The sequence below is a fragment of the Paramisgurnus dabryanus genome, chromosome 24, assembly GCF_030506205.2.
Source record: "Paramisgurnus dabryanus chromosome 24, PD_genome_1.1, whole genome shotgun sequence".
Classification (NCBI taxonomy): Eukaryota; Metazoa; Chordata; class Actinopteri; order Cypriniformes; family Cobitidae; genus Paramisgurnus; species Paramisgurnus dabryanus.
The window spans coordinates 7613922-7674869 of record NC_133360.1 but is presented as its reverse complement, the minus strand read 5'-3'; the positions used below and the strand labels follow the sequence as shown (position 1 = coordinate 7674869).

The 60948-nt window shown below is 37.7% G+C and overlaps 2 protein-coding genes across 4 annotated transcripts in view; one reads left to right on the top strand and one right to left on the bottom strand.

Annotated features, from left to right (window-relative positions):
• The first annotated feature begins 200 nt into the window (after window positions 1-200).
• On the top strand, window positions 201-44521 carry arhgef18b (rho/rac guanine nucleotide exchange factor (GEF) 18b). 3 transcript variants are annotated; one of them, XM_065244540.2, is made up of 30 exons: window positions 201-318; window positions 2678-3114; window positions 3409-3559; window positions 3647-3773; window positions 3895-3946; window positions 5948-5992; window positions 6511-6576; window positions 6665-6776; window positions 8159-8336; window positions 16908-16972; window positions 17252-17306; window positions 23282-23438; window positions 23716-23822; window positions 23907-24047; window positions 25924-26174; window positions 26362-26487; window positions 26574-26691; window positions 27032-27286; window positions 27574-27650; window positions 27735-27913; window positions 27991-28064; window positions 28422-28607; window positions 29084-29227; window positions 29434-29555; window positions 31051-31110; window positions 31372-31419; window positions 31816-32289; window positions 38340-38649; window positions 41862-41987; window positions 42107-44521. In XM_065244540.2, the coding sequence occupies exons 2-30, from the start codon at window positions 2951-2953 to the stop codon at window positions 42232-42234; spliced, it is 4098 nt and encodes a 1365-aa protein (XP_065100612.1). In that variant the 5' UTR covers window positions 201-318; window positions 2678-2950; the 3' UTR covers window positions 42235-44521. The 3 variants fall into 3 exon arrangements, with proteins under 3 accessions (XP_065100612.1, XP_065100610.1, XP_073669551.1); XM_065244538.2 differs by having other exon boundaries at window positions 23279-23438; XM_073813450.1 differs by lacking the exons at window positions 201-318; window positions 5948-5992 and having other exon boundaries at window positions 2816-3114; window positions 23279-23438.
• A 14858-nt stretch (window positions 44522-59379) lies between these two features.
• The window catches only part of enc3 (ectodermal-neural cortex 3), a 9900-nt gene continuing 8331 nt past the window's right edge, over window positions 59380-60948 (bottom strand). The window contains exon 3 of the mRNA XM_065244537.1: window positions 59380-60845. The gene's annotated coding sequence lies outside the window, so the exon portion shown is untranslated. The remainder of the gene's footprint in view (window positions 60846-60948) is intronic.

Sequence of the window (60948 nt, the reverse complement as noted above, 5' to 3'; positions counted from 1 at the left end):
AAACGTAAGAGATGTGATGTAATAAGATACCACAACACCCAAAACGTCATATCCCACTCTAGAGTTGTTTTGTCTGGTTCACAGACATTGTGATAACAGATTTCACAGAAGGCCACAGCACAACAGACGCGCATGCTTTCAGACGGCTAAAGCAAATATTTCTTTCTAAATTTGTGTTAAAACATCTGTGTTTCAGCTTCAGAAAGTAAACCATGCCCTCAGGTCCGTGTTCCTGTGTCGGCAACCAGTTCCTCTTCTTCTTTATCTCCGGCCTCAATTCCAGAAGACGTCTTCTTCAGGGGTGCTTCTGAGGACCGGGTGAGAACACAAACGTGATGTTGGCGTATTCTATAACCATAAGAGTTTGATTTACTCTCAAATGTATGTTTGCTCAGTTTGGTGCTTTAAATATATTAGACCTTCTTTTGGGAAACACAATAAGAGATGTTTTGCAAATAATGACGTTTCGCGATAATATAAACTTCAGTAAATTGTAAGATACTTTGGTATATTATACAAACTATACTCTAGTATACTATAACTGCTATAGAATACAATATTATTATGTAATATTAACTATAGTAAATAAATAAACTGTAGTAAATACTGTAGTATGATAAAGTAATTACTTTAGTAAAGTATAGCATATTCAAATAATTATACTATAGTGTACTCTAATTACTATAGTATACTATATTAATTGGTAGTATTAACTATAAAAGATGGATAAACTGTAGTAAACTGTAGTAAATTGTAATAATCTATAGTATTTATTATAGTGAACTGTAGTAAATTGTAGTATACTATAGCATAGTATAACAATTCAATTATACTATAGTATGCTACAGTATACTATAGTAAAAAGTTAGTAAACTATATTAGTTTAGTATAGTTATAGTAAATAGTAAGAATGATACAGTGTTCCATAGTAAAAAGTTAGTAAACTATATAAGTTTAGTATAGTAATAATAAATAGTAAGCATGCTACTGTATACTATAGTAAACAGTTGGTAAACTATATTAGTTTAATATAGTTATAGTAAATAGAAAGTATGATACAGTGTACCATAGTAAAAACTTAGTAAACTATATAAGTTTAGTATAGCAAGTATACTACAGTAAAACGTTGGTGAACTATATACGTTTAGTATAGCTATAGTAAATAGTAAGTATGATACAGTGTACCATGTTAAAAGTTAGTAAACTATATTAGTTTAGTATAGCAAGTATACTACTGTATACTACAGTAAAAAGTTAGTAATTAAACTAGATTAGTTTAGTAAAGCTATAGTAAATATTAAGTATTCTACAGTAGACTTTAGTAAAAAGTTAGTAAACTATCTTAGTTTAGTAGAGCAATAGTAAATAGTAAGGATGCTACAGTACACTATAGTAAAAAGTTAGTAAACTATATTAGTTTAGTATAGCTATAGTAAATAGTAAGTATGTTACAGTATACTATAGTAAAAGTTAGTAAACTATATTAGTTTAGTATAGTTATAGTACATAGTACGTATGCTACAGTATACTATAGTAAAAAGTTGGTAAACTATACTAGTTTAGTATAGCTATAGTAAATAGTAAGTATGCTACAGTATACTAAAGTAAAAGTTAGAAAACTATATTAGTTTAGTATAGCAAGTATGCTACTGTATACTACAGTAAAAAGTTAGTAATTAAAATATATTAGTTAAGTATAGCTATAGTAAATAGTAATTATGCTAGAGTACACTATAGTAAAAAGTTAGTAAACTATATTAGTTTAGTAGAGCAATAGTACATAGTTAGGATGCTACAGTACACTATAGTAAAAAGTTAGTAAACTATATTAGTTTAGTAAAGGAAGTATACTACAGTAAAAAGTTAGTAATTAAACTATATTAGTTTAGTATAGCTAGAGTAAATAGTAAGGATGCTACAGTACACTATAGTAAAAAGTTAGTAAACTATATTAGTTTAGTATAGCTATAGTAAATAGTAAATATGCTATAGTATACCATAGTAAAATGTTGGTAAACTATATTAGTTTAGTATAGCATGTATGCTACTGTATACTACAGTAAAAAGTTAGTAATTAAACTATATTAGTTTAGTATAGCTAATAGTTAATAGTAAGTATGCTACAGTACACTATAGTAAACAGTTGGTAAACTATATTAGTTTAGTATAGTAATAGTAAATAGTAAGTATGATACAGTATTTTTTCACATGGGATTTTATTAGTATGTGTGTTCCCTGGGATTTAAACCCATGACTTTTGCACTGTAAACGCAATGCTTTACAGTACCAGTTCAACACTAAAATTGTTAATGTTAGTTAATAAAAAATATAATTGTTCACTGCTTTTTAATGTTCGTTCATTGAACTTTTTACTTTGTATTATATAAAAGTATTGTTCGTTGCTGTTTAATGTAGTTGCCTATTGTTGACAACAGGAAGCGTATTGTAAAGTATTACCCAATAGGTTTGTGTGAGAAACACATCAATGCAGAAATGTAAATAACGACTTACTGATCATGAATGACTTTTTCATCACATGAGAAGTTGATGTGGGTTCTGTCCATGAATGACACTAGCGTGAGAATTCACATCATTAGTCATATAATTACCCTGGTAATGTCTGCGTCCTGTGATCTTAACCCAGAATGCCATCTGTTTACTGACTTCCTGTTTTCAGAGGCACTTCCTGTCTGAGAGCGACTGCAGCAGTGTGGAGGACCTGCTGCTGGAGCTCAGTCCTTTAAAAGATTCGGAGTATTTCAGAGATCTGCAGCTCGGATCTGCGGTGTCCACCGACCCACCACAAACAGAACCTCCGGTTGCCAACACACCCGTTTGTGATAAGGGTACAGCGGTACCTTTTCAGACCTCATCAGAGAGCGGATCCCACCTGGATTCCCATCAACCGTTCCAGAGAGATCACCCAGCAGCTTCTGCTGGAGAGGACACCATGGACCGTTTGGTTGCTATAAGAACCTCAGAGATCATGGATTATCCAGAATCAGAAGATGAGGATTCAGACACAGAGAACTTTCCAACTTTGGTCCGATCCATGTCCACGTCTCGTAGACACAGTTCGGATATGCCACTGTCTCCGATTGACCTGGGAAGAAGGTTAGATTTTTTAGATTTACATTCATATTGCTAACCATCAAGGTTAAAAGGTCTTAAAGTGTACCATTTAGGTACAGATATGTACACATTTAGTACCAGCATGTACCTTTAGGTGCACTCTTTGGTACCCGTATGTATTACTGAGGTACTCTTTTAGTTGCAAAGGTGTACTTTTTATCTAGAAAATAATAAAAATTTTTCTATTATGATTAAATATCGAATACTTATAATAAATATGAATGTCCTGTATACATAAACACTGTATGGTCACACTGAATTTGTGTGTGTGTGTAGGTTCAGTCTAGACACTACTGGCACTGACAGCGATGGGGAACGAGAGGTCCGATGTCTCGGCCAAAGTTCCCTTTTACCGTCTTCTTCTTTCTCAGAGAGTTCAGTCGAGGAGACTTCTGGTGCCATTGAAAGTGAAAGCCCCGAATTAGCAGTAACCATCCTTACAAAACTCTTAATAAGGCTGTTATGTAACCTTGACTGTATGGAGGATATTTTAACATGGTTTCGGTTTGCGCAGAAGCGGCCCACATCAGGGAAGACGGTGTATTCCAGATCCGAGATCCTCGCCACGGATGAAAAATCTCAAGCTGACAAGGTCTCTCGCATACTGGAAACGTCTCAGCAGGCTGCGAGAGAAGCCAGAGGTCAGTGAATTCCTGTGATTATTCAGATTTGATTTTATCTGCCAAATACACGCATGTAAATGTTTTTAAACTAAAAGGTGTAAATAAACAATTCTGACTTTTCATTGCTTTGGTGTTTCAGAGGATGAGGAGTCAGAAGAAGCGCTGCAGTCTGTTGAAGGACGAAGTCACGTGTACGTTTTTACATTTAACATTGTTACATATGTTACCCATATGGCAAAAAATATATTTTTAAACATAATTTTAAGTATATTTAAAAAAAATGGCCAAAAATATATGTAATAAAATTAGTGCTGGGCAAAGATTAATCGCGATTAATCGCATACAAAATAAAAGTTCATTTTTTCATAATATTTGTGTGTGTGCTGTGTGTAATTATTATGTATATTTAAACACACACACATGCATGTATGCATTTCAGAAATTTTTATGTATATATTTTAAAAAATTTATATATAACGTAGAATATATAAAAATATAAATAAATATATATGCACATGTAAATGTTTCTTAAATACATACATGAATGTGTGTGTATTTATATATACCTAATAATTACACACAGAACCTACTTGTATATTATGTTACTAATCACTTTTATTTTGTATGCGATTAATCGCAATTAATATTTGATCAGCACTAGATGAAATATTTTTTTGAAATGTTTACAAAATGTATTTTTCACCAATATATATTTTAAAAATAAATATATTATAAAGCATTTATATTCACATTGACTAGGAAGAAAAACTTTGTATGTTACAAACCTTTAAACATAACCGGCTTGAAAAGTTTAAAATTAAATATATTTTCAACTGCAAAAATGTACTTATAATTTTATATATACATGCTTATATATTTTATACTTAAGCTTTTATATTTTGGCCAGGACCAATATTTTTTGCCATATGGGTTGTATTTTTATATTTGTTGCCCCTGAAATACATTTTGAAATATACGTTAACGTATTTTGCATATATTTTTAAAAATATATTTTTGACCTAAGATATGTATTTTTTGCCGTGTGGAAAGGGTTTAAAGATAGAAAAGCCAACACAGGCAGTTTTTAAAGGAGGGGTTGATAAATAAGAGTGCTTGATGACATCACTCGAAAGTGAAAGTTGTTTCAGAGGAAAAGATAGGTTTAAAGGAAAACACCACCGTTTTTCAATATTTAACTGTGATCTTACTTCAACTTAGACAAATTAATACATACCTATCTTTTTTCAACGCATGCACTTAATCTATGTACAGCGCATCGTGAATGTTTTAGCATTTAGCCTTGCCCCATTCATTCCTTAGGATCCAAACAAATTTGTTTTTGTGCCACCATACTAACTTGTGTATCTACTCGTGTAACAGTCTTTAAATAGGGAAAACATTGAAGTGTTTGGTGGCATCTAAATTCATCCCTGTTTGGATCCTAAGGAATGAATGGGGCTAGGCTAAATGCTAACACATTCACGACACACTGTACAAAGATTAAGTGCACGCATTGAAAAAAGATAGGTAAGTATTCATTTGTTTAAGTTGAGGTAAGAACATAGCAAAATATTGAAAAATTGTGGTGTTTCCTTTAAGTTGAAGACACTAAAATATACAGTATAAAATGTAAATGGACACATAAAACCGTTATTGGATAATTTTCCACTTATAGAGGTTTCAGCAGTGACAACATAAACAAGTGGCTTTCGTGGTCAACACGTATCTTCCGGTAAACTCCGCTAAGAATAAATAACAACAAAGTCCTTTTAAAGTAGTTAATTTATATAACAATCAAAATAAACAACACATAGATTATATAGGAAACCAAAACGTTTGTTATTTTCGAGGAGGTATTTTTTTAAGAGTTCAGTTTCAGCAACTAGTCAGACCATTAAACAAACCGAAACCGGAAGTAAAGTTCGGACCTGACGCGTAATCGCATCACCGACCGTGCGTCCGATGAAACGGTCTATAAAGCCACATACCTTCTGTGTAGATATGAGAGAACAATGTAACATATTATTTCAAGGCATTCTTTGGCACCTTTAAGGTTCAAAAAGATGGGGGAGTAGATCCATTTAAGCAGTTAGTCGTGTTTTGCTGACGGTTTTATTTGGATGGCAGCCCGAACCCATATGTACCCTCCCCGCTGCCACACATACTTAGCCTGAGTGTCTTGTTTGTCTTAGGCTGATGGTACAGAAAGTTCTACAAGAGCTTAAACAGTATCACGGGTAAGTAAACAGTATAAAGGAAGCCTGCTGTGCACCGTCCCAACTAACACAAGTTGCGCTGGCCCACCTTGACTTGCGTATGCTGGGCCAAAACAGAACGCATTGTTTGTCTTGAACTTCTTGTGTATGTTGTTGTGTTCATGACGTAGGCTGCATATTTTCCTCTGTTTAACACTTAACCTGGTGAAGCTATTTTTTATTCTGGGATGTCCTTGGTTTATCTCAAAACTTGCATGAAAAGCAGAGCGTGCTTTTACAAGGACGCAAAACATTTGATAGCGCTTCTAACCACAGACTAGCAAGAGGATATGTTCGAAATGGAGCACTATTTTACTGCACTTCTTGAAAAGCGATACAACCCATTCAAACTTTTAATAGTGCAAAAACTTATAGTATTATAGTAAGCCATTTCGAACATGCCTAAATCGTAGGCATGCACTTATTGCCTGTAAGAGTCTTACATTGAGTCCAAATAAATCAGATTTTTGTAAATATCCTGGATTTTCCTCTAAACGCAGAACTTCAAGCACAGAAAGAAAAGAATCGGGCGGAAGTGTTACGTGGTATGAGTTTCTCTCCAATGAGTAAGTCGCCCGCCGCTTGCATGCTTTCATTTGATGGTGTCGTTTTCGAAAAAATATGTTTGACAATATTTCCGTTTGTGATTTGTAGAAACGAAGACGAAGAGGAGGAACGACCAGAACGTTCGGAAAAAGGCACCAAAGTCAAGCGCACCCTCAGCTCTCTGAGGAACCGAGTGACCGGATCCTTCAACAAAGACAAAGTAAATATGACATCACTCATGCACGGAGCAAAATTCTGTTGCATGTGTTTCTGCAGAACGATGCTGCAATGTTTTCGTCGTTAAAACTTCCCCCTTTTTGTTAAACGCTTTGAATTTTACAAAAGATACAAAACTGAACTACTGTAGTTCATGCAAACAAAGGAGAACTTTTGACCTTTAAACCTTTTTTTGACAAAGCGCAAGGTCAGTTTATTAAACAGTTCATTTAGTATTGGTAATGATTTTGGATATATAATAAATATAGTAAAGAAGTTTTTTTCATTAAAGGGACACTCCCTTAGAGTTAAACATTAGATTTTTACAGTTTTGGAATCCATTCAGCCAATCTCCGGGTCTGGCGGTACCACTTTTAGCATAGCTTAGCATAGTTCATTGAATCTGATTAGACCATTAGCATCATGCTCAAAAATAACCAAAGAGTTTCCATATTTTTTTGGAAAATGATAAATGAAAAATTACTCTTTGGTTATTTTCTAGCGTGATGCTAATGGTCTAATCAGATTCAATGGATTGTGCTAAGCTATGCTAAAAGTGCTAGCGCCAAACCCGGAGATCAGCTGAATGGATTCCAAAACGGTAAAAATCAAATATTTAACTCTAGGGGAACTGGAAAATTATTTTCAAAAAAAGTGGAGTGTCCCTTTACGTCTTAAAAATGAATGCATGTTCGAAATTATCAAGATTTTTGCTGTACCATTTAAGTAAATAAATATATAACTTTGAAGAGCATTTTATATGTCCAACCTTAACTTTCTGTTTCAGTAGAAATTACGTCAATGCATTAAACAAAGTTGCTCATTCATGACACGTCAGTGGGTCTTTAAAGGGACAGTTCACCCAGAAATGAAATTACCCATTCTCATGTTGTTACAAACCTGTATACATTTTTTTGTTCTGATAAACACAAAGGAAGATATTTTGAGGAATGTTTGTCACTAAACCAATGAGCCCCATTCACTTCCATAGTAGGAAAAAAACTATGGAAGTGAATGGGGCTTATGAACGGTTTGGTTACAAACATTCCTCAAAATATCTTATTTCGTGTTCATCAAAACAAAGACATGTATGCAGGTTTGTAACAACATAAGCGTGAATAAATGATGAGTTAATTTTCTTTTTTGGTTGAACTATCCCTTTAAGACCAAGTTGTATATTTAAATTATTATTATTATTTATATAATTATTTATAATATATTATTGTATATAATAATGCTTATTAAAAGTCATAGTGCAAAAATCTGAAAGATACTTTCGATAATGCAAAATACAATTTCTTATTTCTTTTTTGAAATCTTGGGGTCACGTATGACTTGTCATAGTGTACACAGATGTTCTTTACATTTTTAAATCTCTTGTTTCAGGGTAAGACCCGTGAGAAAGAGCACCACAAAAACAGAGAAAAAGAGTTTCAACACTACGAGAAGGTGCGGCGTGTAAGCGTCAGCGGTCACCAGCTTGTGCCCGGCTCCTTTTCCAACTGGGCAACGTGTTCACTGTGCAGCAAAAGCCTACAAAGAAAGCATGGCCTGCAGTGTTTGAGTGAGTAACACACCGGCACAAAAACACACATGCTGCTCACGCGAAACACCATGCTGCTTGCTTTCACAGCGGCAAAACACTTTCTCAAGGTTTTGCGTTTGATGCATTATAGTTATATTTTAATGAATGCATGTGTGCCGGAAGTATTGCATGGATCAACAAAGACCTAAACTTGGAGATGTTTCATCTTATAGTGTAGTGTTGCTTGAGCTTTGGCTGTTTTGCAACCAGCTTTGTGTGCTTCACAGTAAGATTTTATCAGGTTTCTAAGTGGCTGGGGAACTCAAAAGAGGATGTTTAACTAGTATGTCTATTGTGATTTAAAGGGGTAGTTCACCCAAAAATGAAAATTCTGGCATCATTTACCCTCAAGTTGTTATGAACCTGTATAAATGTCTTTGTTCTGCTGAACATAATGGAAGGTTTTGTGAGTTTTTGAAGTTTTGGGGCACCATTGACTTCCATAGGAAAAAATACTATGGAAGTCAAGAGTGCTCCAAAACTCTTTGGCTACAGACGTTGCTCAAAATATATATATATATATTTGTCTTGTAACTATCTTAAAGAAATGCACGTGAGTTAGGTCATTGTTTCTCTATTTGGCCTTTTTAAATTTAAGCAGGGCCCCAGTTTCAGATTCAGAAAAGGAGAAACAGAAACATCCGTAATACATTTTTTAACCTCTCTTACTCATTCGCTGTTGAGACTGTGGGAAAATATCCTCATTACCATTTTATTTATTTGAAAGTAGATGGGTACTTTATTCCCTTTAGATATAAAGGTGCATGGATTAACCAGTTCTTGCCATGTATATAGCCATAGATGTTGGAATGGTGTACAGAATAAAGAAAGAAAGAAAGAGTTTAATTTTTAAATACTTTCTTCTGCAAAGTAAGCAATTTGTCTCAACACTAATTTTACTTACACAGTAACACGCAACGTATGTGTGACTAGAACTGTGGCGGCCAATCAGACGGCAGCGTCAATAGGAAGTTAGAATTGTTCATGTGTCACTGGAGTTTATTGAAAGGAGGAGACACTTTCTCAAAACAGTTTATTCGAGGTGACAAAAACACAGTCACCTAGGACCAGTTGTACATGTAAAGCCATTCGTGGTGACTAGAAATGTTATGCACGACTGTTTATACAGCGCTGCTTATTAAACAAGTCATCCTGATGTATATCCCTTAAGCATCAGATTTCCAAGCAGTGGGAACCTTTCTGGCCAATGTCCTATATAATTGTCCTTTGTATAAATGTCCTAAACAGTGTCACAGCCATTCACCAGTACAATCTCAGAAAAAGGTACAAAAGCTGTCACTTGGGGTGGTACCTTTTTTGTATTTAAAGCATATAAAGGTAATAAAGTGCAATGCATATTAGTACCTCAAAGGTGCACAGTGGTTCTCAAACTGGGGCCTTGAGATGGGGCCAGGGGGGGCCAGTAAAATGATATTTTATAAAATACATTTATAAAATATAATTTATCAAAAATTCAGTGTAATTAAACCTCAGAAAAATAAACCAACTAACCAACATAATTGAATATGTTTTGTTTAATTAAAATTGTACTTTTTGGAATGTTTTATGTCATAAATTTTATTTTGGGGGCCATAAAGGGATGCACCGTACACAAGGGGGGCCACACAGCGAAAAAGTTTAAGAAACCACTGCCACAGAGGTACATATCTGTACCGAAATGGTACATATTAGGACCTTTTAAAAGGTATCATCCCAGGGACAGCTTTTGTATCTTTCTTTTTGAAAGTGTACCGATGTAATAGTTGAAACAAAAATAACCATTAATGAGAAAATTATTGTTTTGTTTTAAAAAAAATTCATGAACCACAGGTCGCCTTTAATCACCAATAATAGATTTTTTTTAATCACTTTATATGGATATAGGAAATATTAATAGATGCTGTCAATAGAAAATATATATGGTTTTCTTGAGAAAAAAACTAATTCATAAAACATTAAAAAATTTAAAATTGTATAATATCAAACCAGGGGTGTCACGAATATAACAGTATTGATGATAATTGTGAAATGTAAATAAATGAAATAAATTTTCATGGGTTATTTAATACTTCATATTAATATCATATTTTACCTTTTGCAAAAATAAACAAAATTCAAGATGAATTTGACTGATAGCATTTTTTTTTCCTTACCATGGGTTCACACCAGCCGCGTTTGAGCCGTTAAAATCACGTTGAACATTCGTGCATGAAAGCAACGCGTGAAATTCTAGTCATCGAGACATTCACACGGAAATTCTCGTCATGGGAGGGGCTTCTACGACTCTGAATTTATTACTTTCTGTAATAAAGTCACTACTAGAGCAAGCTCCTGATTGGTTAACGGAGCAAGTTTTTCCGCCAAATATTTGCGCGAACTAAATGTGCGAATGAATCGCGTCTACCGCACCGCACTAAACGCCTCATTTGCGCCGCGAGACCTCCTGACATGCGTCAATGCGTCTTCACATTGACTTAACATTGAAATCACTAACGCCTGACGCCTCTACCGCGGCTGGTGTGAACGCAGCATTAGGCCACCACCACCAGACTTGATGTTTTAATGTCCATCCATATTTATTTTTCAATCTATTTTATTAAAATACAAACAGAAAATATAGGAATTATATACAAAACAATGTCAGGCCTAATGTCTTCTAAGGGGAGTTAACCCTAAAAACTTGACACATCAACTTACATTTTTATTAATTTGTAAATATTATGTACACATTTCCTATTTTTTCTGGATGTATTCTATTAAAGTGACTGAGAAACAATATTATATGATCCCTATAACATTGCAAAAACAGCTAATCTTATTATGGCATGGTGGCCTAAGACTTTTGCACAGTACTGCAAATCGTGATAATATATTAAATCCTTTTTTTTTTGCTATAATATTCATGTAGTCGGTCTGATATTATGACAGCCCTATATCAAACTATTTGTTTTGTCCGCCAGAAAATTGTATAAAATCGCAAAAATATAAAATGCATGTGACAACTTGCCTCTTTAATTCCCTCCACCTTACATTTATTACCCTCTTCCCTTCTTTCATCCATACGTACTATCTCTTTAAATCTGGGATGCAGCCTGTGGAATGCGCCTCATCTCCCACAATGCCGCGCGGCGGTCAGCGGGGACAGTGCACATCTAAATACAGCGCTCGAGATTGTCGTCAGTTTTTAGGTTGCTAGGCAATGAGTGTTTTGGGGATCTCTGGCGTCGTAGTAACCCTGAAGTATCTTTAAAGTGATGCGTGGAGACGTAACGCGTCCGTCGGCGGCGTCATCATAAGCGCGTTTCCCGCGGAACGGTGAGTTTGTGTAACAGGTGTCTCTCTCCACAGCGCGAGCTAGCACAGCTAATAAACATACAGCGACTACGGTGCTTTTGAACTCTTTATGAACTGCTTTCATTGAGTCACACGGGGTGATTTTGAGCTTTAAGTGTCTATTTTCCTCGCGTCATGTTTTTGTGTCATTGGTTTGGTAAAATAGTTAACGTTGAGCTGAGTTTAGAGGCTTCGAGGTCAGCTGTCCATTGTGTTTAGTTTGGATTGGCTAGTCAACCGGGTCAGTCGCGTGCTATGCGTGACTGTGGAGTTTAAATAACTTTGGGGTTTAAATATTAGCAGAGACTTTTAATGATTTGGGTGACTTTTATTTTATTGTACATAAAATATATTTGGCTAATTAAAGTTAACATGATATCAAAGTGCAGGTTTGCTTCAGATGCATGTCTAACGTTACGTCTTCTACGTCATGGTCGACAGCATTCAGTTTTTGTTATTGTTGTTTTACTACTGATTTCTTGCTTTAATTTTATAATGGGCCAGTGAATTGTTTTTGGATTTAATATATTTAAAGTTACCGTCTAACCGTTCATCATTTATCACTAGAATTAGATTATTATAAGGACGTAAAGTGTCCTCTAAACGTGCGTCTATGACAATGTGAAGTGTCCTTACAAAACGAACCATGGTTTAATTATAGGAAAACTACGTATATTAACCCTGTTTATGATTTTTTTATAACCACAGTTTTACTACAAATGCCATGATTAAGCTATTGCTAGTTTAGCAAAACCATACAGTAGTTAACTTGTGGTTACCATGGTCTGACTATAACATCCAAATAGCACATCTAAATTCAACAGGTGCATGATAAAAAAGTATGAAGTTAAATAAAGGACGTTCAGTTAATAGATCAAAACCATGCTGTTTTATCTTTTATAAATAAATAGAGGTGTAAGCATTACCCTTGTTTATCTTTATTTGTAGTAAACCAATAGTTAGTTGTTGTATGGGGTTATTTGTCTAAGCATTTTCTCCCAGAATCTTATGGTGTTTTGGGTGTCTCTTAATATTATCAGGGGGTTCTTATGTGCTTTTTAAGGGGGTTGTTGATGGTTGCTAGGTGATTGACCAAGGTCCCGCCCCCAGGTGTTTATCTGCTGGTTAAGTGAGGACTTTTCCAGCTCCAAGGCACCACATCTAAACAGCCATTTATGAGCACTACTTATTCATAGCACACATGTAAGCAAAAATTGTATAAACACAAAGACAGCAATATATTAATAATTCATAAAAAATTCACGTCCATAAATCCATGTCTGGCCATTTTGGATTTTGTTATGAAGATAAAAATTAGGATTGGGTGTTTTTGGTAGTTTTTCATTATGATATGAGTGTATTATAGCAGTGATTTTTTTTTTTTTGTTTCTTTATGACATATCTGAGTGGTTGGACCCGCAAGTGGCGCATGACGTCAGACTTAACAACCGAATTGCTGTACATTCTGATCTCTAGATATGGCTCAGTGTCATCCTTCAATAAAGTGTAATAGTGACATGTATTTATGCTTTCCTTAACAAACACTGTGACTTTAGATTATAGATTGCCATTAGGACTCATTTTATTGATATATTTATTTATATAAACAAAAGTATTGAGTACATTTATTGTGTGCCATCATGTTTTCTAAATAGGTTGATAATAGGTTAAATTCTGAATCGTGCCGCCGATATTATGCACAGCTATTTCATGTTCTACGGCTTTTGATCAGTAAGTCCTTATCAATCTGAAATGACTGTTAGTTTAAGTAGCATTTGAAAAAGCAACACTTGTCAAACATATTCATTAAACATATTCTTTATTAGGGGTGCACCGATAAATGCCGATATACACTAATAATACGTGGCCGATAAGTATTCTGAATTGCACTGCCAATATTATTCACAACTATTTCATTTACTACGGCTTTTGATCATTAAGTCCTTAAAAAGCAACACTCGTCAAACATAATCATTATACATAATCTTTATTATCATGAAAATACCTGAAAAGGTTTGAAGAACAGCAATATGAATATCCTTTATTCTTTAAAATGCAGCTTTTCGAATCCTATCGTGATATAGATTTTCTGGCCAGTTTTTTCTGCATGTAAGTCTGAATAGTCACGTGCTGCTGATTGAGTTTGCCAGTTAGCCGTTCACTTCAGTGAATCTGTGTTTGTATTCTCCATTTCGCCCGACCGTCCACCCTCTAAACTTAACCAGTCGGCCGCAAGTCTCTCCACTTTTTGATTTGCATGTGGTTTGTTGACACAAGCTGTTATTTGTCTTCGTCTGAAATGGACAACAGGGTTCGCATTCGGCCCACCTTCGCATTCCTGTGAGCGGATCATGTGACTCGAAAACAGGATTACGAATGCTCCTTGTGAAGCAGTTTTCCTCTTCCGTTTTCAAGCCTTTAATGATCCAGAAACTAATACTTTGTTTGATCTTGACACTGAGCTGAATTTAAATTGAGCAAAGATTTTTGTGAAGGATGCCAAAAGTGTGTTCTAGTCCCTGAAATCACACAGTAGTTTGGTGGATTTTGTGTCTTGCAATTTAGACCCGAGTACATCAGCATATAGATGGCCTTAAAGGAATAGTCTACTCATTTTCAATATTAAAATATGTTATTACCTTAACTAAGAACTGTTGAATCATCCCTCTGTCATCTGTGTGTGTGCACGTAAGCGCTGGAGCGCGCTGCGACGCTACGATAGCATTTAGCTTAGCCCCATTCATTCAATGGTACCATTTAGAGATAAAGTTAGAAGTGACCAAACACATCAACGTTTTTCCTATTTAAGACGAGTAGTTATACGAGCAAGTTTGGTGGTACAAAATAAAACATAGCGCTTTTCTAAGCGGATTTAAAAGAGTAACTATATTTTATGGCGTGATAGCACTTTTGGGAGTACTTCGACTCTGCGCAGTAACACCCTCCCTGTCCCATTATGAGAGGGAGAAGGGGAGCGGACTTTTCAGGCGAGTCGAAGTACTCCCAAAAGTGCTATTACGCCATAAAATATAGTTCCTCTTTTAAATCCGCTTAGAAAAGCGCTATGTTTTATTTTGTACCACCAAACTTGCTCGTATAACTACTCGTCTTAAATAGGAAAAACGTTGATGTGTTTGGTCACTTCTAACTTTATCTCTAAATGGTACCATTGAATGAATGGGGCTAAGCTAAATGCTATCGTAGCGTCGCAGCGCGCTCCAGCGCTTACGTGCACACACACAGATGACAGAGGGATGATTCAACAGTTCTTAGTTAAGGTAATAACATATTTTAATATTGAAAATGAGTAGACTATTCCTTTAATAATGCTAACAGATAGTGGATGGCACAAACACTCAAATAAAACTTAATTTTGCAGAAACTATGACAGAAAATGAACACATACTAGATTATTAATGAATTAAATGTTTTTACCTCTTACAGGAATAGCTGCGTGATGAAGTGAAACTAAAGGGTTAATAAACACAAACTAAAGAAGATGTTGTAGAACGTCTGGCGAACGATGATAGATAGCACAAAAATTGTAAAAATTGATTATTTCCCACTATTAATTACATTATCTTAAAGGAGTATAACTACTGTAGCATGTAAATAATGTACATAAATCTAATCAACAGGCACGTGAAACCTAGCTAGCAGGTTGCTCGAACAACAAAATCACCAGCTAACTATACTTTAAAACTATAGACTAATACAATAACGGGCTTAAAGAAACCCAAAGTACACTTACTGTTCTCACGGACACGTGTTTTATCAACTGGCTTTCCTCCAGACATGAAGAACCACGTCTTCTCATTTCGGCCGTGTGGTGCGCGTGCACGCTTGCAGTGTGAAGCGCGTCTGCGCTATTCTCCAAGATGTTTTATCAACTGGCTAGTTATCCTCCAGATAGTGACGGTCCAAACCACGTCTTTCTCATTTCGGCCGTGTGGCGCGCGTCCCCGCTCGCGGTGTGATGCGCGTACAGGCTATTCTCCGAGATGCACTTTACGGCCTTTTGGGCAGCATTTTTTTTCTTTACCTAGTTAAGGCGGTAGGGCTTTCAAGCTTAGGCGGGCCGCCTTAACTGAAATATGCTGCGGGAAACCCTGTAATACAATAACAGGCCGTGTGGTGCGCGTGCACGCTTGCGGTGTAAAGCGCGTCCGCGTTATTCTCAGAGATGTTTTATCAACTGGCTAGTTATCCTCCAGACAGTGATGGTCCGGAACACATCTTTCTCATTTAAGCCGTGTGGCGCGCATGCCCGCTCGCGGTGCAAAGCGTGTCCGCGCTATTCTCCGAGATCCTTCGATATCCTACAGACAGTGATGGATCTTTCTCATTTCGGCACGCTATTATCCGAGATGCAAATTTTTTTTAAGGGATGACCTATTTAAGGCGGTAGGGTTTCCCGGCTTAGGCGGGCCGCCCGGACTGCAAAGTGCTGCGGGAAACCCTGGTTATGTGTCAGAAAATATATACTAACCCACCAGAGTCATTTGAATTACTTGGATGGATGTTAGGCCTATATGGTTACTTTAATTTAATAAAAATCTATTTGCCTGTGTTCAACTTAAGGAAATAAGACCTCAAGGATGGCATGATGATGAATAAATTATGAAAGAATTTTTTTCTTTGTGGGTGTACTATACTTATGGGAACTTATATCGAATGTTGTGCTTTGTTTTGCTGGAAAACATCTCTGATGTAGTCGAAGGTCCCATCAGGATTCATCCATTGATCAAAACCTTGCTTGTTTAGTTTTTTTTTGTTTGTTTGGGTTTGACTAAATGGATGGAATCGGTCGCTTTAAGTGGCAAAAGTGGAAAATTGCCGACAGGGCTGCATTACAGTTTCGTATCTGATAGTGGCTGAGCCTGATAAGCATTTGAATACAGATAGTTGAACCGAAAGTGTTACTGACCTCAAGTCATTTTTGATTTGTTCGCTTTAACTAGTTATTTATACAGGTTCCTTTGTGGTTTCCTTCGTACAGATTAAAAATGCTATGAGGAAAGCAGTATTATGTGTCAATATAACCTTTATGTTGCAACAGCAGCCTTCCTGCTCGTCGTCACCACCACCTCCTCCTCCTCCAAGACTAAATTTACAATCTGTTTTAAGTAATAGCTTGAATGCAGCTAAACTGGTTCTGAAATGGACAACGTTAACCTGTTTCTTTCTGTACTGTGGTGGTTTCTCATTGATGGCTAGACTGTGCTGTGAATGTCCATAAGAGCTGTCGGACCCTGTTGCCGGAGTGTAGCAGTAAATCCAAGGTAAGATTCATTTCAATAAATCACATTTAGTTACTATACCCAAAATTTGACTATATTTAGTCACTACAAATTGCTTAGTGATCAATTAGACATATGAAAAAGTTTTTTGATGGTTAATAGTTTCAAACTTAACACTTGACATGCTAAATATAAAGCGAACAAAGTATGTCTTATCTTTGGTTTATCTCAGGTGTGGCAAGGTGTGTGAGCACATGTTGTGCTGTTAATGATAAACCCGAACCGTACAGTTAGTAAAGATTTGTTGTTTTGTGTGCGCAGACAAAGGATTCAGTACAGAAGACATCAACCTCTGCAGCTCAGTCGTATAACCAAGGTAAGCATGCATGCAGAATAACTATCACATCTGTCATTGTTTAGCATGAGGTTAATGTTGTGATTTTGTGATCAGATTTTCTGTAACATATTGCATTTGTTGCAGGGTTGCTATTTGTATTATAAATGTATTTGTTGTTTTTATACTTATATTTATTTAGCATGATAAACTGATGATCTTAATTAGGACGATGTTAACATTAACTGCATGTGTGCATGCATGCAAAGGGATTAACATTGTGGTATGCGTTTTATTAGTGCATGTGTTTCCTGGGAATTTAAGGCCATAAGTTTTGCGCTGCTAATGCAATGCTCTGCTAATGAGTTACAAGACGACAACAACATTAAACAGCAATTGAGCAAAATAATTTCCCTTTAATGCCATCAATAAAAATTAGGGTGAAGACTTGGTGATAAACGATAGCATTACCTAATGTTTTGTAAAATGATTTCTATGTTTATTACTCGAATAATTAAGTATATTGAATTAACAGGTGACTGTATGTGAATTAGTTTTTATTTATTTACTCCAACCGCTGCTGAAAAGCAACAAGTCTGTGGTCTGAAAGATGCATGCATGATTTTAGCTGGAGGAAGACAATTACCCAGGGCTTGTTTTGCTGTCTTCTTCTTCATATGATCAGCCGGTTTAAAAGATGTTTGGCTGGCAGATGCAGATTGAAGTCCCCTGATAGCAAATTAAGGTCGTCTGGCTGTTGTTCTTTCTCCCACAGAGAAGCACTTAAGATGTTAATCATGGTTCCCCAATTAATTAGCCCGCAAATCTGATGAAGAATTATGAGGGTCGGGCCCCTTCCTCCTGCTGTGATTCTCCGAAAGCTGCACAGTTGAAACAGGAAAATCTTGATAAATCTTTTCGATTTTTGAGTAGGCCTGCACGATATTGAAGATAAATGCTTTAACCTCGTAAATAATCTGATGCGATAATACCTAATATTTTATGAATCAGTTTAATTATACTAAAATATCTTTTATCGAAAGTGACTCACAAATAAAGGCGCAAGTATGGTCCACTTTTTATGCGTACGTAAGGGTCCGCGTGCATGTGATGGAATGTTCGTCATCAGAAGAGTGCGTACTGTACTTTTTAAAACCCTGCGTTCATTGAGCGCATGCATAATACAAACCCATCTTTTTTAATGCGTGCACTTAATCTTTGTACAGCGCGTACAAATAAAACGTGGCGATTTTTTTAAGCGGGAAAAAAAGAGAAGTATATTGTATGGCGGAATGGCTGAAAACTAAGTGCTCTTCCGCCATACAATATAGTTTTCATTTTTTAACCACTTAAAAAATCGCCACGTTTTATTTTGTGCCACCATACTTACTCATGTTACTACTCATGTAACAGTCTTTAAATAGAGAAAACATGGAAGTGTTTGGTGGCTTCTAAATTCATCCCTGTTTGGATCCTAAGGAATGAATGGGGCTAGGCTAAATGCTAACACATTCACAACGCACTGTACAAAGATTAAGTGCACGCATTTGATAAAGATAGGGATGCATTAATTCGTTTAAGTTGAGGTAAGAACATAGTAAAATATTGGAAAACGGTGGTGTTTTCCTTTAAAGGGACAATAAGTAGGATTTACCCCCATCTAGTGGTGAAATTCTATTTTGCATTCAAGCTAACAGCGCTCTCTAGCGCCTCGCTTTTCCAAATGCGTGTTGCAACTACGGTAGCCGTCATGTGATCACTGATCTCCTTGTCCGTTTCAGATACTTCACTTGTTCCGAATGAAAACGCGTTGTGGAAAGACGTTGGTAGGCTAGTGCTTTTTGTCCCTCTCTGCTATTATAGTTTATCAGTATGGCAGAATGACATGGAAGTTTCCTTGGATTTACCCGTTCAATGTAAGTAAAGAGAAGAAATTCTAAGCTTAAAAAGAAAAGTTAGTTCACTGGCAGAGGTCATTTGACACCGATGAGGACGTATTTATGAATAAAGACATTCTGTTTACGCCACCATACTGGCAGGCAAGGACAGCCCGGGAGCTATTATGTAATGACTCTTTCATGTCATATCAGGGTTACTATTTAATATAAAACCCTTATACAACATGTTGAAATAGTTGGTTTAAAATTTTTGTTCACCCACTATCGATACCTATCAATGCTACAGCTCTCAAGCGCTCTACGGCTGCGTGTCAAAAGGGCAGAGTTTAGGTTGCATGACAACGACTGCAGGAGCTCTATTTGTGACATTTTAATATATCACTTGTGAATATCAGCGTGAAAAATAGGAAGTGTTTTTGAGAGTGTCTCTAGCAAAAATAGCAAACATGCAACAAAATATTATGTTGACTAAGTTGGAAGGTTTACGAATCAGTTTTTTGTACCACTGATGTCTAAAACACAGAAGTCGCTGCAGCATTTGGCATGGTGAAATATCTCTGTTGATTTATAAATACATCGTGTGCCTCATACATCTTGAAAGTGAAGCTGCTGGCTCTTTGATCGCGCTTTGGTGGCTGGCTGCAGTGCAAGTCATAAACCATGCAAACAAACGGGATTCGGGTCAAATAAAATTTAAATTTTTCAAAAGATGGTTTTGGTCCTTTAAGGTAGTTGTTATCATGCTGATATATGTTCAATTGTTCATTTTTGTGATGAGTTTCATTTTAGCTAGTAATTTGATGCTATTGATACGGGGCGTGTCGTTATTAGGGATGGCCATTCGATAAAAATTTTTTAGTTGATTGTCGGGAGAATTAACGATCGACTATCGATTAATCATTAATATTTTTATAATAAAAAATAATTATTTAACTTTTATAATTCAAAAATGTTGAATACAAAAATACAGCGTGTTTTCCTCCATGAAACCTTTATTACAAGATCAACTTGTGCCAAACAGTTAAACTACATTTAGTTAGACAAACGGAACATATATGCGCTTGAATATGCGGTGCTCTAAAGCAGCGGAACCTGCAGCTGCGAGCCGCATTCTTAAACAGAGACCTCATTTGTTCCAAAAAATCATGACCTCTTCATGATTATTTTTTTGAAATCAAAACACGGAAGGTCATAGATAACGGAGTATGGTGTCAAATACTGCACCCTGGTGGTAAAATGTTGAATTGCTGCCACACAGTGAAATTCATTTAATTGCTTCAAGACACACGCTACGCTAGGCAACGCAACCTGCATTAGATTAAAAAAAAGTATTCGATTAATCAATAACAAATTAACGTCATCGACTAAATTCTTAACGATCAATTATCGATTGTCGATTAATCATGCCCATCCCTAGTCGTTATGATTGACATTTGTGATTGACAGGTTCTCTGAGCAGACTATCGGAGCTTCAAGGAAAGATTAAATATATAACTAACTATTAATTCTCGATTACTGCGTTATTTCACACCGACAAAATTAGTTGTATTTAATTTAACTTATTTTAGCAAGTCAGTCAAATAAGACTTTCAATGCGGAAGTTTCATACTGTGGCTCCACCTCCGCTTCCTTCTGCGCATACCCTGGCTCCAAACTGACGTTTTTGCGTTACATGTCAGCGCCCATCGTCTGACATTTTACGTTCAGTTCATTGCAATTTAAGGAAGCGCCATCACGTCATCTATCTTTTTTTACAGTCTATAAAAATACCATGAGTTAATTTAGTGATTTGATCGTTTTTCATATTTTCTTGCATTTAAACATTATGAACGAAGGGCTTTTTGGTCAAAGTGATAGTTAGCTCGCATGCAAATCAATAGGTCTGCTTGGTTATGGGAAAATCATAATCCTGATTATTTAATATGAGTACTTAATGACTTTAAAAACATGCATGTAAATTAGGGATGCTTAACAATTAATCGTGATTAATCGTTAGCAGAATAAAAGTTTTTGTTTACATCACATATGTGTGTAAACTGTGTATAATAAATATGTATATATAAATATGAACACATTCATGTATAATTTTAAGAAAAAAATTTATATATTAAGTATTTATATATAATATAAATTATACATAAATATACAAATGTATACACATGTAAACATTTCTAAAAAATATACATGCACATGTGTACATTTATTTATACAAAGTTATTATACACAGTTCACACACATAGTTGATGTAAACAAAAACTTTTATTCTGCTAACGATTAATCGCGATTAATCGTTAAGCATCCCTAATGTAAATATATATTCATATTTTAAACACGAGGGATAGTTTTGCTTCAGCTCACTTGAAATACATATAACTTTACAAACATAAACAGGATTACTACCTAGTGATCTGACTTCGTATAGATGCGAGAGCGCAGCTCTCTGCACGTGCGAGAGAGAAAACGAGTCGCCACGATGCAGCTGATTATATTTTACGTATAGTTTGCCTCAGCTCGCTTAAACGCATAAGGCTTAACAAATACAAAAGGATTACTACTTTGTGTTTGGACAGATGCGAGAGCACGTGCAAAAGAGAGAGAGAGAAGTGCAGCAGTGCAGTTACTTATGACGTGCTGTAATTACAACAAAAATCGTAATGAGAGATTGCAATCGAAATGTGCAAAAATCGAAATTAATTGCACAGCCCTACAAATCACACTTAATTGATTGAAAATTAAGTCACAGCGAGTTGGGTAACTCATCAGGTTAGATGTTGGTGATTTGGTTGTGGAATAAGACCGGACGAGCCCTCTGTACGCTCTGATAAGCCACCGGACACCGTGGTGCGTTGTGGTGATTACCGCAGGCTCAGGGTGTCTTGTTAAACACCTCCCACTGTGGCCATGATCGAGCTGGTAATTGCTTTAAGATCCCTGGATAACACTTCCCAGCAGAAAAGATCTGGAAATGTCATGATGCTTCTAGAAGTTCATCTGCTTGAATAAAATTTCATATATTTTTTATCAACAATTTGTTTATTTTTAGGTTAATTGTTTACCATATTTATTATTCTTAATTATATTATTAATAATGATTAATTATTATTAATTATTTATTTTTTCGATATGGTTTTGTGCACTTGTTTACTAAATATTTGTTAAATAAGTAATACTTTATTAATCCTTTACAGGAAATTACATAAATCTGCATTGGTTCATAATTTTTTACAACAAATTAGTGATATTGCTGTAGCTCAGCTGGTATATCATTGCATTAGCAACGCAAAGGTTTTGGGTTTAAACCCCAGAGAACATGCATACTTACAAAAAATATATATGTATAGCTTGGATGCACAGAAAGTTGCTTTAGATAAAAGCGTCTGCCAAATGCATCCAAGATAAAGTCTAATTCAATTGATAAGATTAGGAGCATCAAAGTTTGATTTTAATAATAAATTTTACTTTAATTTCAGTCTTTGACATGACCTTACTGGGTCAAGGGTTTTTCCATTATGTAGGATGATTTGATGTTGAATACAGTAAATAAAAAAATGCACAGGCTGGGTCACATCTATTTGTATCAAACATATGTTTAATATAATATCAGAATATTACTATGTTTGGTAAAAATGAGATTGCATGGACCAGTGGTGAAGTTTATCCGCAGTAGCTGGTTATTAACCATCAGGTACTAGCAGGTCTTAATAGTTTGCTTGATCTCTCTAATCTGGTTGTGAGACACTGACTCTCACCCGCTCAATCAAAACATCTTCAGGCGCAACAGGAGGCAGGCGAGGAGAGAGATTTGACCGCAAATGGGCATGCGTGAGTTCTAGAACCCACTTTATAAAGCCAACCCTCCACAAATAACAGCCGTTCATTCACACTGCGCTGTCTGCGGTGCCATCACCTCTGATTCAGACACCATGGCGTTGGCTCTATCCAGAGTCCGTGGTTCTCAGAGAAAACCTGCTCATCCACCGGCCTCCTGGGGTCTGTCCAGCCGGCTCGGGGTTCGAGTCCTCCTCCACCGAGACCTGCTCACGTGCCGTGTCCTCGAGACGCTGCCTCGCTCGGTTTTGAGGCACTGTTATCGCTCTAACTCTTCTCGTTTGCCAGCAGCTCTGAGAGAGAACTGCTCCGCCCAGACGCCCACGTCCGATGGCTCATCCCGAACGTCTCGGTGCGCTACAGGTATGACCGTTCCACCTAAAGGACACAGCGCCCAACCTGCCACCTCTAGCAACCCCACAGCAAGCCAGAACAGCAGCAATAGCGGGTGAGTCTGGGTCTTATAAACCCTGATACCATACAGAGATAACAAAATTTTGTTTTGCAATGCAAATGATTTAATGTACATTTCCTACTATCAGTCATAAAAACACAATATTTCTAAATAAGTTGCATGTTGTCGTTTACACCCAACACATTTGTGTTTGCTGTTGCATTCGGTTTGCTATTCATCTCATATTGGCATAGATTGAGACTTTAAGATGCTCATGGAGAAGGTTCTCTCATAATTACTGCCGGTCTTGCACGCTCATGTTTTCCGACAGCTCTGTCGCAGGAGAGATGGACGAGGTCGACGCATTCAGAGTGAAGCGCCCGGCTGAGGACACGGTGTCTCTCGTCTCTTCAACGCCCGAATCCCTTATAGTCGAAGGTGAGAAGATGACACCCCGATTGTGTGATTTTTAAGTGATTGCAGGATGCATTGTAAATGTATTGATTTTGTTGTTGTGTTCAGATGCGTATTACACCACGTTGCGAGGAGAGCTGGACGCTATCATGCAGGACTTCGAGGCGGAGTCCTGGAGTCTGGCCGTGGATAACAACTTCTTAAAGACGCAGTCTAAGGAAATGATCAAGATACAGGATGTTATATATGGTTTGTGCTATTTTCACAACTATGCACCTGCTTTCAACACCTTTTATTCATGCAGGTTGCCACAGTGGATGTTGCATTTCTTAATAGCATTAACAGACTGCAAACAAGTTACTCGTCTCTTTTATTCAAATAAAATCAAATAATTATAATACTGATAATAAAATAATTTTAAATCATCAGTAGCTGCGTTTCGACTAAATATTTGTGCAAATCTTAAGCGCGTTATTTTCTAAATGTCGACGAAAAATCTTTTATAAAAATGATAGGGTTTACATTAACCAATGTTAAGCCAGTCCTTTCAGAAAAACGCAAGGTTTTTTGTAATTGTTGCGGGCAAAAATCATGCAAGCCCTGCATATTTTGCGAGCAAAAAATAGTGCAGCGTATTTTAAAAATGCGGCCCCCGCATAAATATGCAGTTTGGCTGATTATGCATTGAATCGCATAATCGCGTTTTTCTGGAGGCACTAAAACGTAATTTTGTTACGTCTTTTCTCAAAAACTATGGCGACGAGTCTGTTTGACTTCATAAGGCGCCAAGCAGACCAACATGCGGGTGACATTAAAATACCACGAGAGCGACTTAAGCATACAGAGCAGTCGACTCCCGAATCACTCTCAAGGTATTTTGATATCATGCGCATGTCGGTTCTTGTGATGCCCCTAACTTTTACTGTCTTGCCTCCAAACAAGCATACTGTGCCACATTTAAAGAATGATCATGTGACTTTTACGTACGTCAGATGACCTGTAATGCAAATTAAAAGGTTTCCGTTGCAGCTTTGCGAGAGACTCCTTTTGAATTGCTTGAAAAAACACGTCGCCCAAGCGCAAAAAAATTTTTTGCCATTAATTTTTGAATGGTAATGGAAACTAAGCTAGTGTTTTATTTGTTTGGAGTAGGGCTGCATAACGATTAATCGTGACTAATCGTTTACGGATTATGAATCAATTATAAATACTTAAAATTACAGCTGTCAAAAGATTAATCATGATTTTTGCATACAAAATAAAAGTTTGTTTTGCTTAATATATTTGTGTGTATTGTGTGTAATATTATGTATTTGTGTATGTATACATATATACACATACATATATAAATTGAATAATATTTTTATGTTTTATTTGTATTTATTTATTTATTTATTTATATATTAATTCAAATATTAATAAATATTTAATTGTAAATGTTTCTTAAACACATACATGCATGTGTGTATTTATATATACAAAATAATTACACACAGTGCACACACGTATATTATGCAAAAACAAACTTTTTTTGTATGCGATTAATCGGGATTAGTCTTTTGACAGCCCTACTTAATAATATTTAAAATATTTTTCTTAAAATTATACATGCATGTGTGTATAGGTGTAAGAGAATTTTTATGTATTTTTTATTTATTTATTTATAACATAAAATATATTCAAATCTTAATAAATATTAACATATACATCTAAATGTTTCTTACATACATACATGCATGTGTGTTTTTATATATACAAAATAATTACACGCAGTGCACACACATATATTATGCAAAAACAAATTTTTATTTTGTATGCGATTAATCGCGATTAATCTTTTGAAAGCCCTACTTATATTATATAAATATATTTTTCTTAAAATGATACATGCCTATGTGTGTGTTTAAATATACATAATTATTATACACACACACACACGCACGCACGCACGCACACACACACACACATATATATGATTTAAACAAAAACTTTTATTCTGCAAACGATTAGTCACGATTAATCGTTATGCAGGCCTAGTTTGGAAAGTAACATTATGTGTTATAAATTTTCATTATGTAACATTTGTTAGCGAGTCATTTAAAAAGTAATAATAATATATTTTCAGAGCTCATCCAGACGGAGATGCATCACGTGAGGACGCTGAAGATCATGCAGCGCGTGTATGCCCGAGAGATGCGGGAGACCTTACAGATGGACGACAGGAGGTTGGACTGTCTGTTTCCTCAGCTAGACAACCTGCTGGAGCTGCACAGTCACTTCCTGTCCCGCCTCAGGGAGCGACGGGCAGAGTCCCTGCAGACGGGCAGCGAACACGACTACGCTATCCAGAAACTCTCAGATATCCTTATATCCCAGGTACCAACCAAACACTTCCTACTCCATGCTTGTGCCATACTGTGCCAACATGCTATGCCCCTGACTGTGCACTAGCGGTCTTAATTTTATTTTTTTTATGTTACATATTTGTAAAGGCAATTTTAATGATGGGTCATTTTGGGTTACCTAAAAGTTTGTGATATTTCTTTATTTGACCATTTCGCAGTTTTCTGGAGAGCTTGGAGAACGAATGAAGGAATGTTACGGGGATTTCTGCAGTCGCCACACTGAAGCCGTAAACTATTACAAAGAACAACTGCAGAGCAACAAGAAGTTCCAGAATCTCATGAAGGTATGTAAAGCTCGAATATAATAAATCTTATACACTTGAGTGTTCAAATGTGCCAGCACTTTTTAAATCTTCATTTTGCATTTCAGAAAATAAGCAATTTGTCAATCGTGAGACGGTTGGGCGTTCCAGAATGCATCCTTCTGGTGACGCAGCGAATCACCAAGTACCCGGTTCTTGTGGAGCGAATCCTACACAACACAGAAGGTTGAACGTTATTTCGAACCAGTAGCATTGTGCACATATGGGTCATATTTTAATACATTTTGTATTTTAATAAAGAGACATATAAAATAATTATATATGATCACTATACCATTGCAAAAACAAATCTAATGGCGGCATAGTGACATAAGACTTTTGCACAGTACTGTATATTAGTCTAAGCTGTTCTCTGTAAAGTATTGATGTTGTGGGCCACACTGTTAAACCACCTAACTATGGATGGGCGACCATGCTGAACACCTTACCATGTTGCTAACCTCCATCATAGGATGTAAGTGAATCTGTGTATCTTAAAACTGAATGCATTACCATGTCTTTATAGCAGGCACAGAGGAACACGAAGGTCTGGCAGAAGCTCTCGGCCTGATCAAGGACGTTATCGTGCATGTGGACGGTCAGGTCAATCTCTATGAGAAGGAATCTCGGCTCAGGGAGATCTCCTCCAAGATGGAGCCCAAGTCCCATGGAAAAATAAAGGACGGGCGTGTTTTTCGTAAAGAGGATCTGTGTCAGGGTCGCCGCATGCTACTGTGTGAAGGCACGGTGTACTGGAAAGCCGCGTCCGGGCGACTCAAAGGTAATGCATACACCGATCAGCCATAACATTATGACCACCTGTCTAAAGTCCAATTTATAGTCGTGCATAAGGTCTATGCCATAGGTTATATGTAGCCTGTCGTGCACCTCGCCCGATTTTTAAAAGCGCGTCAGTTCTACGCGGACCCCAAGCGCTGTGATTGGTCCACTATGACCCCTCTGCATGTGTGTTTGCAGAAAGGGGGACCTAGACAGGCCTATTAGGCTGGTGGTCAAAACAGTTTGTTTATTTAATAGTTAAAAACATATTTTATTTTCTCCATTTAGATATTCTCGCTCTACTGCTGACCGACGTTCTCGTCCTGCTGCAAGAAAAGGATCAGAGATACATGTTTTCCACTGTGGTGAGTATGATTTCAACATCATCATCTAATCGTCACAGTTAATCGAAACAAAAACAAACAGGTCCGTTTCTTTTTCTTCACCAGGACAACAAGCCGTCGGTAATCTCCTTGCAAAAGCTGATCGTACGAGAAGTTGCTCACGAGGAGCGTGCCATGTTCCTCATCTGCGCCTCCTCCAACCGACCCGAGATGTACGAGATCCACACGGCATCGAAAGAAGAACGCAACACCTGGATCACGAACATCCGGCAGGCCGTTGAGAGGTGTGTGCAACCCTAAACACGTTGTATATCTTTCTTTTTTTTTTTTGTCGTTCTTCATCTCTGTTTCTCTTCTTCAGCTGTCCACACACAGAGGAGAGGCTGTTTAGTGAGGAAGAGGAGGCAAGGGTTGCCAGATTCAGAGAGTATCATGGTAAAACTCCACTTATAGATGCATTGTTTATACAACTATACAAGTTTTTCTGCTGATTTGAGAACAGCATGATGCTATTTTACATAAACCTTTAACATTTGTTAAACTAGTTTAATTTTATTTTACAACTTGAATGATTTAACCACAGCTACTATATTTTGGCTATGATGGTTCTCTAGTTTTATGTTAAATTTCATCAGAGAGCTATGGGTATCCTGATAAAGTTAAAGTTTTAGCATCTATGGTCACTAGATGGCGTACTTGTTTAACCTAAACACACACACACACACCACATGAATTGTCTTCTTGTTTATATTATATTAAAAAAGCTTATTTCACGTTTACATTTTCTCATAGAGCGCCTGATGTTAAAGGACGCCGAGATCACTCGGAGCCTCGCAGATAAACTGCAGTTGTTCGCAGAGCTGGCTGAATCTGTGGCCGGCGTGGAGGACATCAGCACTCGCTCTCGCTTGCTGTTGCGAGGAGACACATCGGATCTCCAGCAGGGGGAGCAACTGCTTAAAGGAGCCATCACTGAAGGTAACATGCCCGGGCATCTCACGCCACTTCAGGACCGGGTGCATTCGATTTACTCTTATTTATGAAGTTGACAGAGCAGAAAACTTGCAAATTTGGCACCTTGCATTCAAATATTTGTTTAACCAACAGTGTACAGCTCTCAAGGGTCTGTTTACTGTGTTTTACTGTAACTTAATCCATTCCACTCCATTTGTCCCTCGGCTCTTACTGGCTCCTTATTTGGCTCCCCAGTATTCAGTCGAAGACATTTCAAAAATGTTTGTTTTCTAATGAAAGTAATGAATAAGTATATTTTTGCCACATTTGAACATGCACCCTTTTTTAAGATCATGAGAAACATTTCAATCAAATATTTTCAAACTTTTAGCCAGTACTGAATTAAAAAAAAAAAACATTTACATTTAAGCATCAAGGCAAACTTTTATCTAAAGCGTATGCTTGTATTTTCAATCTCTAAAACATGTGTTCCTCTATAGTGGAGAACCTTCAGAACCTCCTGGCATCTGGTGTGACAGAAACGCCTCAGACTACCGGAAACCAGAGTCCTGGTTTAAGCATGCTTCCTCGCAGAGCGGACACCTTCGGTGGATACGACAGCGCTCCTGCAATACTTCCCAAAAGTAAGTGTCACATATTTTTCTTTAATAAATATGGCATTAGATGTTATTTTGACAAGTTGATAAATATAATACCGTTAAAGAAATTACCCAGAATCCCTTTCACTCATCACATAAGGATGGGCCAGGCAATTCTGTGAAGTTGTAGTACTGCTCTACTGTCTATATACATTCAACACGTGTGTTTGTGTTCGTGTGTGTTGACACAGATGGCAGTATGAAGAAGAAGAAGGTCTCCAGAGCGTCAGCCAGATCTAGGGTACCCGGCGAATGGGCCAGCTCAGACCCGCAGATCAAAGAAAACCAAGCCTATCAAAACCAAGATGAGCCGGTGAGAGAACAAACACGCATGTGTGCAGATCTGTCTGCTGGTACTTCAACACACAACACACATGATGTAGTGTTTACCAAACACTGAATTATGCTTGGGGCAGGGATTTCTCTGTCAGTTAGGGGGTGGGATTTAGTAGGACACTGATGATGATAATAATAATAAGGGTCACGATATAAGAACAGGGACTCGCAAATATCTTTTCTAAGCTCCTTTTAATTGTATTTTGGATGGATATAAGGAATGGAGTATGCACGATTCACAATACTTGTCAATAAAGTACTTTTATTTACTCTGAAACATTAATGTGCAAGCTTTAAAGGAAAACACCACCATTTTTCAATATTTTACTATGTTCTTACCTCAACTTAGATGAATTAATACATACCTATATTTTTTCAATTCGTGCAATTCATCATTGTACAGCGCGTCGTGAATGTGTTTGCATTTAGCCTAGCCCCATTCATTCCTTAGGATCCAAACAGGGATGAATTTAGAAGCCAACAAACACATCCATGTTTTCTCTATTTAAAGACTGTTACATGAGTAGTTACACGAGTAAGTATGGTGGCACAAAATAAAACGTGGCCGGATAAAAAACGAAAACTGTATTGTATGGTCGAAGAGCACTTAGTTTGCAGCACTTCGACCTCGGGTGCAGTAATATTGACGGAAGTTTGAGAAAGGGGGGAGGAGTCAGGAGTGATGATGTTACTGCGCACTGAGGCGGTTAAAAATCAATTTTATTTTGTGTCACCATACTTACTCGTGTAACTACTCATGTAACAGTCTTTAAATAAAGGAAACATGGAAGTGTTTGGTGGCTTCTAAATTCATCGCTGTTTGGATCCTAAGCAATGAATGGGGCTAGGCTAAATGCTAACACATTCACGATGCGCTGTACAAAGATTAAGTGCACGTAGTGAAAAAAGATAGGTATGCATTATTACGTATTAGTTGAGGCAAGAACATAATAAAATATTAAAAAACGTTGGTGTTTTCCTTTAAAGATGCTGTGTGTAAATATTAGCGGCATCTAGTAGTAAGATTGCGAATTGCACCCAGCGACTCAGTCCACAACTCACCCCCTCCTTTTCGAAACGCATAGAGAAGCTACGGTAGCCACCATTGGACAAACACATCGTTGTCTGAGATAGCGTAGTGACGAAACGAACTCTGTAAAGCAGTCCGTACTGTAGGAACATGGTGGCGCAAAATGGCGACTTCCATGTAAGGGGACCCGCGTAGTATGTAGATAAAAAAAATTTGGGTAATAAATACATAACGGTTCATTATGTAAGGTCTACTAGTAATATTATATTGCATTTTTGTCCTCCTAAAACTTACACAGTGCACCTTTAACTCAAAATGTTAAAACATACTGCAAAAATGTCGGAAATGACGTATTTTGTCCTTTATTGTCCATTTATTTTGTGTGGTTTTTTTGTGCAAATATCACTGTTTATATAAACCATTTGCACCCCTTCTCTTACAGGATGAGACCTCCTCACCTGCCCCCCACAAAAAGCCCACCTTTAAATTTCCTGATACTGAGGTACGGTATACGTTCGCATCACACACGCACACTTGAATTCAATCGGTTCCCGTGGGAAATTAATGTCACGTTGTATATAAAACAATAACCCAATGCATTTTTGAAATAGTAACCTTTGCGTTCGCCGCACCTTATCTGCGGTTAATGCAGCGATACTTAACCTGGCAGGTATGCTGGTATTGTATCGACGGTGAGAACGATTCCTTTGAATATCTGAATTATCCTGGCACTAATACTGTCATTGTCTTCCTGTTTATCCAGTTTTACGAGCGAGTCCTCCTGCTGTCTCAGGGACTTTACAGTCTACAGGTAAAACACACTGACCAGATGATGTGTCACTCACTAACAGCGTTTTGTATAGGAAATGATGCCGTGAATCATGCATAGATAAGATCACAAAAAGAAGTTTTGGTGTTAGGTGTTTCTCCCCTTAAGGCAGTTCATGTTTCGGTCACTGTGTGTAGGACCAAAGTTACCTTTATTTGTCTGCTTTGTCTGTTTTGCTGTCGACCTCTCCTTTTTTTTTCATTTGTTTAGTCATCTGGTAATTTGTTTGTTCACTTGTTCGTCTTGCACAAATTGCATTTACATTCTCAGCAGACACTTTCTTACCAAAGCAAGCAGCTGAGAATACATGACACCGTCTACCAAGAATATCTCTTAACAGCTATCCAAACATTAAATCTCCCCCTTTGTCCTCCCCAGGCCATCGTATCTCAGCAAGACAGCCACATCGAGCTCCAGCGGGCCTCGCTCCTCGCCGCCGAGCGGGAGCGCCCCGGCAGCCGGAGCCGCGGCACGGACGTCCTCCTCGAGCAGGAGAAGCAGAGGAACCTGGAGAAGCATCGCGAGGAGATGGCAAACTTCCAGCGCCTGCAGAGCCAGCACAGGCAGGAGCAGATGCGCTGGGAGCGGGAGCGCGAAAAGCAGAGGCGACAGGCCGAGGCGGCCGAGCTGAGGCTGAAGGAGAGAGAACAGGAATGCCAGAGACTTGAAGCTCGGCTTGCCGAGGAAAGGCAGGAGCTGGAACGTCAGAAGCAGACGTACCAGCAAGACCTGGAACGGTTGCGGGAGTCGACACGAGCCGTGGAGAAAGAAAGGGAGCGACTTGAAGATCAGCGGAAGCTGAGGAAGCACAACACGATGCCGCCCGCGCTGTTCGCGCAGGAAGCTGGACAGGTGAGGGGCGCTCCTTAAGACCTTGTAATGTCAAGAAGCACTTTCTGTCGCCAACGCTGCATCCAAATAACCACACTTTCAGTCATCGCACTTGATCACCTTAAGTAGTTCCTTTATACACAATTAATTCACAATAAAAGTCTCACGATTGACATCCAGAACATGCATGATAGGATACGCTTAGGCTTGAATACGGCTCTGAAGCAGTATTTGCGATAGTGTGGATTAAAGGATTAGTCCATTTTCTTAAAAAAAATCCGGTTAATTTACTCACCACCAGGTGTTCCAAAATGTTGATGTATTTCTTTGTTCAGTCGAAAAGAAATTATGTTTTTTGAGGAAAACATTCCAGGATTTTTCTCATTTTAATGGACTTTAATGGACCCCAACACTTAACAGTTTTAATGCAGTTTAAAATTGCAGTTTCAAAGGACTCTAAACGATTTCAAACAAGGCATAAAGATCTTATCTAGTGAAACGATTGTCATTTTTGGCAAAAATATGCACTTTTAAACCTGCGACCTCACGCAATTTCGTAATGATGTGGAAAGGTCACGTGTTACATATATGAAACGCACATTTGCGGACCATTTTAAACAGTAAACTGACACAAAGACATTTATTAGTATCATTCAACATACAACAACGTCAGAACGGTCCTCTTTCTCCACAATTGTAAACACTGGGGCGTAGTTTCACATACATCATCCGTGACCTCTTGAGGTGATGACGCATTACGTGAGGTCGCATTGGCGTGTCACACGACCGGTGGAAGACGAGAAGTTGTGGTTTAAAAGTGCATATTTTTGCCAAAAATGACAATCGTTTTGCTAGATAAGACCTTTATGCCTTGTTTGGGATTGTTTAGAGTCCTTTGAAACTGCAATTTTAAACTGCATTAAAACTGTTAAGTGTTGGGGTCCATTAAGTCAATTAAAATGAGAAAAATCCTGAAATGTTTTCCTCAAAAAACACAATTTATTCTCAACTGAACAAAGAAAGACATCAACATTTTGAATAACATGGTGGTGAGTAAATTATCTGGATTTTTTTTTTTTTAAAGAAAATTGACTAATCCTTGGGGCACTGCACTGCGGCATGCGCTCTCAAGTGGCCAAGACACAAGTGTGGGTACAAGTTCCTTTATAGGCATTGCTACGACACTATATAGAGGCCAGGAAGTCATCTTTTGTTCCTGTAGCTTCATTCCTGTAGCTTGCAAGGGATCATGGGTTTGATTCCCAAGGAAAACACATACTGATAAAATGTAAAATGCATAAAAACACTTTAGCAACGTGCTTAAACCTCCATAGCAATGCCTGACCATTTGTTTAAAGTCTTCTTGAATGCAGTTTTATGTCATTCTGCACTCATGCATTCAAGACAACAGGAACTGTCACACATAGAAATTGAATGATGTCACCTTTCTGTTCCCGTTCGTTGTCACATATGTTATTATTTATTTCAAGTGCAGGTGTGCCAGCTTATAAAGCTTCTGCATTTCCCACGCTCTCCTTTCTGCACCGCCGTACCGGCACAATTGAGCAAACAATGTGCCACTGTGAGGCAAGAAAGCCGCTCGACTTCATGCTAAAGTCTTGATGATTTACCTGCCACCCTGCCCAACCTGTTCTCAGATGAACCTGCAAGATTACCCAAGCAGATCTATGGGAAATAAGAGACTTGGATGAGCGCTGTTTGAACAGTCCTAGCCAGCTCGCTCACAGAACAGCCAGTCGATGTGCAAACAAAGTTTAACAAAGCCACATATTGTGCGATTTCCTCGGTGTGAGATGAAGCTGATAGGGTTATACAAACCGTTCCCATCTTCCATATAGTTAGAATAAAGTATAGTTTGCAAACGCAAGTATCCTTGTTCTTATTGCTTATACTTATAAAACTTAAGAATGAGAAAAGCCAAGGTGATCTCGAGACAATTTAGCATCTCTATTTGTCAGTTCTTGTAACTGAGTTGAATTGACAATGCAAAGGTCATGGGTTTGACCCCATGATATATTGAATGCACTGAAAGTCGAATCAACGTCCCTCTTGCACTAAGTTACCGCAACTTTGCAATTCATTGTATGCATGTGAGGTCATGCAGGCACGTCCAGTCACGCCCGGCCTTGTCAGATTTCCTGTGATCTGCGCTTATCGCAGTTTACAGCAGTCATCTGTGCATAGTAACCACCTGACTATGTTGCCAGGGGTGAAGGCCTTGTGATTATATACCGTGTGCCATTTAAACGTAATAGTCGAGTTTTATAGCAACAAAACAATGTATAATAGAGTCAACATGATGCTGGAATTTCTTGCAGTCCGATTGGTCGGCGGTGTTGAATAAAAACCAACAATTTGGTTTGTTTATAGTTTTGTCTGTCTGAAGTTGGCAGGATTGTTTGTTTTGCGAAACTCACATTCACAGTTGCTAATGTAGGCTACATATTAACCAAGTTTTTATGACGTTGTTACGATTTTACGGTGTGCTATTCTTTTGTTTGAGCTTCAACTTTCCACAGTTTTGTTTTATTATACTCTGGATTGTTTTATTACCATCTCGGCTGTCAGGTGCGATATGTAGCGTTGTATTGTTTTTTTTTTTGACCATGCCAATTCTTTTGTTACTCACGACTGACTCATTTCCTGTCGTATTTAGCGTTTCTTAGAGCTTTCTAAGCATAAAATTGGTTTCTTTCTTTTTACTGCCGAGTTGTTTTATATTTCATATGCGTTCCTGCTAACGTACTCGCATCTGATCTTAAAATTCAACTTTGATGTATTTTGTAATGATTTATAGTCACTCGAGCGTCATAAACTCTCATGCTCCTGTTTCCATGGAGTCTGTTTTTGTGAACCAAGGTTTGCTTGATTTTACTGCCGTCCGAGGTTTAAAAACCAAGCGACCCTTCAGAAACGGGTATTTAGCAAAGTGATTTAGTAGCGACGTTTCGGCCCATGCACAGCACAAGAGCTCCAAGTGAATATTTGCTCAAAGTATCCAGGGAAATTTCAGATGGGAAAACCACAACGTATAATTACCTGCCAGCAAGCTTTCATTAATACAGGCGCTGGAATGCGGCCAGTCCTAATTGTTTATGTGATGTCAGTCAAGCTTTTGTATGGAAAGCTTCGCACACCCCTCGTATTTTAAACTAGGGGAAACCTTATATTTACTGAAGGCACCTCAGGACTTGGAGACAATGCAGCATCTGTCTCAAAGAAAACCGCTTGTGTTCCACAAACGCTGCTTTGTAAACGCTTCAGCTGATGTTGCTCGGGGCAAGTTGGAGAAGTTTATGCTTTTCCAACCTTTTTAAATTCTAGATCATTGAGCCAAGTTGATAAGATGATTAAATCTGACAAGATTATGGTTAGTTCACAATTAGGGATGCACAACATATTGGAATAGCGCAAACATGCATATCGCAATCATTCACTAAATGTTTTTATTACTTTAAAGTTACGTATAGTCAAAGTTTTCAGGTTGATGCCAATAGCAGAGATACTAGCAAATGCATGGTGAGAGTATGTGTGGAGGAGGATCAATAATAAAAAAAGTTGAACTTGTAAGTTCTTTATATAATTGTAAGTTTTAATATAGTTAAATAGATCTTACAAACTTGAACTATTATTGTATTGCCGATTATTGTATCGAAAACTGCGTTATATAGAAAATCTTTCTTTAAAATATATTCCTAATTTTTAATATATACAAATATATTCTCAATTTTTATATATATATACATACAAACATATGGTTTTTATATTTAATATATTCTTAATTTTTATTATATATAAAAAATTATTTTAATACAGTTAAATGGATCTTACAAACTTGTATTGCTTATCGAAAATCGTTTTATGAAGAACATTTTTATTTTAAATATATTCTTAATTTTTATTATATAGAAATATATTCTTATTTTTATATATAAATTTTATTCTTAATTTTTTATATACACAAAAATATTTTAATATAGTTAAATGGATTTTACAAACTTGAACTATTATTGAATCGCATATCGAAAACCGCGTTATATAGAAATGATTTCTTAAAAAAATCTTAATTTTTAAAATATAGAAATATATTCTTATTTTTTATATATAAATTATATTCTTAATTTTTAATATATACAAAAAATATTTTAATATAGTTAAATGTATCTTACAAAGTTGAACTATTATTGTATCGCATATCGAAAACTGCATTATATAGAAATGTTTTCTTTAAAAAATAATTAATATATAGAAATATATTCTTATTTTTTAATATATACAAAAATATTTTAATATAGTTAAATGGAGCTTACCAAATTGAACTATTATTGTATCGAATATCGAAAACCGCGTTATATAGAAATGTTTTCTTTTAAAAAATCTTAATTTTGAATATATAGAAATATATTCTTATTTTTTAATATATACAAAAATATTTTAATATATACAAAAATATTTTAATATAGTTAAATGGAGCTTACCAAATTGAACTATTATTGTATCGCATATCGAAAACTGCGTTATATTGAAATGGTTTTTTAAACATCTTAATTTTTAATATATACAAACATATTCTTAATTTTTAATATATACAAACATATTATTTTATATATATATATATACAAATATATTCTTAAATTTTAATACATACAAAAATATTTTAATATAGTTAAATGGATTTTCAAACTTGAACTATTATTGTATCACATATCGAAAACAACGTTGTATAGATTTTTTTTTCTCTAAAATATTCTTAATTTTTTATATATATATATATATATATATATATATATATATATATATACACAAATATATTCTTAATTTTTGATTTATACAAATATATTTTAATAAAGTTAAATGGATCTTACAAACTTGAACTATTATTGTATTGCATATTGAAAACCATATTATACAGAAATATTTTTTTCAATATTGTGCATTGTTTTTACCATGTTTATACTGTCAAGTCGATTAATTGGGTTACATGGTTTTCTAGGTTTTTTATGGGGCGGTTTGTATTATTTATTTATTTACATTTTTAGCAGCAGTACTTTAAATAGCATGGTAATGGTCATTTTTGCTTTAACTGTAAGACAGTTTGTGCAGAAGCAATGCATTTACATAAAAAAACATGTGTTAGGTTAAAAAAATGTAGTTAAATAAAATGTAAATAATAGTTTTGCACATCACTACCAAGAATCCTATAGGTTGAACTTAATTCAGCAAAATTTAAGTTGAACGTCCACCCCTTCATTTAATAGAATTGGAGGGTGAAATTGTTACTTGTGCAGGTGGGAACGTGATGAAACAACTCGGGCGGCACTAGTTTCACGCCAATCTTCTCCACACCTATAAGTAGATGTGTTGGACAGTAACACGCTTTTTCAATCTTCACCTCTGAGGGTGTTGGAGGACTTGCGGTTAATCGTTCGACCTGCTCGCACACATTTGCAAGGTTCAGTTCTAGGTACAGTACATCCCAAAAACTGCGCTAATCACACTTTAGCAAGGTATGGTAACTTTAACTTGCCCCGGGTGGACTATCCTTCTAAGTAATGTACAGTATGTTACTTGAGATGAAAGGGTTGGCGGGTTGCCAGCTGACTAACTGTCAGTCACTGACATCCCTTATTAATCTTTACCTCATGCTTAACTTAGTCCTTTCATGTGGGCTTGCGTTGAATTTTGTTACATTTTTGCCTCTGTTGACAAAGTATGTCCACGAGTAGATCAAAGAACGCCTTCGCTGGCACAAAGAGCAGCATGTGTTTCGAATTTGGTTTCTTCCTGTAGATCTTGCTGACTTTTGAACAGACTGGATTCCCTATGTGATGCATTAACTTGGCATTTCCTTCACGTTGCATTCAAATGTTGCACAGATGAAGCTGAGTTCAAAGATCACATTTGTGTCCTTGCGAAACGTTTTATGATTATGCTTTGCATTTGTTCATTTATTGATGTGTTTGTATGAAGTAAGTCACAAGAAATGAACAGGAGAATTTGGTGCATAATATTTTTTATTATTATTAAACATCTTTATTTTTGTTTTTCAGTTTTCCTCAAGTTACAACGGTGAGCTTGGTGGACCAGGGGACAATCTTCCACCAAAGTTGCTTTTGCGGTCCTCTCATTCTGTGTCTCCCGCCGATTACCCGGAGCGTCCCGAGATCCACTCTCGTCGAGAGAGCTCCGGTATTACCCTGACGACAAAGACAGAGGTTCCCATCCACCTCATCAGCACCACTAACCAGCTCCACAAGCAGGGCGGAGTCCAGCAGCAAATTCCCACCAAACTCGCCGCCCTCAGCAAGGGCAAAGAGAAGAGCGGAAAGGGAAAGAGTTCACACCGCACAGAGAGCTTGGGTTAGTTTTGCACGCACAACTGTTGAAATTTGGGCATATACACTTTGCTCTGTGAGACACTAGTTGTTGTTCTGACCTCCACTGGTCTCCAAGTAATGTCAATAGGAACTTGAGTAAAAATTGTTGATGCACACTAAAACGTCAGTAAGAATTGTTGAACTGGTTTTCCTAATGCTCGACTAGCCTGCCATTGGTTGGACAAAAAGATAGCCCCATCTGTGTTGCTTTGTTCGGCTGACTAAGCAACCAGAGCAATGTTTTAATTGGTTACTCATAGGCTTTTCTGCATGTTAAGCTCCCTTTCAACTGCATAGCAAAAAACTAAAGACCCTAACAAATGCATAGCAACACACTTAACACCAAAGCAACTGTATAGCAACACACTAACTACTTAGCAATACACTAAAAACTTTCTTAATACCTTAGCAACTCACAGCAACACACTAAAGGCCGTTTTAAACATAGCAACTGCATATCAATACACCAAACACTCTCGCAACCACATAGCAACACACGTTACACCCTACCAACTGCATACAAGCACACCAAAGACCATTCAAAACACTCTCGCAACCACATAGCAACACACGTAACACCCTATCAACTGCGTAGAAGCACACTAAAAACGATTCTAAGCACCTTAGTAGCTGCATAGCAACACATTTAACACCCTAGCAACGGCATACTAACACACTAAAGACCATTCCAAACACCATAGCAACACACGTAACACCCTAGCAACTGCAAGGAAGCACTTAACTCTTTCCCCGCCATTGACGAGATATCTCGTCAATTAAGAGAAAACGCTTCCCTGCCAATGACGAGATTTTCCGTCTTTCCGCAATACCGCTATTATTCACTCCGCAACTTTTTAAAACCGGAAGTATTGCCCTATGGCAAGCTGCTGCATGTCCGTGTCTGTTTTAAAGATCGCTCTGAATGGGATCTCTATGAAAAGTCCGTCATAAAAATGGAATTATCTCTGCTTTTTGCTCAAAATATGGTGTTTTTGCAAAAACCTACCCATATTCAAAAGCTGATTGCAAAAGAACCACTAAAGGTAGGATGAAACGTTTTTTTTTGTTTGAAAGCAGAGGGTCTGTTCTTTCATTTGGTATATTGTATGTTTATATATTTAAAGAAGAACATTTTCTGGAAGGCATTAAACTTTGGTGAAAATCATGAAAAACGCTGGCGCTGGCTGGCAACTTTTTTTAAAAACGCTGGCGGTGAAAGAGTTAAAACCATTTTAAGCACCTTTGCAGCACATTTAACCCCCCCCTAGCAACGGTATAGCAACACACTAAAGATCATTCCAAACACTCTCACAACTACATAGCAATACACGTAACACCCTATCAACTGTGCATAGAAGCACACTAAAAACTATTCTAAGCACCTTACCAACTGCATACTAAAACACATTTACCACCCACGCAACGGCATAACAACACACTAAAGACCATTCCAAACACCCTAGCAACACACGTAACACCCTAGCAACTGCATGGAAGCACTTAAAACCATTCTAAGCACCGTAGCAACATATTAACACCCTAGCAACGGCATAGCAACACACTAAAGACCATTCCAAACACCCTAACAACACAAGTAACACACTAGCAACTGTATGGAAACACACTAAAGACCATTCCAAAGACCATTCCAAACACCCTAGCAACACACAACACCCTAGCAACTGCATGGAAACACTTAAAACCATTCAAAGCACCTTAGCAACACATTAACACCCTTGCAACGGAATAGCAACACACTAAAGACCATTCCAAATACCCTAGCAACACAAGTAACACCCTAGCAACTGCATGGAAACACTCTAAAGACCATTCCAAACACTCTAGCAACTCACTAAATGCCGTTCCAAACACCCTAGCAACTCATAGCAACACACTTAACACCCTACAACCACTGATCTATATAAATGACTGGATTGCGCATAGAACGCTTGACGTAACTGCGTGACGTGAAGCCAGCGCAGAGTTCGAGCCGCCATCTTGGTATACCCAACCGGCAGAGAGCGCCATTGACTTCTATTCAAAATCATGATTAAAATGTACCCCCTTTACAGCGTATCAGTTACACAAGGTTAATTTTTAGGATATGTGTACGTTAATTATTTGTTAATTCTGGTGTTATTTGCAATGTTTATGTTTTAATCGGGCAGGATAATGGATTTATAAAAAACCGTTAAGGTGAGTGTGTCTGTTGCATTTGTTAATGACACGGGTATAAATAAAGTTTTTTTTGACATTCAGCTACACTGTGACGGTCAGCGTTATTTCTTTAAATAAGTTTAGATAACATAATTACAAAACTAGCAAATTATTGCATTAACATACGGTACAAAGCATGATTATTTATATAGATTTCAGAATGAGCACGTTTATTGTCATTAATACTAAATATGCTGCGGTCTGTCTGCTGATCTGATACTGTAATAAAGATGAATTTATAATAACTGATTAAAACGCAAAATGTACAACTTTCAGTAAATAACTATTTACATGCTTTGGACGTTTGTGTTGTAATAATGTACAGGGTAAGTTCACATATAAAAACGAAGACGAGTAAAGTGATGTTTTATCATTAAAATCTGATAACGTCCATTGATTTAATAGAACGTTTGGGTATACCAACATGGCGGCGCGGTGGCTTCACAAGTGTGACGTCATGCGCAATCCAGTCATTTATATAGATCAGTGCCTACAACACACGTAACACCCTAGCAACTGCATCTTAACACATAAAAAACCATTCTAAGCACCTCAGCAACACATTTAACACCTTAGTAACGGCATAGCAACACACTTAAGACCATCATTACAAACATCCTAGCAACTACATAGCAACACACTTAACACCCTAGCAACTGCATGGAAATACTAAAAACCATTCTAAGCACCTTAGCGACACATTTAACACCTTAGCAACGGCATAGCAACACACTAAAGACCATCATTACAAACATGCCAGCAACTACATAGCAACACATTTAACACCCTAGCAACTGCATAGCAACTCACTAAATGCCGGTCCACACACCCTAGCAACTACATAGCAACACACTTAACACCCTAGCAACACACTAAAGACAATTCTAAACAACTTGGCAACCATATTGCTCTATATCATCTATTAGTTGTTTCCAGAGAATTGGATGAATCCTTAAACATTTTTTCTTTATTTCACAGCCTCTATCGACATGAAGCACACATTGCCCATCAAGCTGTCAGCGAGAGATTCAGAAGGAAACTTAAAAGCACGACGCTCCGTTAGCCCCCAGCCGCAGCCCCCCCAACCACAACAGTCACACTCAGGTAATCAAACAGCCACACCCGGCATTTCCTGTTGAATCCGAGCCGGTCTCGCACCGCTGTGTAAACAGTCATTAAGCTTTACAGCTGACAGAGCTGTTGTTTGTTTGCTCGCTCCACAGATTCCCTCGGCTCTTCGGACGGCTGCGTGGACGCCCAGTCCGGCGTTACCAAAACCCAGAACACCCAGCACACCCTCCCATACACTGTGAGCGAGAAGGCCGCCAAGGAAGACGTTATCTTTTTCTGAGCGCCACACGGAAATTCTTAAGGACATACGTTTTGGTCGTTTTAAATAAACGGGCCTGTCTTAAAAAATTTTTTTTACCTAAAGACATTTTAGCTCAGTCTTAACTACTAACTTACTGAAGTTTGGAAATACGCCAGAGAGAACATCAGTTTTAGTACAAAATGATGCAAAAAATTCTCACTGTACAGAAAACCAAAAGAGTGAACGTAAGGACTGTTTCACGGACGTCGCACCATTGAACAGTTGTGTAGCACACGGACAAAATGAAGAATACGTGGACGATGATTGTGTTTGCGAGCAATTTTGCACACAACAGTTTCAATATTGATGTGATCGCTCAAGAGTGCGTTTACGTTGGGTTTTGTTGAACGCCGTCAAATTTGAGACCGTACATCTGTTCATATTCGCAAGGTTGTTTTGACCGCACACTGTTTATGAAATAGCTGGGTTTTAACGTACATTTCTGGATCGAAGATTTTATTCGGTTTTGAATTTTAAAGGGAGCGTAGCTTGTCTAAATTCAGCTTCGAAAAAATATTTTAGATGGTGAATGAAACATTCAAGCCTTCAGTATTTCAGCTGTTGAAATGTTTGCGAAGATAAATTTGTTAATCTCGCAAACACCATCAAGAGATTTCCAGGTTATGTTTTACCCCAAAATTGTAAAAAATTAAAGAAAATTAAGCCTTTATAAGGTCGATTTTTATCATTAAACCAATGAAAAATACATTTCTTAATGTTATCTTTTGTTTTGATATTAAATGATCTTTTTTTTATTCACACAACCTGTTCCTTTTAAAATAAGTGCCAACAAAAGCTTATTATTCATTACATCATGTAAACGATTAATGGGCTGCTGAACCGGTTTGACTGTTTATTTTTTGTTAGTAAGAAAATAAACAGTCAAACATGTTTAGTAGCCCATAACCCAGTTAGTTATACAATAATGAAGATAATAATCTGGCTTTTAAACAAGGTTTATTTAACTTACTTTCCCACACTTGTTATTTCCGCATTCAAGTAGAAATCTCTTTTTTTATCACGTACATTCAATACATTCCTTTTCTAATGTAATGCCATAAAGTGGAGTTCCTTAATGTAGAAACGATGCCACTGTGAGATGTAATTTATATTACTTTACATTAATTCCACCAAAGAATTGTACCTAAAACTCTCCATTGTGTTCAATCTTAACCCATTCGCTGTAAGTATGAAGTCACCAAATCTGAAGTTTGTTTATAAGCGATTGTGTGATTTGTATGTATATGTTGTGTGTGTATATATAGAATTTCGTCCTAACCTAGATGAGATGTAGATATTGTGCAAGGATGTCATGTGACCATTTGATTTTGAGATGGTAACCGTTATGGCTCCCTATCCAAGTGTAAATTTTGTATTATGTAGGCACTTTTCTTTAAAAAAATCTGTCATTCAGTTAGCAGCTTCTCTTGGTTTTGCCTAGAAGGGATACAGCAAGATTTGGGTTTAGGGTTCGCTTTGAGTTGAAAACAGCGCTTTTGGCTAGATGGGATACAGTTACGGCCTAAGTCCCGTGAAATGAGGGTAGGATTAAGATTAAACAGCGCTCACCTGGCGAGATTTTTTCTTTTGCTGTATACCTTCTAGCCACAACCTTGTTTGTAAACGACACACAAATGCATTGCTTTCACATCTTTACGGTTATTGATATGATTTTCGTCCATCATTATCTTCCTCGTGATGCTTGAAGGTGCAAGTGAAGGGACTTAACTTTTCTTATACTGTAGCAGATCAGTTTTATCCAGCAAAGCATAAATAATGAGATGTCGATCACGTATTAGTAAAGTCAATTCACTGAAGCCAGCGACTAAATGCTCACTTTTATAGCTGCAGTGCACTTTACCTAAAATTTTTTGTTTAATTATGTTCAATGCTGTCTCAAATTGTCATTTAAACCGACCGGTGTACTTTGTGATGGTACCTGTTTGGTGTCTTTGATTTTTTTTTTTCCTGTAGAGGCTTATTTAAGTGTTTGATCAAGTATTGTGCAAGTATATCTAAAAAAAGATGAGTTTTTCCAATTACACTAGCCACTTTTGGATACAAGCGAACATTAAGGGGACCTCAAGTGTTAAATGTGATTCTGCTTGATGTTTTGTGTCTTAATAATGAAGTTCTTAGCACGCAAGGCCGATGTGATTTTCTACCACGATGTTGTACTCGCTCTTAAAGGAAAATAGAAATATTTGTGAACACTTAAAAGCGCTGCCTTTAGAGATGTTTTAGTAATAAAATATCTAGAAAATTGTTTGCGTGTCTGATTCATGCCTTACATTATTTTCTTGCATGCAAGCCACCAGCTGCGGTAGAGGCGTCAATTCGCAAGTGATTTCAATGTTAAGTCAATGTGAAGATGCGTTGGCGCGTGTCTGGAGGTCTCGCGGCGTGAATGAGGCGTTTAGCGCGGTAGACGCGATTCCGCCTCATTTGTGCATCTAGCACGAATTAAACGTTGGCGCAGGAAACGTTCAAGTTGAAAAATTTGAACTTTGGCGGGAAAACACGCCGCGTTGACCAATCAGCTTGCTCTAGTAGTGACGTGATTACAGGAAGTGAGCGGAGTTGCAGAAGCCCCTCCCATAACGCGAATTTTCACGTGAATGTCTCGACGACTAGAATTTCACGTTTGAGTAAACTCAAAATGTTCAAGCAGCACACTAGACGTGAATTTGATGCCTCAAACGCGGCTGGTGTGAACCCACAGTAATGTTACGTACACACCAAACGCGGGGTATCGCGTTACTCGCTCTAGATTACTCGCGGGATTTAACTTTGTGTCATGCAAATTTCTCGCTCGAGTTGAATATTTTCAACTAGGGCAAAGACGCGTTTAAGGCAAATAACTTTTTTTTTTTCGCGGCAAACGCGCCGCCCATATTGCGGCATTTGCTTGCCCCACACAAGGACGCCTCTGATCGCGTCTTTGCATTGACTTTGTATGTAATCTACTCGCGCAAATCTTTGAACTCACATCTGGTGTGAACCCACAGTAAGGGGCTGTTTACACTTGGTATTAAGATGTGTTTTCATCGATCGGATAATAAGTGGACGAGAGAGACACATTACGTTTACACCTGGTATTTAAATCCTTCTCTTTTGTCCACTTTCGACCACTTCTGTCCTGAATACTGTGAGGGGGTGGTCTGTGAGAAGACGGTGGGCGAGTCTCTCTGCTGTCATTCAAACCCAAGCGGGAGTAATGATGAGTTTATATGGACGCAAACTATATTATGTCGAAGTCTACTGCTTGTTTAGCAAGTAAACATGCTGCACAGAGTCTTGTACGTGTGTATGTAAGAGCTTTCTCTGAATTTTCGGCGCAATTGATGAAATAGGATCGCGCAACTTTCACACGCTTTCAAAACGAAACTACGGAGATCAATGGTTCAATAGTTTTATCAATGAAAGGCTAAAAATAGCGCTGTTCATCGTATGTTCACGCCAGAAGTAAAAAGAAGACGTAAAACTTGTGTTTAATACCTCAGATTAGATAAATGGGCAGAGAGAAGGCGGTCCCGTGTGGCTGTTTGAACACATTCAACCACATATGCGTTCCGCAACTCCAAAGCGATCCGATCGAAAGTGGTTTCGACTACCTCTGGATGTGTTTGAAAGTGGTCGAAAGTGGACGAGCTCAAAACTTTTTTAACACCGTTTACACCTGGCATTAACGTCGTCCACTTGTGATCCGATTGACGAAAACGCATGTTAATGCCAAGTGTAAACAGCCTCTGAGACTGCTGCCGCATCACAGCCGTGCTGAATTCGTCCGTATTTGTTGTGTGATGTTTTTTTAGTATATCTTACGACTGGCTTCCACACAGTTCATAAATGGTCTTAACCACTTAAAGTCAAATGGCGACATGGTTCAGCGTTGTAAGATGATTGATGTCGGAATGCAAAGGCCAGCGAGCATTATTCCATGTTCTCCGAGACAGGATCCTCCACGCAGAGTACGGACAATAACATTTTATACTCGAGTCTCTCTTCTGGGCCTGCGTCTGTTGTTTCTGGCCCGGTTCTCACAGGCGAAGAGAGACTTAACAGAACCTGGTGGCCGTCTCTCGGGCCTTGCTAATTGCAGCTTTGCAGCTAAACACTGCTATTTCCAGGTGTTGCGGTTTTCCTTTCATCCAGCCCGGATCTGACAGGAATGAGGCCGGTTCCTGTGTTACTCTTTACCAGATGATGTCTCCCGCTTTTGTCTCCGTAATGGTTTTCTTTCCGTGTCCTGTGCTCTGCTAATTTTAGTCTCCCCCCGCTCCCCCGACAAACCATCGTCTGGTTCACAAGCGTCTGTAGTCATGTCACTTTTTAATTGTAGTTATTTTGTGCCGAGTCCTCTAGCCGCAAACAAAAACAAATTCGGGTTCTGTTGTCTTTCGCTTGTCTATTGGCTGTAAAACTAACCGGAATTCAGGGGCGTTTCTCTGAAAACAATTTTGATGAGAAAATAATTGATAGTACAAAAGTAAAACAAAAACTAATATTTTAGCATTTTTACGTTTCAGACTGTGAATAATAGTCGTGTCAATCTGCAAGTGAGAATTTGATTTGTGTATTAATGCTGTTAAGCCTTTACAAACATGTTACTACATTCTGCAAACATGCACACAACCAACCGTCTGTTTGTTGCATAACATCTTTGTTTTGTCTAGACATCTTTAAAAATCGTATAGCTTCTTACCGACCCCATAAAAGCGCATATTGTATTTGTTCTTTACACACCCTGTCCATGGAAAATGACATTTGACCTAATGGTAGTTTGAAGACCAGGTAAAATAAACTATTCTTATGAATGAAGCTATTGTTCTGTGTTTATCTGTGAGAATAGCAAAATATGTCCAGGCAGATAAGGTTGCTGATGGGTGATAGCGCGCAACAACGCACCCTGTGTTTTATTTGTACGTTTTCAGAGGTGTAATCTAATAAAGTGGCCTGCTCAGAATGTGCTGTCACAGTAAAATCTTTGTGTATTTAGTTACAGGGTGGAAAGTCTTTTTTGGGTGGGTGTGTATGTGTTTGCGCGGCGTCTTTGATTAAAAACGCTGATACGCTGCTGGTTCTGTGCCAAATAGTTCTTGAAATAAGTCTCACCGAGCTGCGATTCTTTACAAGACTGGATGATCTATAATTGTCAGTGATCTTTGTGAATTATTGCTGGAATATTCTTATTGTAAGATCTGTAACTGTATTTCAGGGCAATAACAAACAACTGTTTCGAAAATAAAACATCCTGCCAATTATTTAAGATTCATTGGATAAAGGGAGTTTCAACTGCCAGTATTTTATTGAAAAGCCATTAACCCAATGCTATCTCATTGCAATTTGTTTGTTTTTTACGAGTTCGCTAATTTGTATTAATTTGTACGATCACATTCGTAATTTTTTTTTGGTATGATCACATTCATACATTTTTTTTGTATGACCACATTCGTACATTTTTTTTTTGGTACGACCACATTCGTACACTTTTTTTTTTTGGTACGACCACATTCGTACACTTTTTTTTTGGTACGACCACATTCATACACTTTTTTTGGTACGACCACATTCGTACCCCTTTTTTGTATGACCACATTCGTACACTTTTTTTTGTATGACCACCTTCGTTAATTTTTTTGGGCACGACCACATCCGTAAATTGGGTACGACCACATTCATACATATTTTTTTGGTACAACCACATTCATACATTTTTTTTTTGTGCGACCACATTCTTAAATTTTTTTGGTGCGACCACGTTCGTACATATTTTTTGTGCGACCACATTCTTACTTTTTTTGGTACGACCACGTTTGTGTACATTTTTTATGGTGCGACCACGTTCGTGTACTTTTTTTGGTACGACCACGTTCTTGTATATTTTTTGTAGGACCACTTTGGTATACATTTTTTTGGTACGACCACGTTCATGTACCTTTTTGTTTGTACGACCACGTTCGTGTACATTTTTTTGGTACGACCACGTTCTTGGATATTTTTTGTACGACCACATTCGTACACTTTTTTTTTTGTACGACCACATTCGTACGCTTTTTGTTTGTACGACCACGTTCGTGTACATTTTTTTGGTACGACCACGTTCTTGGATATTTTTTGTATGACCACATTCGTACACTTTTTTTTTTTTGGTACGACCACGTTTGTGTAAATTTTTTATGGTGCGACCACGTTCGTGTACTTTTTTTGGTACGACCACGTTCTTGTATATTTTTTGTAGGACCACTTTGGTATACATTTTTTTTGGTACGACCACGTTCATGTACCTTTTTGTTTGTACGACCACGTTCGTGTACATTTTTTTGGTACGACCACGTTCTTGGATATTTTTTGTACGACCACATTCGTACACTTTTTTTTTGGTACGACCACATTCGTACACTTTTTTTTGGTACGACCACATTCATAAATTTTTTTTTGTACGACCACATTTGTACACTTTTTTTTGGTATGACCACATTCGTACATTTTTTTTTGGACGACCACATTCGTACACTTTTTTTTGGTACGACCACATTCGTACACTTTTTTTTTTGTACGACCAATTTCGTACCCCTTTTTTGTATGACCACATTCGTACACTTTTTTTTGTATGACCACCTTCGTTAATTTTTTTGGGCACGACCACATCCGTAAATTGGGTACGACCACATTCATACATATTTTTTTGGTACAACCACATTCATACATTTTTTTTTTATGCGACCACATTCTTACATTTTTTTGGTGCCACCACGTTCGTACATATTTTTTGTGCGACCACATTCTTACTTTTTTTGGTACGACCACGTTCGTGTACTTTTTTTTGGTACGACCACGTTCTTGTATATTTTTTGTAGGACCACGTTGGTATACATTTTTTTGGTATGACCACGTTCATGTACCTTTTTGTTTGTACGACCACGTTCGTGTACATTTTTTTGGTACGACCACGTTCTTGTATATTTTTTTGTACGACCACGTTGGTATAAATTTTTTTGGTACGACCACATTGGTGTACTTTTTTTGGTGCGACCACCTTTATGTACAATTTTTTTATGTACGACCACGTTCATACATATTTTGGTACGATTTGCTTTTGCCCGTGTCATTGCGCTTAGGGGCGGGGTTTCGTTATCTTTTTTTATTATCATGTGTTTTTGTAAAATTAACTTCATACAAATAAGCCAACTCACGATTACGATTTCTCGAGAATGAATGCTGTTACACTACATTTTATCCAGGGGTGTTAAATATCACGGAAACTGTAAATGACTCTTTGACTTCCTACACTCGTATTTTGAGTATGAATCATTGGCCAAAAAGATAAACTCAAATTAATTAATAATTACCAATAGATTTTATTATATATTTGTCCAGGCAATTATTATCGTCATCACGAATTTGACCGTGATAATCGTCTTCTGAAAGTCTGACATTGTGACAGCCCTGCTTCAGATGAAAGAAGATTGGCTTCCATTCATACAACATGATCAGATTGAATTTCTTTAATTTGTTTGTTAAGCCTTTGTTGCATCTTGTCATTATTAAAATAACGAATAAAAAACAATCTGTGGGTTATAATCAAAACTAAACGGTTTAATGGGATATATCATAATAGTTTCCAGAAACTATACTAGGTGTAAATCAGATAGTGTAGAAATCAGCAGGCCCTCCTCGCAGCTGCGCGATTAACCCTGCGAGTGATCGAGTCTGACACCCCAACACCCCAGAGACGGGCGCAGACGGACGCCTCACTTCCTTTTGTTGTATTATTCATCCTGATGTCACTTTTCGAGTGCCTTTCGAGTTGAGTGGCCGGCAATTACCAACCGGGCCCGTATCAGGATGGGCAGACTCAGAAACACGCCATCTGCCACACCCCATTTCCAATAAAACGAAGCTCCAATTTAGGATCTCAAAAATACTCTTTGCGGTCTCAAATTTCTGATGTTTTCCTTTCATTTTCACCACTGGAAAAGCGTGTCACTCAACGCTATCTCGTGGCAATTTGTAATGTTTTTTTAACGAGATGGCTAATTCGCATATATTTGTACGACCACATTCGTACATTTTGCCAAATTTGTTGTTGCTCGTGCTGTTGGGGTTAGGCACAGGCTTTCGTTATCGTGTTTTTATAATCATATGTTTTTGTACAATTCACTTCATATGAATTAGCCAACTTGTAAAGACTCCAATTATGGCCCTCAAAAATCCTTTTAGTCTCCGCACACTCAAATTTCTGATGTTTTCTTTCATTTTCCGTTTGCTTGAAATAACTTAAATCCCACTCATTGCAAACAAACAACAGGCAACGATGAACTATTTCATCCGTCATGCTTGCAAACATGCAAAGCATCCCTGGAATGAATGCAAGCGAAAGGCATTTCTCCACGGCTGCAAGCTGCCGTCTTTATCAGCGGTTGAGCAAAAGTGTAAAGAATTTACTTTCCACATTGGTACACAGCATTCATATTCTGGTTTCTTCATGTAACTCAATGGGTAGTGCATAGCAGTGTAAAGGTCATTGGTTCGTAATCGATTCCTTGTAATGCACTGAATAAATGTAAAATAAACTATTGAGACAGACAGGATTCATTCAAACCTGTGCCTCCTAGGTGAGCATCCCAGATCAGTCCTTATGTAGACTATGCGGCCTTTTATTTTTTTTATTACTTAAATGTCCTAATATAACTAAGGCCTAGTCCTGGATTAATCTAAACCCTTTCTGAGAAACCACCCCATGAGACTAGATATTAAAATATGCTTTTTCGTAAATGCAAAGTTGCATATACCTCCAAATAAGATCATACAATAACGATAATGGCAAAAAGCAACTTTTATAAGCTCACACTGGTGAAAGCTCGCTTTTGTTCGCTTATAGAGTTGAGAAATGTTATTAAATACAATGCTACGCCTCAACCTGAGGCCATCGGCCACACAGAGCCGAACATCAAAGCGACCTTGGCACATAATGCGTTGACTGTTATTCAGACAGTAGAGCTGTCAGTAACGCTCCCCCATCTCAACGGTTCAGAGTAATTACTCCATTGTGTAAACAGTGATTACCGCCCCCCCCCCCCCCCCCTTAAAAAAAAACGCTGTTCATCTCCGTCTGCGCTCACTGAAGACTGCTCGGTCGTGGAGGCTCGAATTTCAACACAATTATTTTCACAAATAGCTTCCTTCTTTTATGGCATCTAAACAAAAGGTGTTTCGGCAAGGCGGATGGAGGAGGCCGCCTCTTTTGTGTTGGATTCGGAGTGATGCGTTTCTCAGAGAGATTTATGTTTGCTCCGGGAGGACGCGTGTTAAGGCATGTTAGTTTATGTGAGGATTTCCTGTATTGTATTCATATTTAAATCGATCATTCATTGACCTTGGCACAAAAACTTATAAGCATTTTAAAACCATTCTTGCACTGCAGTGCTTATACTGATAACCATATGCATCTTTGAGGTCCTAATAAGCTCTCTGGACAAAAGTTGTCACTGGGATGGTACCCTTTAAAAAGTACCATTACAGATATTTATTATTACAGGTATATTAGGCTATTGCAGATACAGTATGTGCCTCTGAGGTACCAATAAGTAACTTTTAGGTACTAATATACGCCCTTTACAGTACAAAAAGGTACTTTTTAAAAGGGTACTGCCCCAGTGACAGCTATTATACCTTTATTTCTGAGAATTTAGGGAAGGGTTACTCATAAAATCAATTAAATTTGAACTATAAATTATTGCATTGACTCATTTTAACGTAATTATTTCTGCAACCTTTACTAGATAATCAAATTAAGTTAGTTATGTAATTCGTCTTAAACTAGGCGTTCATTTTAGAAATGAGTTGAACGGTGATGCATAACACACCTTGTGGTGAATGCTCTTAAAACTAAAGGTAAAATACAATGCCATAGAAGAACCATTTTTGGCTTTACACAATGGGCAAAATATGTTCCCCACACTCTCAGAAGAAAAGGGCATGTTGGTACCTCCAAAGGTTCACATCTGTATCAAAATGGTACTGTCCCAGTGACAACTTTTGTACCTTTTTTCTGAGAGGCAGCTGTCACTGGGTATTACATTTTCAAAAAGTACATGTTTGTACCTCAAAGGTGCACATCTGTATCAAAATGGTACATATTAGGACTTTCTTAAAAGATAGCGTTCCAGTGACAACTTTTGTACCTTTTTTCCGAGAGTGACAGATGTCACTGGGCTGGTACCTTTTTTTTTAACAAGTACACTGTACCTAAAAGGTGCATGTTTGTACCTCCAAAGGTTCACATCTGTATCAAAATGGTACATATTAGGACCTTCTTAAAAGGTACCGTCCCAGTAACAAATGTTGTACCTTTTCCCCTGAGAGTGGCAGCTGTCACAGGGGTGGCACCTTTTTAATAAAAGTACACTTTTGGTACCTCAAAGAAGCATGTTGGTACCTCAAAAAGTACACATGGTACCTGGTACCTCACGGGTACATATCTGTATTACAATGGTACATATTAGGATCTTCTTAAAAGTTGGCGTCCCAGTGACAAATGTTGTACCTTTTCCCCTGAGAGTGGCAGCTGTCACAGGGGTGGCATCTTTTTAATAAAAGTACACTTTTGGTACCTCAAAGGAGCATGATGGTACCTCAAACGGTACACATGGTACCCGGTACCTCACGGGTACATATCCATATCAAAATGGTACATATTAGGACCTTCTTAAAAGGTACCGTCCCAGTAAGAAATTTTGTACCTTTTCCCCTGAGAGTGGCAGCTGTCACAGAGGTGGCACCTTTTTAATAAAAGTACACTTTTGGTACCTCAAAGAAGCATGTTGGTACCTCAAAAGGTACACATGGTACCTGGTACCTCACGGGTACATATCCATATTACAATGGTACATATTAGGATCTTCTTAAAAGGTAGCGTCCCAGTGACAAATGTTGTACCTTTTTTTTGAGAGTGGCGGCTGTCTCTGGTGTGGTACCTTTTCAAAAAGTACACTTTTGTACCTAAAAGACAACTTTCGTACCTTTTTTCCAAGAGTGGCAGCTGTCACTGGGGTCGTACCTTTCGTACCTAAATGGTAGATGTTGGTACCTCCAAAGCTACACATCTGTATCAAAACGGTACATATTAGGACCTTCTTAAAACGTAGCGTCCAAGTGGCAACTTTTTAAACTTTTTTCTAAGAGTGGCAGCTGTCACTAGTTGGTACCTTTTCAAACAAGTAAGTTTTTGTACCTAAAAGGTGCATGTTGGTACCTCAAAGGTGTACCTGGTACCTCAAGGGTACACATCTGTATCAAAATGGTACATATTAGGACCCTCTTAAAAGGTTCTGTCCCAGTGAAAACGTTTGTACCTTTTTTCTGAGAGTGGCAGCTGTCACTGGGTTGGTAACTTTTCAAAAAGTACACTTTTGTACCTAAAAGGTGCATGTTGGTACCTCCATAGGTACACTTCTGTATCAAAAGGGTACATATTAGGGCCTTCTTAAAAAGTACCGTCCTAGTGACAAATGTTGTACCTTTTTGTGAGAGTGGCAGCTGCCACTGGGATGGTACCTTTTCAATAAGAATGTGTTTGTACCTAAAAGGTGCATGTTGGTAACTCAAAGGTACACATTGGTACCTGGTACCTCAAGGGTACATATCTGTATCAAAAAGGTACATATTAGGACCTTTTTAAAAGGTAGCGATCCAATAACAACTTTTGTACCTTTTTTCTAAAAGAGTGGCAGCTGTCACTGGGGTAGTAACTTTTCAAAAAGTACACTTTTGTACCTAAGGTAGATGTTGGTACCTCCATAGGTACACATCTGTATCAAAATGGCACATATTAGGATATTCTTAAAAGGTAGCGTCCCAGTGACGACTTTTGTACCTTTTTTTCTGAGAGTGGCAGCTGTCACTGGGGTTGTACCTTTTTAACAAGTACACTTTTACCTAAAAGTTGCATGTTGGTACCTCAAAGGTACACATGGTACCTGGTACCTCAAGGGTGCATATCCGTATCAAAATGGTACATGTTAGGATCTTCTTAAAAGATACTGTCCCAATGACAACTTTTGTACCTTTTTTACAAAAGTGTGGCAGCCCTCACTGGGGTGGTACTTTTTCAATATATCTGTACCTTAAGGTACATATTAAGAACTTTTTAAATGGTGATATTTTTTTTAAACTGTAAGGATCTTCAGATGTTAAAGGTTATTTATGGAACCATTCAGCCAAAAATTTTCTTATGGCATCGTGAAACACCTTTTTATTTTATTTAGTCTGCACAAAAGGTTCTTCGTAGATTTCTTAAAAGAAACTTTGACTGAAAGGTTTTTGGGGGATTAAAGATTATACCAGTTCTTCTATTGCATTGCTAAGAAAAACCCGTTTAGCGCCTTTATATCAAAGAGTGAAGTTTGTTCTCATTCCAGTTTAACTGTGGGATTACTAGAGTCATTCATGCTCCTAACAGATCAAATCTCAACCCGATGTATCTTTAGGAAAGTACCTGCGGCGAGCACGCTGGAATTCGAAAGATCCTCTAAATACCAAGGAACTGCATTTTATCTGTTTGTGGCCAAACGAAACCTACGCTTCAACTTGTTTAGCAGTGTTGACAAGAAGTTGTTATTTTGTTTGTGGCGTTTTTTTAAGAAATGGGAGTTGGGCAATAAACCTCATGCCTGAGGGTTGCAGGCTTCGTAAACAAGAAGTAAATTGCAAATGAGCTTGGCTGGATGTCCCCGCAGGCGAAATAACATTTTCATTAGTTCATTTACTGGTTAAATACAGTGCGGACGGTTGAAAGGACGCCGTTGCCTGCGGCCCTCTGGGTAGTGTCCCAGCGGGGGGCAAGCTGATTCTCCACTAATTTGGGATCTTTGTGTTCCTGGAGACCCCCAGCTGCACGCATCCGCCCGACAGACACACGCCAACATTTGGGCGAGGGGGACTGACCCCCTTCCCCCCCTCTGTGTCCGTTCCACCCCGATGCGCCCTTTCGGCTAAGGGTCACAACAACAAGCATTAACCAACTACACACGGAAGCCGCCTACGCCACCCGGACCTTTTCTGTGCACTTTGTGGCGGGCAGGGTCCCCACCAGCACCCCGACCCCATTGGCCGGCCAGTTGAGTCTTTTGTCTTCTGCCAAGTTTCAAATGCGTGGTGCATTAATTGCGTCGCCTATTTGAGTCTTTCGGTTTTTGCATGACAATGGTGCTTTTGACCGCTCTCCACAAAAAACACGCTCGCGCCCAAACCCTGCCAGAAACTCTTTGAAAGGAAGACGTCTCGTACCCGCGTGCCTTTTTTGTGTGTTGTGTCGCATTCATTCAGCTATTCCCCATCTGCGCTCGCACCTGAAGTCCGTGGTGTTTCGACATGCTCGGCTTGAGTAAAATAAGCGTGATGACTGAAGTCGTTTAGGCATTTCGGACTCTTTTTGTTTACAGTTTTTGAACATAATATATTCTGCTTCCCAGCAATCCAAGATTGCAGTCAGCCGAACTTAATACAACTGGCTAGAAAAAATGTAAAACATGCCTTTAATAATCTTTAAACGTGATATTGTTCCTGTAGAGCATTGCTGTATACTTTGGATAAAAGTGTCTGCCAAAAGCATAATCTAATGTGGATTTATAATGTTGCCAAAGGCTGTAGTAGTTGCAAATTAATTTCTCTCATTTTTTCCACAAAGACATCTGTCTGGAAAGGCCAGTTTTCCTCCCCATGGGAGAGCACCCAGCTGTTTTCGGGATTTCTCCCATCTGGCATCTTTCTTTGCCGCGTCTGATGGCGTCTATTAGCGCACGGGTCCGTGGCTTCTGACCTCCACGTGCATATTTTATTCAAGAGTCGTCTGCCAGGCATCAGGCCAGTGTTTCGCCCTGCAACCCAAGTCATTTTTCTGTATCAACGTCTCTTGGAGCTCAGCCACGTGCTGTATTTGATTTGGCGATGACTGAATGAGTTTAGCTATATGGGAAATTTCCGGCAAGATTTTTTAAATTTTTCAAGCATTGGTTAGATGCTTTTGTGCAAGGTATACGTTTTTTTTTTCAATTGCTAATGCAATACAAGCCATACAAGGTGGGTGGATAAACAAACAGGCCTTGGTATTTAAAAAAAAATCTCAGAATACACCCCTTCATGACTCATTTTCTTATGACAGCTAAATTAGTCATTAAATTCACAAGAATGATATTATCGTTTAGCTGACATATCTGAATTTGCATTTATGCGTTTTGGTTTCAATCTGGCTAAATAAGCACAAAATATAGTTTTCTCTGTAAAACGTATAATTTTGCTTCAGTTATTAACCCACTGGAGTCATTGGATTACTTTATTTATTGCTTTTTGGAGCTTCGCCATGTGTGATTACATAATATTTTAACAGAAATTTGTTCATGTAAAGAAAGGAAATCCTATGTCTGGGATGGAATAAATTATGTGAATTAACATATCTGTGTGAACTCTTAATTTACCAACTGTTGGCCACACCGTCAATTCTTTTCTCTAGGTGAACGGTTACCGCCTGTAGCTCTTTCTGTGTTGGCACCGGTTGGCATTTCTACTAATAGCACCTGCTGTGGAATGACTGGAATGATGTCGGCGCCACAACATGCAGTACCCACACCCTCCTAAGAGACGAACCTCTTTGGACTACAAAAGCATTGAGAAGTCGTAAAAATCTGTTCGACGTTTCGCTACAGGTTTATAGAGTGGCTGGAAATCGTTGTGGTTAAGATCCACTCCGTGACCTGAAATAACGACTGGGTGTGACCTGAATTCCACTGAGTTTATCTAGCAAGTTGTGAAAGGTCTTTTAACATGGATGGTATGCGCTATTAGAAACGAGTGATGGTAAGGCCAAATTTTAAATAAAAATCCCTTAATTCGCAAAAACACTCGCTTGAGGTAGTTTTTGACTTAATAATGGGAGATGGAAATGCATTTGCCAATTAATATTAACCAAAGGGACTGACCGTCTAGCTGTTTCTACCAACGTTACCATATATGGGGCTCGATGTCATCGTATTGCCCTTGCTGCTAGTGCCTGCATCAAAAATGTTGCATTCCTTCTTCTGTGCACAGCATTCAGTTTGACAATTACAATCTGTGCTTCTAAAAAATTTATAACTTGCCCAACTCGAATAACTTAATGCACCTAATTCGTATTTGTTTGTTTTTCTTTTGCAATTTTGATCATTCTATTCATGTTTGGATGGACCCACATTCGTACGTTAACAAATGAACACACGGGACAGTAGATATTGATGTCAATATAAACAAAAATATTATTTATCACAAGTAAATATTATATTTATAATATAATAATAAGCATCTTAAGCTGTTAGCATGATGCTAAGACGTTTACGATAAAATTATGAGCATCTTATGCCGTTAGCATGATGCTAAGATGTTTACAATAAAATAGTGAACATCTTATACTGTTAGCATGATGCTAACTCTGCGGCTTTCTTTGACCTAGAGCAACACATTCTCTTTTTTGCAATTTTGATAAGATTCGTTTCACGTCTGGATGGAAACCCATTTGTACGTTTACAAATGACAACACAGGACAGTAGATATCGATGTCAATATAAACAAAAAATTCACAAGTAAATATAATATTTATAATAATGAGCATCTTTAGCCGTTAGCATGATGCTAAGACGTTTACGATAAAATAATGAGCATCTTAAGCCGTTAGCATGATGCTAAGACGTTTACAATAAAATAATGAGCATCTTGTGAGTTAGCATGATGCTAAGACGTTTACGATAAAAAAGAGCATCTTATGAGTTAGCATGATGCTAAGACGTTTACGATAAAATAATGAACATCTTACGCCGTTAGCATGATGCTAAGACGTTAACGATAAAATAATGAGCATCTTAAGCCGTTAGCATGATGCTAAGACGTTAACGATAAAATAATGAGCATCTTAAGCCGTTAGCATGATGCTAAGACGTTTACAATAAAATAATGAGCATCTTGTGAGTTAGCATGATGCTAAGACGTTTACGATAAAAAAAAGAGCATCTTATGAGTTAGCATGATGCTAAGACGTTTACGATAAAATAATGAACATCTTACGCCGTTAGCATGATGCTAAGACGTTAACGATAAAATAATGAGCATCTTACGCCGTTAGCATGATGCTAAGACGTTAACGATAAAATAATGAGCATCTTAAGCCATTAGCATGATGCCAAGACGTTTACAATAAAATAATGAGCATCTTGTGAGTTAGCATGATGTTAAGACGTTTACGATAAAATAATGAACATCTTACGCCGTTAGCATGATGCTAAGACGTTAACGATAAAATAATGAGCATCTTAAGCCGTTAGCATGATGCTAAGACGTTTACGATAAAAAAATGAGCATCTTACGCCGTTAGCATGATGCTAAGACGTTAACGATAAAATAATGAGCATCTTAAGCCGTTAGCATGATGCCAAGACGTTTACAATAAAATAATGAGCATCTTGTGAGTTAGCATGATGCTAAGACGTTTACGATAAAATAATGAACATCTTACGCCGTTAGCATGATGCTAAGACGTTAACGATAAAATAATGAGCATCTTAAGCCGTTAGCATGATGCTAAGACGTTTACGATAAAAAAATGAGCATCTAAGCCGTTAACATGATGCTGAGGCGTTTAAAATAAAATAATGAGCAGCATCTTACACCGTTAGCATGATGCTAAGACGTTTACAATAAAATAATGAGCATCTTATGAGTTAGAATGATGCTAAGACGTTTACGATAAAATAATGAGCATCTTACGCCGTTAGTATGATGCTAAGACGTTTACAATAAAAAAATGAGCATCTAAGCTGTTAACATGATGCTGAGACGTTTAAAATAAAATATTGAGCATCTTACGCCGTTAGCATGATGCTAAGACGTTTACAATAAAATGAGCATCTTTATCAGTTAGCATGATGCTAAGACGTTTATGATAAAATAATGAGCATCTGAAGCCGTTAGCATGATGCTAACTGTGCTGCTTCCTTTGACTTGGAGCAACACATTCTCTTTTGCAATTTTTTAAGATTCGCTTTACGTTTGGATGGAAATCCATTTGTACGCTTACAAATGACCACACGGGACAGTAGCTTCATTTCACATTTCATTTTCGTTTATTATAAAACATCACATGCTATTGTCTGATCGAAAGATGTTAGAAATTGTTACATTTGGTGTTACAGCAAACAAGACTTGTCCACACAAATTAACTATTAGTAAAAAAATACAAACTAGAAACAGTGATATTGATATCAAAATAAACAAAAATTCACAAGTTAAGATGTTTTACAATAAAATAATGTGCATCTTACGCCGTTAGCATGATGCTAAGACAGACAGACGATACGATACAATAATGAGCATCTTAAGACATTAGCATGATGCTAACCGTGCTGCTTTCTTTGACCTAGAGCAACACATTCATGTTTAACGTTTTAAGACAATCGAACACCCTTATGGGTACAAATGACCGTTTAACAATAAGACAGACAGCGTCTTAACAAAATGTGCAAAATCTACATAAAAAATATAATAAAACAGACCTACAAATAAACATACAACAGTAGACGATATTTAGAGCTACATGTACGGCAACGACAAATATCAAGTTAGTTGAGAACAGTAAAGTTTGGCACGAAACTATTAGGAAGAAATTCAAACTTGAATAGTTTAAACCACCCTAGAATCAAAGCTTTTCAATGAATATCATTCACATTGTAAACTAGGTATTATACTACAGTTGGTGAATCTCAAGAAAACGTTTCACCCCAAAATCAAAAGAATTTAAGAAAATACACCTATAAAGTTTTTTTACATTTATCCCCCAAAAATGTTTAGCTAGTTAAAGCAATATAATGAACAACCATTACGTCCAATGCGAGTGAACTAGGAGGCAAATGTTATTTTTATGCATAATAAAAGTTCTTATTTCCTTGTTTTGGGGTGAAATATATCACATAACGTTTTTTTCGTGAGACTCGCCCAGTCAGGCTACTCATCCAGTACTATGGTAAAAATACAGTGCAGATCAGAAAAGTGTTCTGAATATTCCTATGTAGTATATTCAACGTTCGAAGAGGAATCGACAAAGAGTGTTTCTACAATAAAAGTCTGCTCGGTCCGACAATGGATTGATTTTCCCATTCAAAGATTTTCCTGTGAAGTCTTCAAGTGGAAGATGAAGTGAGTCCGTAGGCAACAGTTAATAATCGCACACAAAGGAAAAGTGTGAGCGAGCGCACTTTACCGTTTAAAAACGGTAACTAAAGCGCTCGTATTGTTAAACAGTACAACTTCAGGCTATAAACAACCCACGTTTGTTTACAGTGTTTCTGCATTTCGTTTTGGCTACAGGCAAACGCTTCTAGGTCGATTTGCCATGGCAGAGGTCAGAACCACAGTAGTTGCCATGGTTTCCCATCCACTCATCCTGACCCAGGGCCTGGGTTCCAGTTCAAGGTCCGTGTGAATGTGGAGAATCATCGCCTCCCCCCTCCTCCGGCATTCCAAAGCCACTTGGGGGGAAACTCAACTGCATTCCAGAAAGCGGCGGAGATCTGAGGATGGAAAGAGAAAGAGAATGAGCTACACATGTTGAGAGCTTCACATGGGTCACCTACAATCCTACACATTCCTGAGAAACCGGCCGCATGACATGTT

Coding starts and splice junctions, on each gene's coding strand:
- arhgef18b (XM_065244538.2), top strand. CDS start 2,951: ATGGACCGTTTGGTTGCTATAAGAACCTCAGAGATCATGGATTATCCA. Junction 5,993..6,510: donor GAGCTTAAACAGTATCACGG/GTAAGTAAACAG, acceptor CTCTAAACGCAG/AACTTCAAGCACAGAAAGAA. Junction 6,777..8,158: donor GATCCTTCAACAAAGACAAA/GTAAATATGACA, acceptor CTCTTGTTTCAG/GGTAAGACCCGTGAGAAAGA.